This window comes from Muscardinus avellanarius (assembly GCF_963383645.1).
Source record: "Muscardinus avellanarius genome assembly, chromosome: 10".
In the NCBI taxonomy this organism is placed as follows: Eukaryota; Metazoa; Chordata; class Mammalia; order Rodentia; family Gliridae; genus Muscardinus; species Muscardinus avellanarius.
Genome location: NC_137796.1, coordinates 7,069,868 through 7,141,956, shown reverse-complemented (window position 1 = coordinate 7,141,956; position 72,089 = coordinate 7,069,868). Strand labels below are relative to the sequence as shown.

Sequence of the window (72,089 nt, the reverse complement as noted above, 5' to 3'; positions counted from 1 at the left end):
AACACTTCATGTTCCCCTGGACTATGCATACCTGACTCCTCATCATCCTCCAGCCTCAGCTCTGAGGTCACAGCTCGCAGAAGACCACTCTATGTAAACATTCTCCTGTAGCTCTTTCCCATCATCCTGTTTATTTCCAGTAGGGCACCTACGTATGACCCAAAGCTACCCTTTTCACGTGTCTGCTTCCTCATTCAACATCTGTCTACCCACCAGGGTGTCAACCCCTGCAGGCTATGATCTTACCTGGCTCCCAGCTCTAAACAGATATCTGATGAGTGCTTAATGGGAAAATGAGCAAACATACCTAGTGGCATAGGTTTTGATCAGTTTTTATCTGATTGGCCAAAAAGGGAAAGCAAGATCAGGATTTGGATACAAGTGGTTTACTTGGGAAGTAAATTCAGGGAAAACCAGCACTTGTTGGGATTGGGGTGGGGGCAATAGGAGGAGAAAAGAAGAAACGTGTACATGTCCACACTTCCCATGCCAAGAGAACTGCCTGTATCTATCCACCACTCACTTAGTGGTTGGTTAAGGGCTGTGACTTCAAAACGCCTGGCTTGTTCCAAAACAGAGGCAGAGGGGACTCCAGTGACCAAAGTAAACACTCAGAAGAATTACAGGAGCTGGGCGTGGGCGATCGGGCACACGGTCTAGCATTGAAAATGCAGCCCATTCCTGCAAGCTCATGAACCATGCCACCAACACACATGTGACACACTAAGTCATGCAGATAGGGCACATACACACAACAGCTAATTTTTCAGCTCTTTTCTCAAACAGCCTCTTGAGCAAAACATGACCCAAGAAAATTATGTGGGTATCCTTAAAGAATGAGAGTCAGAGCAGCCTATGGTTAATACTACTCCCTCGGGTGAGACCTTTCAGCGGTGGCTCTTACTTGGGATTTGACATGATTTTGAAACCACCAATATCACATCAACAAGGTTTATGCCGCAAATCATTCTCTACAAAGAGCTATTGAAAGTCAGTGATGGGTGAAAATAGCCTTCAAAATTCCACATCAACATCCAAGCCCTAGATTTCACTTCTCCTCTCCAGTTTCAAATAATTATGTTCCCTGGATTTAAATGATTTTTTAATTCATTTGCATCCCATTGCCGTATGTTTATTTTATTTGGACAAGGGAGAAAGGTATCTTAATTTCTCATAATAAGAGCTTTCGTGATAGCTGGCACTTCAGTGGCATGGCAGTAATCAAAACTGAATTCTCTACAAGAGGAAAATTATATTGCCTTCCAATTTAATTTGCAAATGGTCACAATACTAATAAAATGCAGGCGAGGCTATGATTTCCCTCTTGCAAAAGTCCAGCTTCTCAATAACCAAGAGAAACAAAAGTACTGAGGAGCACAATGCAGATGCACATTACGTGCCAGAGAGCCTGAGCTCGGCTTGAGATGAGCAGATGAGGTTCCAGGGGTTGGAGCGAGACTCATTTGTAGGAGATTTGCCTTTTATTCTTGGTTTTCTTGTGATCTGTGTCTCTTTCTGGAAACTTTCAGCATCTAGACCCAAATGGGGATAAAGAAGGGACCTTATTCAGGACACAGCTTTACAGCTTTGCAATAGACTGCCCTCCCCTCCAGTCCTTTCTTTAGGAAAGGCTTTGGGGTTGATCCTGCATCTAAGATGTTGCCAACTTTATTTTTAACACCTACAGCATAGATGTTCCTTTCAAACCTACATCAGTTGAAAGGTGGGTCTCTTTTCAGATATGAGCTGCTTGAAGACAAGACTTGGTGATGTCTTAGTTTCTCTCTCTTGCTGATGTAACCAGTTGCCACAAACGTAGTGGCTCAAAGCAACATATACTTACTCTCCTCAAGTTCTGGGGGTTACAGGAGATTCCTTGTCTTTTATAGCATCTAAAGCCCATCTGTACTTATTATCTTGTGGCCCCACATTGCTCCAACTTCTGCTTCCAGTATCCCATCTCTTTCACTTCCTTTGACCTTCTTGCCTCCTCTTATAAGAACCCTTGTCTTTAGGCCCACATGGAAAATCCAAAATCATATTTCTGTTCCAGAACCCAAAATCATATCTAAAAAGTCTCTAGTGCCACACAAGGTAACATCTTCTTTCCTAGGTTCTGGAGACCAGGACATAGATATTCTGGAAGGTCATTTTCTGCTTACCACTGATAATCACTACTGTATCCCAGGAATTTAGTCTATAATAGCCACACCCAGGTAATATGAAATCAGAGCAAATTAACTTTGGAGCCTATACTTTGAGTCTAAAATCAGGCAGTTGTGGCTGTGAATCCTGGTTCTGCTATAAGCTGGACCATCTTCCTGAATCTCTCTGGACCTCAGTTTCTTCACCTGTATGGCAGAATAGTTAGTAGCACCCATCTTGGATAGCTATTAAGATGAGCTAGATAATGTCCATTGAGTCCTGCCGAGTGCCAAGACACTCAGAGAGCCTGTAAGCAGTACTGAGTGATGTGGAACTAAACCAAGAATCAGCAAATGTATTTGTAAGGAGCCATATATAAATATTTTCAGATCTGAGGAATGGAGAGTCTCCATCATCATCATTACATAACCCTACCACAGCAGCACAAAAACAACTGTATTCAAAATACGTAAGTGAATGATTAAAGCTGTGTTCCAATAACACCTGGTTGACAAACATTCAAATTTGAATTTCATGTTGTTTTCATATGTCATGACTTTTTTTCCCTTCTGATTATTTTTCCAACCATTTAAAACATAAAAAATTATTCTTAACTCATGGGTCCCTCTAACACAGGTAGGGTTGAATATAAGCTGGACACTAGGGTTGCTGAACCCTGAATTAGATGACCCCTAGATTCCCTTCTAGCTAAGAGTCCACGATCCTATTATCCAGAATATTAGTGCTGTGTACAAACATGAATTTCACCTCTTCAGCAGCTGGCTTACCTCCAGCAGTTGATCTACTCTCTGAGTAAATCAACTAACTGTATCTGCCTTCTCATTGTGAAACGAGAAAGACATAATTCATATGGAAATGGATATTAAAATGAGCCAACCACCGAATACCATGTCCAAGTTGGCCTATACCACATGGGAGCTTCTCAGAAAGTGTTGAATCTCACCCACCATCATCAACCCTGGAGGAAGCAAGTTTTCTCACTGGGAGAACTCAGCTCTTGATCAATCTGCTTTGAAGGGCAATTCCCCATAGATAGACATACCAAGGGAGACCTTTTGCTCTCTTAACAACATGTCAGGCCTGGTGCTTTACCCAAAGTCAATCAGGACCAGCAGCAACTCCAGGCGATTCTACACACTGCACTCGCCTTGCCCAAACTGGGACTGATGGAGGGAAAAGCATATCTGTGGCAAGGTCCCACAAATGCATCCTTTCTTCCTGGTGGCTGAGGCTAGTGGAGCAATCCTAGGGCTGAATCCAAGGTCAATCTCAGGTGAACTGAGGGTTCAGAAACTCTCAGCGCACTGAGAGCAAAAGGAGGGAGAAAAACAAAGTGTTGCACATGTATCTCCATCCCCCCATCCCCGCAGCCCCGCCCCATATAGCAAATCTCTTCTCCCTGCGACACGCACCGCAGCGGGCAGAAGAGCGCACTGATAAAAACTCCAGCTAAGCGCTGACATCATTTTACAATCAAGCATCTCCAAATCTGTTTATCTGATCAGCCCCAAATTCTGTCAGAGCGTTGACATGTGCATTTCTAAATAATTTCAGGATGTCAACCTGAATAGACCCGCAGAATCGGAAAGTTAATTATCTTTGACAACTTTGCCAGCTAATTTCCTATTTATATGTACCAAACTGGGGGCCTCTTTCATCCCCTCCTGTCACAAAGGATTTATCAATCAAATCCAGGCCGAAAATTGTCTGGCAAGGCATCCCGGCTTCCCAAAGGGGCGTTTATCTGTTTGAAATCTCTTCAACTATCCAATGACAGCATGGTTGATGGGAAGCAGAAGAGGGGCTGCTTGCTTTCTGCAGGAGGCTCCGCTGGACAGCTCCCCCAGCCCGGGACCTCACCACCTCTTCCTCCTCTTGTCTTGAATTGGCCCACTTGTCATGCTTTCATTTCCAAATGTCACCAACTTCACCACAAGATCTCAGTTGACAGAACCCCACTACGCACCAGAGCCCTGCCTGTCCTGGCCAATCCGCTGACCCACGCTCAGGACCGCTTGCCCTGGGAAACCCCACAGGCCGGCACTGATGGATGGCTTGAGGCTGCTGCTGGGGCACCTGTTGTCAGTAAGTCCCTCTGACAGTTGGTCATGTCCAACTTTAATGGCCATTTCCGCTGCCTGGTTCCCTGCAACTGTGCTTTACAAGACTGCAACAGGCTGCAGCTGAGCCAGCCAGGCATGGGTGGGCTTGGGGAACTGCCTGTAATTTCTGTTACTGGTTCTTCATGTGAAATTTCCAGCTACTGAAGAAGCAAGTCAAATTGCTCCAGGGGAGGGCTGACCTGGCCCTTCCCTGTTGCAGCCCACCTGCCAGAGGTACCAACCAAGAAGTTTCCCAACCAATCACTTATCTCTTCAACACTGACCACCTAATACATTTTCTGAACTGATGAGCATGTGCATTGGGCCCTGCCTTTCAAGATCTTCCAATTCAGAGAATACAATACATCCAATTCTTTTGCTTAACAAATCCATGTGCGAGGCATGTCCTAATTACTAGGATATAAGTAAAAATAAAAATTAAGAAAGCCCTGTTTTCATGAAGCTTATATTCTATTGCAAAGATTAGAAAAATGGGGCTGGTAGACAAAATCTGGCCCACCTCTTGTTTTAATAAATAATGTTTTATTGGAACACGCAGCCATTTGTTGGCATGTTGCCCAAGGCTGAATTTGTATTACAAGAGAAGAGCTTAGTAGGTAGGTCTAACAGAGACTAGATGGTCAGTAAGGTCTACAGCATTTACTCTCTAGCTCTTTCCAGAAAAAAAAAGTTTGCTGACAAATAGAGATAGTTTCAACAAAAGAAGATAAGTGGAAATAAAAATACACAGTTGTCTGGAAGAAGCCTCAATGTTGGCTCACTCTAAGAACTATTTTGTTCACTGTGGTTGCCACAATGCCTGGAAGAGTATTTGGTACAGAGTAGGTGCTCACTAAAGAGTTCTCATTGGCTAGAGAAGTGAAGGATGAATGCTCTAGGGGAAATTAGCAGATGGGAAGGTTCCAGAAGGTCTGATACATAGGCTCCATGTTGAAAAATAAAAACATATTCACCAAAAGAGAAAGAGAGCAGAAAGGTTTTGCTGGAGAAAAGATATTCACTTGTAATCTTGGCAGTGCAGAAATGAGATGGTGCATTGAGTGAACAGAGGTGGGGACTACAGGAGCCCAGGACAGTGTCGAGGGGAAGAGAATCATGAAGAAGAGGTTCGTCATATGTAGAATTGCATTTGTGATCCTGAAGAAGACAGGTAGTATGTCCCAGGCCCCTGCCTTAGGGCCCTGCCCTTTGGGGATGCCTTTCTCGACATAGTCCTGGATCCCTACCTCTTCCCTTGGAGTTCTCACATCCTAATTCTTCATCCACAGCAATGATCTCTAGAATTCATGCCTGTGGAGTCATCTGGCCCCAATTCCAGCAGCACAACCTAACAAGGAGTTGACTCCATTGGCTGGTAGAGCATCTATTTCATGGGAACACCTAAGACAGGAATGCAAGAATGGCACTAGACTGAGAGTTAAGACTTTTCCCTGAAGGAGAGAGAGGTGAAGCGAGAATCAAAATATCGACCATGGTGCTTGTGGTTTTCTAGTTAAAATGGAGATTTAAGAAGTTGCAAAAAAAAGTGATATAAGAGGCTATGTCAAGAGTCTTGGAATGATATAATAGGTTGAGTAAGGCATGGCAGAAATGACGACATAGGGATGGAGGTATTAATTATGTAACCTATTATCAATCCTTTGCTACCTGTTCTGCATTGGAAATTGGTCTTAGAGTTCATACAGATTAAAACCAGAATGACAAGAGACATCAAATGGCAGAAGACGGAAAACAAAGTTATTCTTCAGATCCTCTCTCCATCGTCAACATTACATAAATTCCTTAACTGTGTACATGTGTTCATATGATATCTAGAAATCAATCCTAGAAAGCAGGTACAACTCCTCAGCAAATAAGAATATGAGAGGTGTGTGTGTGTGTGTGTGTGTGTGTGTGTGTGTGTGTGTGTGTGTCTAGTTTTTCTAAATTAATAGATTTTAGATTTTTGGTAGAATTTTAGGTTTTCTGAACTGAGCAGAAAGTACATCTGTCCTCCCTTCTCTGCTCCAATCACCTGCTTTTAACACTTTGATGGTTGTGGTATATTTATGAGACCTGATAAACCAATATTAGCAACTCAACTCCTCATTAAAACCCACAGTTTACGGTCAGGTTTGATCTCTGAGTTGCATGTGTCTATGGAGTTCCAGGTGTTTTGTATTGGGATCAAATTTCTCTACACTTTTCAGCACCTAAGACCCCTTATATTTTTTATTTACTTAATGTAACAAAGCAAACACATTTATAAACAAAAGAAATGGACTCCTTTACCAATGACCTAAGGAGAGCATATCAACACTTCTGACCAATTTAGTCCAGTTACATATCTTCAATGGTGCATTTTGGGGGTTCTGGGTATGCCATGGTGAAAACTTAAGAGTTTCATGAATAGAATGAATATTCAGTAAGTCATCAAAGGAGCCCCCCTGTGAGAACCCTGCACACAATGAGCAGACGGATTACACTGATTTCCCAGCCTGTGTGCAGGCAGAGCGTTCAGCAGTTCTGGTTCACTTTGGGGCCACCTCTCGAGTCAGCTCACAATTTCCCCAGGGCTTCATCACAGCTAGAAGCTGGCTGCAGTCCCTGCTTTGGCATCCTGGGTCCCAGGCTTCCTAGATCCTGGGGGACCAGGAGGCCCCATATCCACCCTACAGGGTGTAAGCCACCACTCCCAGAGCCACCTCTCACCACATCCCTCTCCCTGTGGGAGTCAAGATTAGCTGCCTGACTGCACCGAGGCCCTTTGTCTAGCCCTGCTGAGCTGGCCAGTTCATGCCCGGATTTATTACAGTCATGAATTTCCTGAGTTGCAGGAGTTGCTGAAGGGTTGGGGACACTATGAGACAGTTTCCTTCAAATGAGTATCTTGCCACTGCCATACCAAAAACACCAAAGACTGGTGGCTAAAAATGACTGTGTATCTATTTACAGTTGAGGGGCCAGACATCAAAAATCCAGGTATTGTCTTCGTCAGAGACATCTCAAGAAGAATGTACTCCAGGGCTCAGATCTCTGCCATCGTCCAAATTTCCCTCTTCTTAGAAGGACATCAGTTATTGGACTGAGGTGTGACCTTGTTTTCACCCGATCACATGTGCAAAGATCCTATTTGCAAATAAAACCACAGCCACAGATCCTCGAGATTGGGACTTGGCCATAGCTTTTTTAGGGGGGAAGGATAGCACAATTCAACACACAAAACCCCACATTCCCTGATGCTGCTTCAAACTAGAGCTCCCAGCATGACATTGAACAGAAGCAAATCAGAAGCTAAGGAGAAAAGACAGACATCGTCTCCTGAGCCTTTGGCCATCTTGATACCTGGGATTGGCACTAGCTCTCAAAGCACAAGGTGCTACCAGGTACCACCATGTGGGTGGTTTAAAGGAGGGAGAGACAGGGAGCAGAGTTGTCCTGGGGAGTTGTCCTGAAGAAGATCATACCCCAGGGGAGCCCCAGATATCTGCTACCTCAGCAATGTAATTAAATATTATCCATCACCCATTCGCCTCAAACCTACTTAATAAATATCCGTACTGTCCCAGGCAAAGGAAATAGGACAATGGGGGGAAAAGACAGATGCTCCAAACAGAGAGATTGTGTTCTTGTAAAAGGAGACCAGCAATAATCAGTAAATAAGAAAGAAGAAGGAGGAGGAGGAGGGGAGAAGGAGGAGGAGGAGGAGGAGGAGATGAAGAGGAGGAGGAGGAGGAGAAGGGGGAGGAGGAGGAGGAAGAGGAAGAAGAGGAAGAAGGAGAAGGAGAAGGAGAAGAAGGAGAAGGAGAAGGAGAAGGAGAAGAAGAAGAAGAAGAAGAAGAAGAAGAAGAAGAAGAAGAGGAGGAGGATGAGGAGGAGGAGGAGGAAGAGGAAGAGGAAGAAGAAGCTGCCACCGCCACCTATGATGGGACATGAGTGCAGAACAAGACAGAAGGAAGTCAGCAGAGAGGGTGCTGCGGGCTGGGAGCACACCAAGTGCCATGCGCATGTGAGGGCATGTACATTCCTATCACTGAATTTCTTTATGATGTCAGGTCACAATGCACCAATGGAAATGAATTCTAAAAAAAAAAAAAGTGCTGGTAGCCCTTCCTTTGTAAGTTTGTCCCCGAGAGGGGACATAAGAGACAGTGAGAACAAGAAGGGGCTAGGGAGGGGCAGGAGAAGCAAGGTTAGGTTTGCATAAGGAATGGGGGTGACCTGTATGGGACCAGCAAGAGAACGATTTGGTGAGAGAGAGCTCATAAATGCAGGCAGAGGTGGCTTTACTGGTGGCCCCAAAGTAGACGGCTGGCCAGTATTGCCAGGGACAGAAGTGGAGAGGTGCCTGTGAGGTCAGCTGTGGAGCCAGGCATGAGGAGAAGAGGGCACACCCCTGCCTCCCCTGACCACTGCTATTGTCTCTATGCAGAAAGAACAAGTTCATGTCCCCAGCTGGGGATGGGTCAGAACACTGGGGAGTACAATTCTGAAGTTGTCATAGAAAGGAGATGAGCATGGGACTTTGAGGGAAGGAGAATGGGGTGGAACACAGCTGGTCAGGTGGCAGCTGGACACCAGGGCTTCCTGGGAGCTATGGAAATGTGGAGCCCTTCATGTCCCTGGATTTCATTCAAGAGAGCTGAGTTTCAGATCCTGGCTCCAACACCTCAGAGCTCCAGCACCGTGGGCAGGTGCCCACACCTCTTTGGGCTTCTATAACAGTGTCCTCACCTCCCCTACGCTGCTCTGAGGACTGAAGGACTCTGTCCAGGCTGCTCAGAACAATATCTGGTGCAGACAGTGACTTAAGGAGCGTCGGTTATAGCAGAGGCTCTCAGCCCCCTGAGACTTCTGTCATTCACTGTACACGTGTTGGGTGTTTAGTCTATACCAGGCATGGTTTCAGCTGCTGATCAACTCAAGAGAAATAGTCCCTGGCTTTGATAATCCAGTCGGAGACACAGAGGCCCACTCAGAATTGCTGGACAAATCAGGCTAAAAAAAAATGAAGAACTCGCTTTAGAAATAACAAAGAGGCCCCACTCCCTTTGTGAAAGGCTCTCTGCCCCGTTTTCAGCAGGACCATCTGGAATGCAAGAACTCATTTCCAGGAAGCAAAAGGGGTGCGGACCAGCTCCTGTCTTCCTACATCCCGATTCCCAGCAAGGGCAGGCTGACTTCCTTTGCACGCTGTCTCACTCTTCATCCTGCTTGTCAGAGCCCGCTGCTGCCGCCTCCGTCACTGTCTCCGCTCATCCCTGCATCCCATCTGAAGGGCCGCAGGCAGCTATCAAGAGCTCCCTGGGACCAACACTTGGATAACAGGCCATTGGGACATCCTGATAACCATTCCCTCTGACAGCGTCCGCTACGAGCAGCCTGCCAACAAGGCTCTCATGCACGCCGATTTGTGTCAGAGGTCAACACTGTGTGCACAGGACATGGATGGCATTACCCAACTCTCCAGCTTTGGAGGATTCGCCCCTGGGAACACCATTCCTTTGGGTGAATATGTTTAGCATGGTCTGAGCTTCATAGCAGTTACCAAATGCAGGTGGGACAACACGTGCTTATCTGACATGGATCCCACCCGGGAAGCTTCGTGAGGATGGGCCAGTGCATCCGGCTGGGAATCACCCCTCTGTGCAAGGCATTCAACCACTCGGAGTTCTGGAACCCAGCTCAGGTTTGTGGTTTGCTCCACCTGTAAGATGAGGCTGACCCTACTCCCTCTCCCAGAGTGGCTAAAAGGAGATGAGGAGAAAATATCTCCGAGACAGTTTGTTAGACTCGATTGGGAAACTATTAGTTTCCAGGCCACTCTGAAGGGGAAGATATGCAGACCATGTCAGGGCGAGGATCAGCTATGTAAAGTCCTCTTCATACAAACAGAAAATCAGGCATGCTCCTTGAGAGCCTTAGAAGTCACAGAGGGGAAGAATCTTAGAGATTTAGGGATAGTGCAAAGAAATGCTCTGAGTTCAGTCTACAAAACTGACTCTCAGAGGTTAAGTGGCAGGCCCAAGGTCACACTGCAAAACAAGGGCTCTAACCTGGCTTCAATCTCTTAAGTATCAGTCCTTCTCCACTGTAGGGCCCAGCTATGCCCCTGTTTATCTTTGGACACCCTCAGGGTAGCCACATGTCTTGCAAAAAAACTCCAGGGTTCACCCAGTGTAAGCCACACACAAGAGATGTAAGTGTGGCCCCCCCAGTCACCTTCTCTTGTTTATAGGCCTGAGCTCTAGCCTTGGTGTGGCTGGCTTTCTTTTTGATTCAGGTTCTTCACTGATAAAACGCTCTGAGGGTGTACCAATGTACCCCCACTACCCTTCACAGACACCCCCATATGTCCAAGAACTCCCCAAAGTGAGAGCTTTTATAGCAGCCCCAAATGCAGTCTCTCTAGACTAGGGTTTCACAATCCAGATCTAAGTGACATTTAGGACAGATGATTTTTGGGCGTCCATCATATATGTTCTGAGGATGTTTAGCAGCATTCCTGGGCTCTACCCACTGCCCTCCAGGACCCCTCCCCTTATCCCTTACTCCAGCTGTGGCAATCCAAATGTCTCCAGGGCACTGTCACCCCAGGTTAAGATCTACATAGGACTAGAGCTCAGAGCATGAGATGACAGCTTTTCCTGATAACATTTTGTGTCTGCTCTGCCCAGGATGCCCCAGGTTCAGAGCAGCATACCAACTTGGTCCCATGCTGCTTTATGGTCTTTAATCCAGAAGGATTCCATAATTGCTTCTAGACTTGACCTTACTGGTTCCAAACAAATAAATAAACAGTATGGATGAGGCTCTGAAAAATAAGTGATTACTCTCTGTCTTTATAAAAGCATCTTTCTGGGCTGCGGTCTACACAATGGAGTCCTTTTCTTGGCTTCCCAAGTCACCCAAAACAAGTTAATTGAAGTATGAAATATCTTCCAGTATCTCCTCTGAACAATTTTCAAGTCATCTTCCTATTTTCAAACATCATTTTTTTTTTTTTACAAAAAATGATTATTTTAAAAATGGAGTTCTGGGGGATGGGGAAAGTAGACCATATAATACTAAACAATGACTTACTAGAAATATTACTAATTATTGTCATTATCATCATCATTTCTATTTTCTGACTTCATCAAGAGACAATTCCCCAAAGCACAAGAACTGACTGTATCTAATGAGATGCAACCAACATACGGGCATCTTCTTGGGATTTCATTTTTTTGCCGTCAATCCAGTCAAACTCCAAGATAGCACTGAATAAAAGATTTTGAACTCAACACTGAAGGGAAAATCAAGATTTCCATTAAAAGAAAAAATCCAGCATGTTTTCAGGCTTTTATTCATTTGTATACCTATAAGAAGCAGCTGCAACTTTGCATACAAGTGATTTCTTTTTACATAAATAAAATGTTTTGCCATTTTTAGTCACTGAAGCATTAAAAAAAATAATAAATAAAACGGGAGCCATTGAAAAGGCCTGCTTAAAGAAAAAATAACTTTGTTGGCTTCCTGAATGACTTGCTCTGGGTTTGTTTTGTGCAAAGTTTATCGTGCATCCTGTTTCCGATTCAATTTACTTTTACCCCTATAGACCTCGCCACTTTAAATTGCCCCTCTGGTTTTCGACGCAAACACTTCTTTCTCCTAAAGATGTACTGCTGCCTGAGATAAATGATATTTGGGGGTTTTGAAGGTACGTTTAAGTGGGGCCTTAAGAAATCTAAACATGAAAGCTGAACATTAGAGGAAAGTGTGTTAGCAAGCACCTGCTTCTGAGAATGGATCCATCCATAGAAAAGCCACAAGCTACAAGAATGTTGGAAGACACATGGATCTATGATGTGCTCTCTGCAGGACTCAGGACTCTGCAGGGACTGTGGGGTTGGCTTAAGAATGTCTACCAAAAATTGATTAGGAACCCATAATATTTCTCCTCAGCTGGCTAGAATAATCTCCTCCCCAACACACGGTGTCTCAACTCTCTCCTCTTTACTCAGAAGTAGAAAAGGTGCAAGACCTTACTAAGTTAAAAAGCCCTTGTTGAGTAAACTTAGGACCTTTGAACTACTCTGACAGCCCAACTTGTATACTTGTATCAACCGCTGTTCTTCCTATTTCGCCCAGGTATTTATTTCGGTAATTGGACATGATAAGTGATCTATTGATAACTAATAGTCATTGCAGACTTATATCAGAGTGATTTATCCTCCACACTGTTCATGCTTTTCCTTCTCATGGTCCTTGGGTCGACAGTGGGTCTTTACATCTAGGATGGGTGACCTAGGATAGGCGATGGACTCATTCAGGGGGCTAAGGATTTATTAGAAATATTACCAATCATTGTCATTACCATCACCGTCATTCCTGGGTTAAGAAAGAGATAGAGCTCACTGCTTCTAATGAGATCTAGCCAGGATATGAACATCTTAGGATTTCATTGTTTGCTATAGATCTAACTGAAACTCCAATGAAATACCACTGAATAAAAGATTCTTGCCACACATGGTGATGCACTGCGTGTTTGAAATCTCAGTACTTGGGAGGCTGGGACAGAAAGATCACAGGTTCAAGGCCAGCCTCATCAACTTATCAAAGCCTTCTGCAACTTAGTGAGGCAATGTTTCAAAATAATAAAAAAAAAAAATAGGGCAGGAACTGCAGTTTAGAGGTAGAATGCCTCTGGTTTTCATCCCCTGAACCCCAAAAAGGAAAAAGGATTCATGACTCCATAATAAAGAGCAAGTCAAGATTCCCATTGAAAGAAAGAAGGAAAGAGAGAGAGAAAGAAAGAGAAAGAAACAAAGAAACAAAAGAAAGAAAGAAAGAAAGAAAGAAAGAAAGAAAGAAAGAAAGAAAGAAAGAAAGCTATTTTGAGAAGGATTAGGATAGGTATGACTTGGCCACATGGCTCGTTATCCATTAGGCTAACTTGAGTCCACTCATGTTCAGGAAAATACCAAGAGAACAAGCCTCAGTACATAAGCACTTTGCAAGCCAATAATTACTGTATATTTGCTGTTGCCTGAGGGTCCACTAGGATAAATACTGAACAGACAACAGAGCTGAGGTCCAAACTACGAGATAAGAAATAGCAAAGCAGACTTGATTTTCTGATTGAGGAAAGATAGCTTCAAGTCATATAGAGATGAACTATATCATGCTGATAGATAATTCACTCTTTCTCTCAATCTATCTATCTGTTGTGCTTGGCTCATGGAAGAAAAAGCTATAAGAATTCTTAGCACTTAGAGAAATTATTGTGTATGTTTTCAAGCCAAGGAAACACTTTGCCTTTGATTATCTTGGGAACAGCCAGGTCTCTGTTGCTAGAAAGAGCAAAAGCTTGGAGAGAAAACAAATATACAGAAATTAAAGAAGAGTGATATACTCTCCGAAACCTGAATTTCACCAAGCTTAACACCAGATTTTGATGAGTTTCCAGTGGGCCTTTGTTATGTTTACTTATAGAATGTCCCCGGAAGACCTCATGTTCAGAGTTGATGCAATTAAGGCTTGTGGCTATAGTCTCATTAGTAGATAAACCCATTTTAAGGGACCTACTGGGTTGTAACTTAGGCAAATGGAAGGTGGATGGAGAAGGTAGGTTCCAGCGGGTGTGGACTGAGGGAGTTGGCATTTGACTTTGAATCCCCTTGCTTGCTACTGCTATTGCTTCTGGCCTCTATGATGTGAGAGCAGAGCCTTTGCTCGCTCCCTCTTCCTATTTCCCACCACCATGCCCTGAAATCTTGGCCTCATAAGGATTGGAGCTGAAATCTCAAAAAAAAAAAAAAACCTGTGATGAAATAAATCTTTCTTCCTCTATGATGTTTGGTCAGTTGTTTTGGATTTTATCAGTGATAATGTTGACCCAGAAAATGCTGATTTATTCAACCATTCCTTGTAAATTGACAAAACTATATTGAAAACAATGATTTTACACACACACACACACACACACACACACACACACACACACGCATGCACGCACACATCTTCATGAAAACAGTCCTGTTCCTTAAGGTAATCATTTTGCCCACAATTTTATCCAAGGATGTAATTCAGCAGAAGCAAAAGAAAATAAAATTATATGCATGCACTTATTAATGCAGATTTTTCTCTACCAGCTAATCTCTGGAACCAACATAAATGTTCAGTAGTTGGAGATGATTTCAATAAATATTTGTAAGGCAACAGGATGCAATACTAAAGAATCATTCGAGTAACTTTATAGCACAATGGGGAGAAAGTTAAAATGTGAATATAACACAAAAAAGTGGGTTTGGTATTATTTTATCTGTGCAAATTACTCATGAATATGGAGATAAAAATGAAATCCTCATGTTACATGGTAGTATCACAGATCTTCAATTTTTCAAGGCATTAATAATTTGGTTCTAAAATATGCAGGAGTGATACCTGGTGGAGAAAAAGAACAAAAAAAAAGAAAAAAGAAAAATGCCTGCTGAAAGGTGCTTTGAAGTAAAACTGAACAGAAATGTATGACTGGGCTCAGAATGGGATTATGTCTTGACTCCTCATTGAAGTTTTTCTGGTGAATTAAATGGAGACATCTTTCTCCTTTGTTCACTTTAGCGCTGACTGATAGAAGGTAAAATGAAGTCTTCCACTTGACTAAGTGTTTAGAGTCTTTGAAACTTTGTCCCATCTTTCACATCACCTCTGTAGAAGAAATTGTGTTTTTTTTTTTTTTTTTTTTTTTGCATTAGCAGAGAATCCTACATAATTAAGCAAACAGTGCCTACTTTTCATGTAATTAGACCTGGAGAGATTTGAAAGTCAAGCTCTGGAGACCAATAAGGAAGGCTACAATTGTGCATTGGCTGGTGAGCCACATACTAGATCTGGAAGCATTTAACAACCCCCTGAGTGCCATACTGCTATGTTGGTAAGAGGAATGTGGGCCCAGATTGGTACCCAAGGGAGCTTCTCTCGCCTCTGCTGTTCCCCGGGCCCTCCTGAAGAAGCAGGATCTGGTTTGCAGAAGCATCCTTGGAAGGAGAGTCCCACACTCCTAACCCTGAGAAACAGTGATAAGTACCAGCAATGGATGGAATGAGGATAAAGCACCAGGATTCCCAGCAGCCACACAGCACTCGGCCACCAAAATGTAAAGTCTTATCTTATTCTTCTCTGAATCCACAGGTCCTTCTAAGCTACTGTAGCTCTATTATCCTGAGAAATCAGGGCCATTAAGGACCAACCAGAATGCTCATGTCACCTGGGTTTCTGAAGAAGGAAAACACCATTTCTGTGCAGGGCAGGATGTGTTTTGCTGCTAGTCAGTGAACAGGAAGAGGAAGGGCTCACTGCAAAGGCAGGCCCATAGAGCAGCTGCTTCTGATGACTAAGTGTTGGTCTCAGGCACCTTGTGTCTCATACAATGACATGTTAGCCTGACAGTGATGCTTGCAGCTAACAACATCCAGAAAAACAAAAGAAAGCTGGTACTGGCCACCTCTAGTAACCCATGTCTCCTACAGACAGATGATGTGGAGTTGGTGATGATTGTGTTGATGCAAAAGACACTAAATTTGCAACCAAAAGACCCTCAGGGAATCGTGACTTGCAAGGATCAAGCGTACTTCAAGAATCCAGAGACACTGAGGAATACTGAAGAGTAACCAGTTATTTACAGAGCTCCTTTAGCTTATCTTCTTCCTTACCCTTGAAGCCACAACCCTCCCCCAACCAAGAGCCCATTTCCCAACATTTGGTCTGCAAAGATCCGTATCTTCAAACATGGCCACAGACCAGCCAAGAGAAGTAAAATCATGTTTGCCAAAGTCTATGTCTTATTAAATAAATTCTTCTTTGACAGCAGAGAAAGGGCTGGCTGAGTAACTGATTCCTTAAACATTTTAATTTAATTCAACAAGGATTTATTATGCACCTGCTACCAGGGGCCAGACCCCAGGAGCTAAAACTTGGAGAGGGATTTTGCATTTTTGTGCTTTTGGCTGGGGAAGGGGTAGCTTGGAAGCTTTCAATGTTACAAAAGCACATTCCCCTCATGCAGGCTTTTACTTATTTATTTCATTGTCAGTGTCTCCTCCATGCTCCGAGAACTTGTCTCATTGGTCCTACTGGGCACAGATTTTTGTCTCCCAGCAGTCCAGCCTCTTGCAGAGGACACTGTTCTCTCTCATTTAAGTCTCCAATATTTGACATTCACAGAGCCATTCCACTCTTCCTGGCCCCTGCTTTGCTCATCCTAAGATCAGTAACCATCTCCCCATGATCATCTACCCCTCCAGCTTCCCACTCTTTCCTCTCTGAATATCTTTCTCTACCCCAGGAGGTCTGTATTATCTCTGTCTCCGAATACCTCAAAGATCATGCTACTGGAATAGCAGGGCTCTGGGTTGTTGGAGGTTGCCCCAGGCAGGACAGACCTAAGTCATATGCCCTTTTACCCAGAAAGACACAGCACAAATGATGTGGCAGAAAAATTCAAGGGAAGGAAGGAAGGAAGGAAGGAAGGAAGGAAGGAAGGAGCAAGGTGATGGTAAAAGATGTGAGTTTTACTCATACACTAATTCAGTCAACTACCAGCTCTGTCCTTGGGAGTATGACCCTGGGTGCCCACTCAACTCATCCCTCTGACCTTCATGTGTCTCTTCTATGAAATGAAATGGGGCATCATATCCACGTACTAGGGTTTTCATGAAGACATGAGATATTCTACCTAAGTGTTTAGTACGGTGCCTGGTATATGTCTGCTCCACAAAAAAGTGTCAGTTAGCTATTAGTGTGAGGCTCATAATAATAAGTCCCCTGCCAAAGCCACCTTCAAATATCTATACAGAGCACCCCTGGTATTTACTGTTCCTTCTGCAACCCCTCTGTGACCTTATACATGAGCTCCTTTTTATCACTTCCTTCTAGAGCCCATTAGTCTCTGATTGAGGATATTTAGCAACACAGTATTCACTATACCCAAGGCTCTGAGAAGCCCCATCCTAGTTTACCCTGGTAGTTCCTATCAACAAGGTTGTTCTCCCAGATAGCAAGCAGAAGTACTGAACAAAATATAAAACAACTACTATAGGCATGTCCTCATACATATGGATTCTGGAGGGACATGGATACTCGGAACTCAGGATTCCATAGGACCCAAGATATCCTAAAAGAATTCTTCAGGCTGAAGAGAAAACCACATGTATATTTGGGTCTTCATGAAGAAATAAAGAGCTGCATATAGGAGCAGTATCTGGGAACCTAAATAAAGCATTTTCCTCCCTCTCAGTGTCTTTAAAATGTATGTGACGATGCATGCCTGTAACCCTAGTACTTGGGAGTCAAGACAGGAGGATTTCAGATTTGAGGCCAGCTTCAGGAACTTAGCAAGACCCTGTTTAAAATAAAATAAAAAGTGGGCTGGGCATGGTGGCGCACGCTTATAATCCCCGTGCTTGGGAGGTGGAGACAGGAGGATCCCGCAAGTTCTACCAACCGTGCTGGCTTAAGAGACCCTGTATCCAAATTAAAAAATACAAAATAGGTCTGGGAGTGTAGCCCAGAGATAGAAGGGTTTCCAGGAACCCCAGTGCCACCAAAAAAATAAAAATAATAAAAATAAAAATAAAATAAAAAGTGCTGAAGATGTAGCTGCTAATAGCAGAGCTCCCCTGGGTTCAATCCTCAGTAACACACACACACACACACACACACATGATTAGTTAAGGAAGGGCACAGCAAACTATCTGTAAAGATCCACATAGTAAATGTTTTAAACTTTATGAGTCACTTGGTTTCTTTTGAAAGCACTCAACCCTGCTGCTATCACATGAAAGCCATAGCCAATATGTAAACAGTTGGACATGGTTATGTTCCGATGAAAGTGTATTTACCAAAATAGTGATAGGTCAGACCTGGCCTGCAAGTCACAATTTGCCAACACCTGGTTAAAGACAAATATTTAAAACTTTTATTGTGAACCTGAAAAACATATATATGCATATATGTACAGACATATATGTATATATACCAACTATAACATAAAAGAGAGAATGAGAGTAAACAGATCTAAATGAAGTATTGTACGTTCTATCTGAAATGGTAAGATAATGACTCTCAGTAGACTGCACATAGATAGGAATTCAAGTACCTAAAGAAACTCCTAAAAATTAATTTAGCAAAAAGTCAATGGATAAATTAATATGGAATGCCCATAGATTCTAATCTACTACATATTTGAATATTTCAGCTAAGATAGAAAAGGGAAAAAACAGAGAAGCAAAAATACACAAGAAATAAACATTTAAAAAGAGTAAACTGGCTGGGCATGGTGGTACACGCTTGTAACCCCCGCGCTTGGGAGATGGAGACAGGAGGATCATGCAGGTTCGAAGCCAGCCACGCTGGCTTCAGAGACCCTGTTTCCAAATTAAAAAAAAAAAAAAAAAAGTATAAAATAGGTCTGGGAATGTAGCCCAGAGTAGAAGTGTTTCCAGGAACCCCAGTGCCACCAAAAAATAAGAGTAAACTGTAAGCCCTAAATCTACTCATATCGATAGTTACATTAAATATAAGTGGAATAAAGACACTAATTCAAAAGGCAGAGATTGTCAGAATGGAGTTTGAAAATCGAGGACCAAAATATATACTGTCTATGAGAGTTATGCCTTAAATATAAAGCTGCTAACAGGTGAAAATTAAATAAAAAAGCCAAAAGCCAGGCATGGTGGTACACATCTGTAATCCCAAAACTTGGGGGGGGGGGTGGCTGAGTCAGGAGGATCACAAGTTTTCAGCCAGCTTCAGCAACTTAGTGAGGCCCTGTTTCAGAATATAAAATAAAATGGAGCTTGGAGTACAGAATGCCCTTGGGTTCATCCCCAGTACCATGACAGGTAGATAGATAGATGCTAGATAAATAGATAGATAGTAGACAGACAGATGGATAAATGCAAAAATGTACACCAGGCGATCAGTAAACATACAAAGTTATTGCAAATAAAGTGATATCACATAGAATAAAGAACATCTGTAGAGACAGAAAAATACACTTCTTAATCAAATAAAAAGCAATTTCCCAAGGAGACATTTCAATTATAAATATATATGTGTCTAATAACATCACAAAAGTACTTGTACTGAGAAGTTACTAGGAAGTCCTTGCTTCCAAAAAATGTCAGCAACTTTCACCCAGGTGGCCTATCTCTTCCCTTCACTGAGGTGGTTCTGACCAAGTAGGCTTCACATCTGGCCTCTAGGTAATCTTGTGACCCAGGCCTGGCCAAGCAGCATGTGACCAGTGCTGAGTCAGGGAAATTCAACCCGGAACTTTAAACATTTTTTTTTGAATCCTACAGTATTCTTCAGAAATAACTGAGAAACTGGGATGCTGCCCTGGCTTCATGAGGAAAGAGACAACATAATGAAAATCAGAACCAAGGTTTTTATCCCACTGAGTTTCTAGACCCAACCATGCCAGCAGTCATAATCCCTGGACTTTTCCCATTAGCAAATAAACTTCCTTTATTGTTTAACCTGATTTACGTTGAAAACTGTATATTTGCATCGAATCAGTTTTTATCATTATAACCCACTCACTACCCTACAGACAAGTATAGGCCAATATTCTGTATACTTTGTGTCCAGGATTGGTTCCTCAGTTGAAAAGTAAAGTGAATCTTTTTGATGGCTGGGAAGTCAAGCGTTCCATCTAGGTGGGGTGAGGAATGGTACTGAAGATCACTGGCCCAGTGGAAAGCCAGGATTGCATCTGTCTTAAGAATCACCCTGTGCCTCCCAGTTTCATCTTCTTCTGGTAGGAAAAGAATGAAATAAATAAGGGTGAGGTGAAGGCAGTAGGGTCCTACAAGTCTTCCCCTGGGAAGCCTGGGGTCAGGTCAGTGGGGAGGTAGGGTACAAGGAGATGCTAAGGTGTGTGTGTAGCACTCTTCTTGCTACAGGATGGATCAAGGCAGATGACTTATACCCTAAACAAAGCTCCAAGCCTACAGCTGTCAGCAAATCAACCTGGATAGTGTTTTCAGAAAGGTAATTATACATTTGGCCCCCTTGGTGCAGCCTGGCAGCATCAGAGCTGACAAAGGGCATGCGATTTTAGAGCTGCCAGAAAAACAAAAAGCTCAGGATCTGAGGCTTCTTGTTTGAGGATTTGCTGGTTTCCTGGAACGTGGAAGTGTCTGGGAGAAGAATCGGATGATGGAGAAAGTTGGGGGAATGGACAGAAGCAAGGGAGTAAGGACACTGGGGAGAAACAAGGGCCGCACAGGACAATGCTGCTTCCCCTCTGCCTCTGGATGGGGGAAAAAATCCTTTATCTGATGAAGAGATGGATGGAAAAAGAGAAATTAGAAACTATTGCATACCCCTGAATAAGCACTGGACTGCGCCTTGGACTTAGAGTCTTCCATTTCACTCAATCCAGTCTCAGAAAGCTGCCCCAGAAAGAGAAAGAGCTATACATGCGGACACCTGGTCTCCCAGATGCCTACAGAGATAGACGCAAAGGGAGAAGAGGGGAAAGAAGAGGTGAAGGGAAGGAGGAGGAGGAGGAGGAGGAGGAGGAGGAGGAGGAGGAGGAGGAGGAGGAGGAGATGATGATAAGGGAAAGAGGAGAGGGAACCTGCACCTTGGATAACTCGGTATTTTAGCTTACAGCTGCTTCCTATAATACATCAAGGGATCAAATTTGAAAGCTTGCCAGGGGTTCCTGCAACACAATGGTTGTCACCTTTCTTCTTTGGTGCCTGGTGCAGAGAAAATACTCCATGCAGCCAGGTGTGGTGGTAATCTCAGTACTCAGGAGTCTATAACAGGAGGCTGGTATCAAACCTCAGCTGCTCCTGTCTCCACCTCCCAAATACTAGGGCTACAGGTGTGTATCACCAGGCCTGGCTAAAATTATTATTTCTAAAACCTTCCATGGAGCTTTGCTAGTGACAAATCTGATCTGCAATGAGTAGGCTGTAGAATATGTCAGGAAAAGGGACCCTCTGAGGTACAAATGACACTTTGCCTCTCCCTGCCTCGGCCCACTACCTGTAAGATGAGGAAATTCAAGATGACCCTGAGAAGGTCCATCCTTTTCCCAGGATACCCTGGGCACTTGTGTTCATTGAAGCCCATACCAAGAGGGGCGAGAGGACACCTCTTTATTATGTGAACTTCACTGTCTACTGGTTTCTCCCCTCATTTGACTGGGGTCCCCTTTGCTTCCTATTTTTATTCTAGTTTCCACATATGAAAGAAAACATATGATTCTTGACTTTGAGACTGGCTGATGTAAGTTAGCATAGTATTTTCTACCTCCATCTATTTTTCTGAAAATGACATAATTTTGTTCTTTAGGGCCGAGGAAAATTCCATAACATGTAAATACCACATTTTCGTTATCTGTTGATTGACGCCTAGGCTGGTTCTATAATTTGGCCATTGTGAATTGTGTTGCTCTGAGCTCGAGTATGTATGTATCGCTATAGCCTGTTAGCTTTAATTCTTTTGGAAAGACACCAAGGAATAGTTAAACTGGGTCATACAATGGTTCCATTCCTATAGTCTTTTGAGGGACCCTTCATACTGATCTCTAGAGTGACTGCACTAACTTGCAATTCTCCCAGCAGCATCTAAGAGTTTCTACGTGTCCACATCCTCACCGGCAGTTATTTGTTTGTGTTCTTGATGGTCGCCATTCTAACTGGAGTGAGATGGAATCTCAGTGTAGTTCTGATTTGCAGCTCCCTGCTAATGAACTCTCCAAGTCAGGTCTCTCCCACCCTTCCTCCATCACACTCTCCCTGTTTCAAGGACACTGGTACTTTACAGCCATGGGCCCATCGTCACCTGTCTTGCCCCTGCCAGGCAGGCATGGGGAGTGTCATTGCTCCAGTTCCCATCAGGCCTGTGTCTCACATACCTTATGCCACGCTAAGGACTTCACACGGGCCTCGTTTACATTTCCCACCCCCATGCAAGGTAAGTGTTATTCTTCTCATTTCACAGACTTGAAGAGGCTCACTAACTTGCCCAAAACCCTTACTATTGAAGGGGCCGGGTTATCTGTTTCTTATCTGTCAAAATTCTAAGCTCGTATTCCTGACCCTTGGAAAATGCATAAAGAACTGAGAATATACGGGGCGTGGTGGCACACCCTCGTAATCCCAGCATTCTGGAGGCGGAGGCCAGAGGATCGCTGTTCCTGGACAGCCTCAGCTACTTAGCCAGGCCCTTCGCAACTCAGTGAGACCCTGTTTCTGAAACTAAAAAGACTGAAAAATAGGGCTGGGGGTGTAGCTCAGAGGTACAGTGCCCTTGAGTTTCATCCTTAATACAGAAAAAAAAAAAAGAAGAAGAAGAACTGAGAATATGCAGCAACACTGTCTCACAGAGAACCTCAGAGAACTGGGCTACACCAGCCCCTTTTTAGCACAGGGATCCAAGTGGTTAAATAACTCTGATTTTTCTCTGGAAAGAAATAATCCTAATACTGAGGCTCTTCAATTACTCTCTGCAATTAAGTCCTGAGTGCTTGTTTGAACAATTAACCGAAATAATTATAAATGTATCTCTGTTACTACAATTGCATATTAACAAAGGCTCCGGGCCAATTAATCATTACTCCATCGATATCTAATTTGCATAAACCTATTCTCTTTAAAGACTCCATGTTTGGGGTGACAGGGCTCCCTCATCGATTATGGAAATCTCCCCATCAAACTTCCCTGAGGCCGTCAAAAGGAATAAAAGGGGTTGTCTTTTGTGGGCTGCTTAGCACCCCTGTCCGCCCTCCCAGGGACATCGCAGGGAGGCATAAAGAACAAAGAGGAAGAGATACAATTAACATGCAGGTCTCCGCAGGGAAGGGAGACTGACTGGCCTCTGGTTATAGGGCTGATGGGCAGAGAGGGGGTATCTGGCCTGGGCTCAGGGGAACCTAGCATTTGAGCATCCTTTGGGACGGTCCAAATTCATCCATTCGTTGAAGAGCTCCACGGACAAACATTTGCTCTCTGGCCTGAAACAGGTGCAGGGAGACGATGGTGAATGAGATGCCCGGGTCTTTGCTGAGCAAGTAGACAGTTATCCAGGTGGGATAAGGTGGGTTTTCCAGAAACGGGTATTGGATTAGAGTTCAATGCCCAGGGTGTTGATTTGGGCTCATTTGATGTAACAGGAAGAAAGGGAGCTGGATTTGGCAGAGGAGGAAGTACAGCTGTCCTGCCTGGTGAAACGGCATGGAACCAAACTGAAATGGCTGCATCCGCTTTGCTCTGCCCCTGGACATGGACACTGTGCGGATGGCTGAGAGAACACTGTGCCTCGACAGGATCAGGAGCAAGTTGCCCATCCTGACGCATCATGCAACCCGACAGCCAGGCTCTTCATGAAGGGGGATTTGGGCAGCGGATCTCCGGGTCCACCACACCGGACCATGGCTATTGGGGTAAAAAGGAGGGGGGTGATGAGGCCGGGTTAACATGGAGAAGGGGTCCCTGGAGCTTGCCCAAAAGAAAGGGAATCAGGATAGGCTTATTGAAGGAGGTGATAGTGAAACAACATCTAAAATCATCCCAACTTTATCTGGTTGAGAGGACGGGGACAGGGTTATGCAGAGGAAGTGCTGGGGCTTAGTGAACCAAAGGGCTGTTAAGAAAAGAAAGGTCCATGGAGCCACAGATGCAGAGCAGGGGATGGTTCTGTGCACACAGACATAGCGTGGCCAGCAAGAGGGCAAGTCTATGGCCAGATGTCTTTTTCTCCTCTGTGATGAGGCTTCTGTCCCAATGGGCTCCTCCGTCTCTCAGGAGGAAGGCAAGGTAAGGCACCACCGCCATAGAAACAGGCAGGTGAGTGGTACCTGGTAGAGTCTTGACTCCTTCAAACTCTCTCCTGGATGCGAGGCCAGGCCAGCCTGGGTGGTGATTTTATTTCTAAGTGTAGTTAGGCAATCTAAATGAAATGTTTTGGGAAACAAACCACTGTGGCTCTGTCTTTTTCTTCTTTTTCTTTCCTCTGCATCGACCACTGAGCCTTTAGAGATGGGGGCGGGGAGAGTAACTTTTCATTCAACAGGCATCATCCTCCCGGGTGCCGGGTGTTCTGTGCATTGCAAACACCTACATGACTCACACTCCTGATCCCAAGCAGCTTAAAAAGATCTTTCTGCAGGGACAGAATATTATGGGAATAAAAATGAAATACGAGGCACAAAATGATCACTTAAAATGAGCCATAGATACGAGAAAGTGGCCAGTGCAGGAAAAGCCGTTGACATCAGAAAAACACAAATCAACTTCTTCCCCTGTCAGCTGCTTGACAGAGGTTTTGCCCACGCAGTATGTGTGACAGGAAGAGGAAGAGAAGAGGAATCCGCCTGATGTTTCCAGGTAAATGCTTCAAGGGAGCCGTACAGAAACAGCAGCTTCTGCCCCTGCAAGGAAGGCTACGACCACGGCAAAGGTCTCATCTTAAACAGCCTCGACACCTCAAACACCAGGATAAAAATAGAAGCCCCACCAGGATTTAGTGAAAAGAAAATGAAAGGCGAGAGCCCCAGAGGCAACTGTGACTTTGCTAGAGAGGCAGAGTGCAGTAGGATTGGACAGACCCCGAGGTCAAGGCTCGCAAGCTGATTGGAGGTGAGAGCTTGGGAAAGGGCAGCTTGACCTGGCCCCAGGGTGGAGAGGAGGATCCGAGGCCCAGGTGACAAGAATGATTACAGGAATCGGGCTTTGCTCGGTGCTTCTGGAAATTCTAAGTCTTACAAAATCACCAAATCTGCCTGACTCAGGAGAGAGAACAGGAAAGAAACCAGGTGGTATGAAAGACTATCCAGTTTGCTGGCCAAGAAGGACCTGGAATGGTTTCTTGGATGCACAGTCCTGCAGCGGGCATGGCAAAGCTGGTCTTCAGCTCTGGACCACTCTGAAGCTCACTGTGATGTGTAATTACAATATACCAATAAAACTGTAAAAGCCCCTAGATGGCAGGCCTGATGGGCATGCCAGTGCTCTTCACCCCACTCAGACCTCTTCTCCATACCAGGCACATGGCATAAAGAAACCAACCAGAAATGACTGGGCACGGTGGGGCACGCCTGTGATCCCGGTACTTGGGAGGCTGAGAGAGGAGGATTGCAGGTCTAAGGCCAGCCTCAGCAATGTAGTAGGACCCTGTTTTTAAATTAAGGAAATAATAAAATGAGTCTGGTGGTATATCTCAGAGGTAAAACACCCTGGATTCAATCCCCAGTGAGGAAGGAAGGAAGGGAGGGAGGGAGGGAGGGAGGGAGGGAGGGAGGGAAAGATAGTTGTCACTGAAAATTATGCACTTGTTGGCAGAAATCTCTACCTAAATCAGTGATTCTAGAATCGGTTGTTCATCTGCAACAGCTGGGGATTAATTTCAGGGATCCATCCCCAGGCCCCCAGACCTATTGAATCCAAATCTCTGGGAAAAAGCTATGAATTTAAAAGAGAAGGTTTTCCAGGTGGTGTTATTGATCATCCAGGCTTAGAAGGGAAAAAATGTTGTATTTTTTTTTTCAGAGAGAACACCTCCCCAGTTAACATTTTTATAGGAGAATACCTTTGATATTTAATACACACACTTCATGAGTGCAAAGGCTCCCCGTTATAACACCATCCCACCAATGTTCAGAAAGGAAAACAGATGTACATCCCCAATGCTTAGGACATTGTATTTTTAAGTCAATGTGCAAATAAAGAATTGAATGACCTTCCAAATGAAATCAGTAACACATCAGAGTGACATGTAAATTAAAGCTGAGGGTCAGCATAAAGACTCGAGTCTCAGTCGTAGCTGGTGCTGAGAAACGTTTTACCAGATCACTGCAGAAAGAAGGCAGCTAATCAACAAGATCTGCGTCAACCACCTTGCGCTTCGCAGGCCCAATCGTCAACATTTCACATTCTCACCGGATAGCTTTGTACATACATAGGTGTTTACCTTGTCTTAATTATGACTAAAGAAATGGGCTAAAGATTCTAGGCTAATGGATAATGCAACTTAATTTTTGTTTGTGTGTGTGTGGTGGTGGTGGTGTGGGATGGAACCCAGGGGCATTCTACCTCCAACCTACACCCCCAGCCCTATTTTTTATTCTTTATTTTGAAACAGGGCCCCACTCAGTTGCAGAGAGCCTCACTAAGTAGCTGAGGCTGTCCACGAACCTGCAATCCTCCTGTCTCAGCCTCCCGAATGCTGGGATTACAGGTATGCACCACCATGCCTGGCTTTTTGTTTTCTATATAAAATAACAGAATCTGGGCCCCTGGTTAATATGTATGAACAGAATGCCTGATGGATTATTGATGTTAACGGGAGAGAGCATAATGCAAGTCCACCATGGGTCTGCAGCTTGAAGGGGGTGATAAACTCTACCTGCAGGCACCTGGGGAAACATCTCATGGGCCCAGAAAATGGTCCTGGGCTTTAGGGATAGTGTTTTCTAAAGCTGATGCAATTGCGAGAGGGGCAAGCCAGTAAAGGTAGAGACTTTTGAAGGAGCTCGGTCCTATCGAGGGGACCATGCCCTTGTAATTCCAGAGCTAAGTGTGTATTGACTGGCTGGCGAGACAGGAGACTAAAAGGGAGGTAGCCATTCACTCAGGCATCCAGCACATGTTTAATGAGCATCTCTTCTGAGCGAGGACACTGTGCAAGGCACCAACGACACAGAAGGAAAAAGACAGGCTCCCAAATAATAGTCACGATTTCTTTCCTAAAAAAATAATTTAGTCCAGTGGAGTAGAAAGACATTCAACGAACACATAAGCACTTTAAGGGCATATAATGAAGGAGAGGGGACAAAAATGGTTTCTAGAGTCATAAATTATTTATTTCCCTGAGTATCTATTTTTTGTGGTAGATGGGATTAAACCCAGAGTTGTTCTACCTCTGAGCTATGCTCCCAGCTCTATTTTTTATTTTTAAACAGGGTACAGCTACGTTGCTGAAAGTCTTGCTAAGTTGCTGAGACTGACCTTGAACCTTCGATCCTTCTGTTTCAGCCTAACAAGTACTGAGGCTATAGGTACATGCCACCATGCCCAGTGAAGATTTGATTTTTAAGCTATCATCTGAAGGGTGGGCCCAGATTATTCTTCAATAGGATACTGAATTACCTGATTATGTTAAATGACTTATGACTTAATTTTGCACAGATAATATCGACTATGTGTGTATATTTCTCTTCGGTTTTAATATCCACAAGGCAGAAAAGGATTGCTGAGGAGCCCCAAGGGGTGGGCTGAAGACCAGCAGTAGAGCAGGAAGGGGGAGGCCCAAACACTGGTGCTGTTGATGCACAGCCAGAGACGAGCCATTTCTACACTGCTGTGGCTCAGTTGCCTTGAACCCGTGTTCTCTGACCGTGGCCAGCAACACATGGTCTAGAGTTAGGGATAAGCAATGTGAACACTGTTGTATGATGATGATCCTGTCCCTAGAAACCGTCAGTAGTACACCTTGCCGGTAGAGAGGGATGCTCAGAGCCAGGTGTTCCACCCACTTCTCAGAAAGCTCAGGAGGTTTCCATTTGACCTCGAAGGACATGAGCAAACCAAGCAGGGAGTGTCCGTGCATGCTGCCTTCCCAGAAAGCCCAGCGAGGCATCTCAGAGTCTGAAAAGTCCATACAGTGCTTAGGTCTGCCGAGCTCATTCAATCAGGGTTCCAGTTATTTTCTGAGTGTCTGCTATATGCAAGATGCTGCAGTCAGAGAGGACAGAAGGGAAGACCCTAGAAGACTATCCCAATCAACAATGGAATTGCTAGAAACCAAAATGACTGGTCACGCAACTTAGAGGAAGAAAAATTTATTTGCTCACAGTTTGGCGAGATTTCGGGCTCAGTTCATGTATGGCCGGGGTCTGCGGATCTCAGAGCATGGTAACAGGAAGCAGAGGGAGGGAGAGAGAAAGGGATCTGTTCTCTTATCATGGAGGCTGCAAGCTGAGAGAGCAAACAAACAAGGGACGCGAAGCCAAACGCAGTCTCTAAGGCCCCACCCTCAGGGACCCATCTTCTCCGGCCACAGCCCATCTGCCTAGGTGACCACCCAGTGAATCCATTACAATGGACTTATCTACTGGTGAGATTACAACCCTGTCGACTTAAAAGTATCAATCCTGCACATGAACATTGATAAGAGGACATTTTATATCAACTATAACAAGGATGCAGGCACTGCACGTGCCAAGGCTCTGGGGCTGCATGGCAAGCAAGAGAGACTAAAGTGGCCCTGTGGTCCAAGGGGAGAGAGCCGAGGAGAGGAGCTCTGGGAGGGAGGAGCAAAGGGCAGAGCCCGTGGCTGTCCATGAGCACTGAGAGGATGCTAAGGGTTCTTGGTGGCCACAGCAATGTCAATAAGCTTTGTTCCTAAAAGTGTTCAAGTTATACCATGAACAGGTCAGAGAGTGGGCTGTGTGCTGGTAGTAAAGGCTGAAAGTTAGGAGAGAAACCAGGTGTGGAGTGAGCCTTGGGGCAGGGAGAGCTACTCAGAGCCTGGTTTCAGCCCAGTGACATCTACACTCAGGAGCTACAGAATGCCAATTCCCGGGACCTGACACATCAGAATTGTGGGAAGCAGGGCCCGGGAATCCGTGTTTTCATCAGAACCCCAGGTGATTCTTCTACTTCTCAAGTTTGAGAATTGCAGGACGAGCGTAGCAGTGATAGGGGAGAAAAGAGCTCATGTGAAGACCCATGTTGAAAAGGTAGAAAAGTGGATGGACAGAGAACACTCAATGAATTTTGATTAATCTTTTATAGGCTGTTTAGGAGCTATTAAAAATCATAAAATACAAGGAAATATACTTTTAATGAACTTTTAAATAAAATGGCAAAATGCTGGGTAGGACATATTGCATTCAAAATATGTAGCTGTATATGTCTATATGTGTGTATTTGCATGTTTCAGAATAGAAAAATCTATAGAATAACATAGGCCAAAATGTTAATACCCATCTCTCCATAGGTAGAAGGGTTGTGAGTGATTATTTGTTTTTGAGTTTGTATTTTTTGTGTGTTGGGTACTGAATATTAAGCCAAAGGGCACTCTCCTCTAGCTATACTGCAGCTCTATTTTATTATATTACTATTACTATTATTATTTTATTTTGAAACAGGGTTTCACTAAATTGCTGAGGGTCTAAGTTGCCGAGGCTGGCCTCAAACCTGAGACCCTCCTCTCTCAACCTCACAAGTACTCCAGGATTACAGACCTGCTCCAGCACACCTAGGTGGTTATTTATGTCTTAATACATATTTTTAAATTGTTTTAACGATTTTTTTGCAATTGCCTTTATAACTCATAACTAAAACAAGGTTTTCCAATTACACAAGGCTGGGTAATTATGCTCCCTGGGCTGGGTGCGGTAGCCTACTCTTATAATTTCAGGACTTGGGAAGCCGAGGCAGAAGAACTGGAAGTTCACAGCCAACCTCAGCTACTTTGTGAGGCTCTCTGCAACATAGTGAGAACCCGGTCCAAAATAAGAAATAAAAAGTAGGGCTGGGGGTGTAGCTCAGAGGTAGAAAGCCCCTGGGTTCCATCCAGAACACACACACACACACACACACACACACACACACACACACACACACACAGGTTCCCTGATCATTCCAGTATAGCCAAGAGAGCAGGAGGGCACAGAGAGGGGCCAGAGAACCCAACATCACCCTAGCCTTGAGGTCGAGGGACTGACATTCCAAATCTGGCCCCATCCTTGGCTGCTGGCTGAACCAAAAACTACCTCCCCTCCTAAATGTCCTTATCACCACGTCTCAAGTTGCTCTTTGTCTTTATGGGTCCCATGTTTGTACAGACAGTCATCAAACCACGTCATATATACACTCTGGCCTCTACATCACAAAAGGCTGAATTTCTAGTAGACCTTCTGGGTTATCAAAATTCACCCCAAGACCTCCTGTCTGGGGATCGCTCCACAAGAGATGACCTAGAGTCCTTTTCGGCGTGCCACACCACCATTCCTGAGTGCGCAATCTTTCTTGGAACGTTCCATTAGGAGTAGGACCGCTGACAGTGGGGAGGTGGGCCACTGCCTGGCTTCTCTCTGTGTGCCCATCCAGGCATGGCCACGGTGACAAGGGATGCTCGGCCATCCCCGGGGCACCGGTATCGGGCCTGGGGGGGGGGGGCAGGGAGAGAGGCCTTTGACTGGAAGCGGCATTCACGGCTCCAAAGAGCCGACTGTGCTGATTCAAAAAAAAAAAAAAAAAAAAAAAAAAACATTTTCAAAAACGCCTGTGGGTAAATTTGAGCTGCCCACAGCTCCCCAGGGGCATCTCGAACTTGCTGTCGAGCCATTTCTGTGGATTTCAGTCAAATTCTAATTTTAGTGTTCATTAAACACGGGTAATTCCCCAGCCGGTCCCTGCCTCACCTCGTACACAGCATGCGTTTACAATATAGGTCACTGAGGCTCCGAGAACACTCCCACATCAAAGGGAAACCTTTGCATTATAAGTATTAACTTTATAAATAATGGTGAACTTTAAAAAGTTGTCCAGAGCCGCGGGGTGCGTGCAAGGGGAGCTGGGGTGCCCCCTGGGTGAGCACTGTGTGAGTGAGCCTGGCTTGGTACAGAGAAGGCTGATCAAACCCGGGAGCTCAGGGAGGAGCATGGGGCCCAGAGCCATCTGCACCCATCCCTCCACCTCGATGGACAGCTGCTCACACGGATAACACAGGGACACAACTGGTGTGCGCAATGGTGGAAACACACACCCTTGTGCATGTGTGCATACACACATGGATGCATTCATCATGGCTGAGACCATGCTTCAAGATAACAGAATGCTCAAAACATCTTAACTCTTGATCTTGCTTATAAAGACCAAATTCTCTATCACAGCTACATCAGTTGATCTTTCATCTGTAAGAACCCTAAACAGGAAGTTCGATTTTAAGACTATTTAGGACTTTACCAAGCATCCCAAAAGTGTGGAATAGACTCCTCAGCGCCACAGCCTCCTGATCACAAGCTGGCTGCTGCAGCTCCAAACATCCTTTCTTCACAGCCATGCATCCCTTTGATTTGGTGTCGAATGCGACACAAGCCATGTCACAGGCGGCCACCTTTCTCCCTTGCTCCTACCTTCACGCATATTACCAGTATATTGCCAGGACTTAAACAATCTCTTCCTTTCCCCTGCACAGGGGGCTCCTATGCATCCCTGCGGATCCGGCACAGAGTCAACTCCTGAAAGCCCCTCTCGGACGGCCCTGTACACCCTGGAGCTGACTACCCTGTCTCTACTATGGAAGAATTTCTGTCTATTCCAAGTAATTGTCCCTGTGTCTAAAGACTCGGAAGGGGCTGCTAGGAGAACGCGGGCCTGTTTGCCCTGAACTCTATTATCGAGGGGGGACAGGTGGGCACAGGGTGCAGAGTACAAGAGATTGAATCTATTTCCAAGAAAGGGCCGGCTCTGCCACTGAGGGAGGGCGTGCCTGTGGGTGGTGGCAGGCCCAGGCTATTGGAGAGTTTCCCACCCTGTGGGCTGGCACAAGGCCTGTAGGCTCTTGGCAGGAAAGGAGAAACAGGGGAGACTCCCTCTGTTCCCCTCCCTGGTCCCACAAGGCTGCAGAAGCCATGGCCAGGGAGACAGAGAGGGGGCCAGGCTGGCTGGAGTCGGGGATGGCTTTAAAGCAGCCAGGAGACCCTGAGGGACAAAAGTTGGAGTTTCCAAACCGGGCAGAGGTGAGCAGGCTGGGCCACCCGGAGTGACCATGGCCACCCAGGCCCGAGGCAGCGGCTTGGGACAAAACCAGGAAGTCCCCAATCGAATCCCAGCTGCTCCGCTTAGTAGGTATGACACCTTGGGAAATTTATTAATCTCTCTGTGCCTAGGTTTTCTGTAATAACAGTATCTGCCACGTTGGATTGTTATAAAGATTAAATGAGTTAATATCTTAAGTGCTTAAAAGAATGCCTGGCACATCGGATGTGCTATATAAATAAGGTATAAATCATGAAGTGAGATAATTCACCAAGATGCCAGGGAACCGTGCCCAGCTTTGGACTGTCAAGGTCCTGTCTACACTGTACAAGAGTCAGAGAAAGATCTGGAAGCCACCACTAACTAGTTCATTTGGCTAATTAAACTAGTGAGCATGGCTACAAGAAACATTAAACGCACTCAGTGTCTGTCTTTTTTTTTTTTTTTTTTTTTTTTTTTTTTTTGGTACTGGGCATTGAACCCAGTAGCATTTTACCTGAGCTACACCCCCAGGCATTTTTAAATTTTGAAACAGTGTCTCACTAGGTTTCTGAGCATCTCACTAAGTTTCTGAGGCTGGCCTCAAACCTGTGATCCTCTGGTTTCAGCCTCCCAAGTACTGGGATTACAGGTGTGAGTCACCACACCCAATTCAGTGTCTAAATCTTGGATACTTTTCCACAATATTGAAAGGAGCCTGTTCTACGGTATAGCTCGTACTGAACAAGATCATCAAATTTTAGACATGAGCTGGACAAAGTGTTTGCCGGGAGAATTTTTTTTTGCCATGGGCAGAGTAGTGGGGGAAAAAAAAAGGTGAACTCTGTGGTCAAAGAGCCACAGCACAGAGGGTAGGCACAAAAAACCAAAGGTCCAAAATGCACTTGGAAACCAAAACACGCCTGGGGCTGAGCTCTAGACAGAGGGCACCAAGAGACACACAGGAGGGGAAAGAACATGGTCTTCCCCGCAAAATGTCAAATTAAACCGTGGCAGTCAACCTTTTAATCAGCATCTGTTACTAATCCAGAAAACGCATTTCACATTGGGGCCAAGTCCAAGCGTTCAAGCGTGCGTCGCTCCAATGCCCTCAGCCCCTCGTACCCCTGCGATCCTGGAGCTCATATTATTTATGGACTGCTGGTTTCCTTTGATTATTTTTATTGACATCTGGTGCTTATGAATCAGCAAATTGACAGCACCTTCGGGGGCAGGTGAACAGGGGCAGATCTGACCCTTTTGCCTGTCTTTAGAGGGGACCCAGTACCAAGCACCCAGCACCCAGGACGTGGTGGCTGGACGTATCACCAAGGAAAGCATGTGTTGGAAGAGCTACTGGAGTCGGGGAAGGAGCGCCCCAGCTGACACTGGCCCCCACACCTCCACTGACCCAACATTCATCCCCCTCCGCCTGCTCCCAGGACTCTTCAAGCTCAGCTTTCAAGAGAAGAGGGAGATAGGGATGAGAGATGAGAGAGATGAGAAAGAGAGAGAGAGAGAGAGAGAGAGAGAGAGAGAGAGAGAGAGAGTGTGTGTGTGTGTGTGTGTGTGTGTGTGTGTGTGTGTGTGTGTTGTGTTGTGTGGTATGTGCATGTGGCACTAGGAATTCAGCCCAGGGATGTTCTACCTCTGAGCTACACCCCTAGCTCAGTTTCATTTTTTTTTTTTAATTTTGAAACAGGGTCTCACTAAGTTGCCGAGGCTGACCATGAACCTGCAATCCTCCCATCTCAGCCTCCCAATTACTCAACGAGAATAGTCACTCTTAAACACTCGACTCCACTGGGCATGGTGGCACGTGCCTGTAATTCCAGCACTCAGGAGGCTAAGACAGGAGGATCACAATCTCGAGACCAGCCTCAGGAACTTAGTGAGACCCTGTTTCAAAATTTAAAAGGGCTGGGGGTATAGCTCACAGGTAGAATACCCCTAGGTTCAATCCACAGTACCAAAAATAACAACAACAAAACCCCACTGTGGTCCAGCTGCACTGGGTCAGGCACCTCTCTGTGCCTCAGTTGCACAGAAGAGCTTGCCACCACTTTACTCACAGGCAAAGGCTGCTCACAGCCAGCAATTCTGCACCCAGCTCCTGAGAGCTTTGGAGCAGAAGTCAGCCTTCAGCCCTGCGAGTCCATCCCACCTCTGTCCCACACATTAAAAAAAAATGATTTTAAACACCTAAAGCACACATAGGAGTCTGTAAATCCATTAACCATCACAAAGTATATCAGTTCACTATGGCCACACCAACAAGAAAATGTAAACCAGCGACTTAACATAAACAGCGTAGCACCTTACAGTTCAGAAGAGCAAATGTCCAAAGCAGGTCTGATGGAGCTAAACACTAGGTGTGGGCAGAGCTGAGATCTCCAGAAGCTCCGGAGAGAATCTGATTCCGGGTGTTCTGGCTCCCAGAGACCATGTGCCTGGACCCTCTTCCTCCAAACGAAAGCAATGAAGCAGGGCATCTTTAAGCATTACGCCTCTGGCTCTCACTCCAAAAACCACCTCCTTCCCATCAGCATCTGTGATCCCACTAGGCACTCCTGGAGAGCCCATCTAGGGATGCTTAAGCACATCCTCAGATCCTTTGCTTGCCCCATCAAGCTATCATCTTCACAGGCACAGGGGATTGAGGTGTGGGTCTCGTTGGGGGCCAGCTCTCTGTCTTTCACACAAAGGGAGCATGATGCTGTGGCCAGAGGAACCTGGGCTCTAGTTCTAACTCTGTTATTTCTTCCCAAGTGATTCTAGATAAGTCACTTAAACTCTCCCTGCAGAATTTTCTTCCTCCATGGCATGGCATAGAGTTACTCTGGAACACAAAAGAATTGACATCTAAGAGGGAAGCACTTTGAGATACTAAGACACAGAAAAGGTGCCAGGTCCTGTTTCAGTTTTGTCTTTTAGGTATCTGAGATCTGGGTGGCCATTTTAAAATGGCTCAAAGTCACACACACACACACACACACACACACACACACACATACATGCTACAGGCCACATACTATTTAGAATATTACACAGAAAACACACTACATCATAACATGAAGAGATATAGCCAAAGCAACATTCAATGGTAAATTCATAGCTGACCTCTTTTTTAAAAACCTGTATATGTGAGCACTTATTAGATTCTTGGTATCATCACATTTGTATCATATCAGATCTGTAACATAAAATGTTCTCAAAATCACCCTACTAGCATATCTAATTAGTACTTGAGGGAATAAAGTTCTTTGAGATATTAAACAAATACAGATAAGTAACCAAAGCAAATGGAGTTAACTGCAGGGCAGAGGGCAAGCACTCCTACTCTCCATCACTACCCACTCCAGCCGGCATAGCTTTCTTGGGACAGTGTCTGGATTTGTTGATTTTCTTTTTGTCTAATGTAGCCCATTAAAATACTCTTCTTTGGGTTCCCCAAGGCTTCTTAAATTTCTGAGCTTTCCAAAGTGATCTACAAAGGCCAACACCTGTGTCTCTTCCGATGCCTAACCTCGGGCTGCCTCAACACTGTCTAAGATGTCAGTGAGCTGCAGGTGCCTGGGAAATTGACTCTCCCTGCAGACAGTGCCTTAAGCAGTTATTGACGTGTGTGGGTCAGAAACACCTCCAGATTCCTCACACCTTAGAATCTTCCTTCATTTGCTTATCGTGGAAGTGGCATAAGCTCTGGCCTCTGATGGACTGTGCTGGGAACCTGAATGAGCTCTGCTTCCAGGATGGGGGAACTCACAGACGGCATGCCCATAAGATTGCCTGGAGAGTTATAATGGCTCCTAACATGGGTAAGGAAAAATAAATCAACCCATAACTAAACTAAAAACCAAATAGCATTAAAATGCCCATATATGAAGGTATCACTACCAGTCGCACTGACAGGTACGAGGGAGGGAAGGAATCATGCCAAGTGCGCTGAGCTATACGTTTCCATCACACTAAACTTCACTACGATGTATGATTGCAATGTGCCAATAAAAGGATATTTATTTATTTATTTTTATTTATTTATATATTTTTTTTGGTGGTACTGGGGTTTCTGGAAGCCCTTCTACCTCCGGGCTACACTCCCAGACCTATTTTATATTTTTTTTGAAACAGGGTCTCTTACGCCAGCGCGGCTAGCTTCGAACCTGCGCGATCCTCCTGTCTCCGCCTCCCAAGCGCGGGGATTACAAGCGTGCGCCACCACGCCCGGCTAATAAAAGGATATTTAAAAAACAGCGAAGACTAAAATAAACACCAAACAACATCAAAAGCAAAGTGAAGACCTTTTCCCAGAACACCAAGTAAAAGAGCAAAGAGAGGCGGAGAGCTAAGCTGATGGGCAAGAAAGACACATGGCAAAGACCAAGCTTCAACATGCGGATAATCACTGTTTCAGTAAACCCCGACAAATAAAACAAAAGTAACATACAGAGCTGCAAGGAGGCTGCAAAACTTATGCTGTGAGTGAGGAGACAGGAAGTTAACTCACAGGAAGAAACACGGAGGCATTGCATGTTTTATTGTTGTTTGCTTTTTTTTTAATTCAAGAATAGAAGACTATTAAGAGTATCTAAGGCAGAAAATACTACCTAACCACAAAGGAATTAGAAATCATGCTGGCTTTCTAAAAGTGCATGCCACAAGAAAACTAACTAATCCCCATATTAATGGTGATTTGAAGGATAAAGTAATGTGTATACGGAGAATATTATACCCAGCAAAATAGACAAGGGCTTCAGAAAATGATTATCGATAAGTAGCGACAAATTTTTAACACGCATTTATGATTTTAGGGGAGAAAGTCACTAAAATGTTAGGGAAATGTAAAACTATAAATCCCATAGTTTAAATAACTAAAATAAAATTTAAAACAATTTCACAGAGAACCTTGAAAGATTATAAAGTTTTGATTAATTGGCACAAAGCTGTGAGTATCTGATACACCAAGTAAAACATTATATTCCACAACATAATAGTATAAGCTAGAGAACATAAATATTAAATGGAAGAACATAAATATTAGCCGATACGTTTGAGTGAAAGTCTTTGCCTGTCATAAGTATTTCTCATAAAGAAAAAATGGAATTCTGGCTAGTTTGTCTATTTCAAGCTCAGATGTAACTTTAGTTGTTATATAATTTAATCTTGAGACAATAACAACTTTTTGAAACGAGAAATTTTTATTCACTCATGTTTTTGTTTTAGGGAGTCGAATTTTAGTTACTCAACGAACACATAACCACCACGAATGTGCTAAAGTTGTCACAATTATCTCAACCAATGTGAACACAGCCCATATTCTCATGAGGTTGTGAAATAAATGAAACAAGCCAACAGAAAACTGCTGCTTTCCCATCTTGTACAAATTATGGTAAGAATAAAAATAAATGTGACTATAGTTTTTTTTTTCCAAAATAACATGGCAGCATGACTTTTCCTCATCATGTGCACAGTAACAGAACAAGGGGTGAATTAAAATAAGCTTGAACATTAGCTCATTGTCAAAAAGAATGGGCAGTGAATACTGAAAACTTCCGTATGGTTACAAAAAGCAATAATATAAAATACAATAATATAAAATATTGAGTGCATAAAATCACAATCATAGGCAGAGCAAAAAATAGAGAAAGGGATAGATATATAGATATAGATATATCAGATCTGCACCACCTCGTTTTCTTAGAGAATATGTATCTGTGATTAATGACTAATCCCAGTGCTCTGGAGGCTGAAAGAGGAGGATCAAATCCCAGGTTCAAGGCCAGCCTTAACAACTTAGCAAGACACTCATCAATTTATTTATTTATTTTTTGTTGTTAACCAATACAAAGATTTATTTTTAATATTTTGAGAAGTTTATAAATAGTATACAGTGTACATCCTTCTTTCAGTGGTATGTTTTATTCAATAAAATGTGGTGTATTGATTAGTCAATATTGACATTATTTTGTTTATTCATTTGAACTGTTCTAGAGTATTCCATTGTATTAAGATGCCAACATTTATTTAAAAAGTAAAAGAAAAGCTGGGTGTGGTAGATAGTTCATGCCTGTAATCCCAGTACTTGGGAAGCTGAGACAGATCATAGCTTCAAGGACAACTTCAGCAAATAGTAAAATCATCCCAGTGAGATCCTGTTTCAAAATAAAAATAAAATGGGGCTGGGGGTTGTAGCTTGTAGTAAGGGCTTGATCCCTGGCACTCATCAATTTAACAAGATTCTGTTTCAAATTTTTTTAAAAATTAAAAGGGCTGGGAGTGTAAACATGGAGGTACAATGCCCCTGGGTTCAACCCCAGTACAAAAAATTATGTATCTGTTGCTATATGAAAAACAACAAAGCTTTAGTGGTTTAAGTCCGCCAGCCTGAGTTCCTTCTGACCACTTCCTGGGACAGAGGACTGGCTCTGTTGCAGTGGGTCGTCTGGATGATTTTGGTCCAGCCTGCTCCTGCAGCGGTAGCCAGCGGACAGGTCATCAAGTTTTGTCATCAAGCCTGGTCATCAAGCATCCTCACTTCCCAGTGCAGAGACCGGCTTGTCATCTGCTACGGTAATCAGGTGATGAGGCCAGCAGGCTAGCCTGGATTTGCTCATGGGACAGCGACCAATTTCCAGGAGAGAGAACAGAGTGTGCAGAACTCATGTGCACACCCTCCTGTCACCCTGTCCTGCGGGCAAAGCAAGTTTAGGAGCCGGCAGAGACTTGGCTCTCTGTTACCTGGAGGAAACGGCAAAGGCACATTACAAGGGGCACAGGTGAGGAGAACAGGGAAGAAGCAGGGGCTTTTGATGGCTTTCTGCAACCAGCCCACCATAGTTAGGGAAAGAATAATGAGAGGAAGTAAAATGGGGCTACCTTCTAAATACTACTATAAAAATTATATTGTTGGAATAAAATTTGTATTGCAACATGGTCTCGTGTTCATAAAGTAAAAATAAGAAACTCAAGTAAAGAATAAAAGGATCAATACTGCAATTTAAAAATGGCAAGGTGACATGATTAGGCAATTCATAAAAGAAGAAATGTAATTGCTTAAGCTGAAAAATGTCCAACCTCATTAGTGACCAAATAGCATTTTAAAATATGTGCATATATATACATACATAAACATAGATATAATATTTTCTCTCTGTGTGTATATATAAACATAATTATATATTATATATACACTCTTGCACATTCATGCATCAATATATTCACATATTTTGGTTTTTCATAAAAATATATAAATTTAAAAATGTCTTCGAAACACACTGAAGGAATAGTTTTACCTTTCAAATCTGCAGAGAGATTCTCTTAAAACAATACCTCCTATTCTAGGGGTAAAGTGACTCTTACAAGCCAACAGGGAGAATGTAAATTAGAATGTTTACTGGAGGCCAGTTCTTCAGCTTGTGTCAAAAGCCTCAGAAATAGGTCTGCTCTCTGGCAAAGCATACTCGAAAATAAATAAATAAGAAATCCATAATGATTTAGCTACAGGTTTGCTCTTCAGAGCATTATATTTAAGAGTAAAATATTGTGAAGGACCTAGTGACAACAGGAAGTGAATTAAATAAATTACAGTCCATCCATGTAATAGAATAATTTTGCTAATTAAAATTATCTTGGGTATGAAGTGACTGAGAGAGAAACATGACATAATGATAGAAAGATGTCAGGTATTCACGTGTACATGTATGTTGTATGTTCAACCCTATACCAGTGTCTGTGTGTACATGTATGCTCATCCCTATGCTAACTGGGAAAAGTACAAGTACTAAGATGTAAATGAAGTTGTACTTTTGAATTTTTCTTTTACTTTTATTTTCCTGTTTTCCTAACATGGCTTCACATTGCTGTTTTAAGAACATAATTAATAGTCAAATGGCTCAGGAGGGAAATTCGCCAATGTGTGTATGCCTCTTAGTATCACTCTGAATCTCACTATGATGTTTAATGACAATTCAACAATAAAGTACAAAAACAGTCAGAATGGCTAATTGCTGAAATACTTGTAGCAAATATGATAAATGAGGGCTCAGTATCTTCCATGTGTAAAAATTTCCTAAGAAATATTTGGCAAGTAACATGCATACATAAAGTAAGATACATTTTAATTATGAGAAAATATATGCAAAATTTAAGACTAGCTAAGGTATTGTTAGAACAATCCCAATAATTTTCTTGTGGAATTATAAATGTGTACAGTCTGCCCAGAAAGCAATTTCGCATGAGTCAGGAGCCCCTGAGTATAAGCCAGAAAGTTGTAAAATATTAAAGGAAAGTATAAAAGGCTATGTTAATGATCTCGGGGTGGAAAGAGTCTCCTTGAACAAGACAAAATCATACATGTCAAGACAGAAATATTGACACACATGTCTACATGAAAATTAAATTCATGATATGACAATAGGGCCCATAGCTATGTTAAAAGTCAGTCAAGAAATTGGAAGGCAGAATGAGCCTTCCAGCTATAACGGAATGAGATCAGCAAATCCCTTCCCCAAAAGCAACTCTAAAGCCAGACACAATTGACAAAGACAACCATTTCAGTGCTCTCAAAATTCCTGAAGGCATACAACAAGCTGAGAAGGGTTTATGCTTTTAAAACTGTTGGACATTACATAAGAAAGAGCAGTGGGGCTGCAGAATTCTAGCATGTGATTACAACCATCATTTACCATCATCACTACCACCACCACACCACTCTCACCATCACATTACCATCACCACCATCAATACCACAACTACCAGCACTACCAATATCACCACCATCGATACCACCAATACCACTACCACTGCCATTGCCAATAGCACCACCATTAATGCCACCACCACCATCACTACCACCAATACCAGCACATCCATCAACACCACCATCACCAATACCACCACCATCACTCTCATAGCAATCACCACCACCATTACCATCACCACCATCACTGCAATCAAGACTGCACCACAACTAGCCACAGCATCATACCACTGTCATCATCACTACCACCATCATGGTCACCGCCATAATTGCCAGGTTACTGCACCTCTGCCAGTTAAGTTGGCAGAAACGCTGTCCAGATTGGAGATAGGTCGCTGTGAGAACTGGAAGCTTTTCTGCTATAGTCAGAGGCAAAACTCACCTTAGTGCTATTATCCCTGAAGGCGAAAGTCTTAAAGGAGGGGAAGCTAATGGTTCTACCTCTCTGAGGTGTGGTCAGGTCTGAGGGCAGTGAGTTTCCTGGCCGAGTCTGTGTGCATACACAGTGTTTTGTTGTTGTCGTTGTTTTTTGCCCTGGGGTTGAAACCCAGGGCCATTCTACCTCCAAGCTACAGCACCAGCCCTTTTTTTATTATTATTTATTTTGAAACAGAGTTGCAAAGGGCCTCACCAAGTAGCTGAGGCTGTCCGTGAACCATGATCCTCCTGTCTCAGCCTCCCAAATGCTGGGATTACAAGAGTGCGTCACCACACCCAGCTTGCACAGTGGGGATGAAGAAGAACACACCTGTGGTATATCTCTATAAATATGAATACTATTCTACAGCAAAAAAATAAATAAAAACAATGACATCCTGATGTATACTCCAATACGGACGAACCGGAGGACTATTGGATAAAAGAAGAACGCTCATGGAAAGCCACACGGGGAAGACTACATGCTGTAGGAGCCCATTTTCTATGAAATATCCAAAAAGGGAAAACCTATGTAGACAGAAAGCAGATCAGTGGTTGCCTGTGGCAGAGGTGGGAGAATGACTAAACTGGAAGTATGACTAAATAGGAAGAAATCTTTAGGGGTTGGTGGTGAAAGTCTAAAACTGGATTATAGTGATAGTTATGCAACTCTATACGTTTACCAAGAAAAAAAAATTCTTGAATTGTGTATTTACAGTGGTTGCATTTTATGCTTTGTAAACTGTATGCCAATACCACTGAGGGGAGAGGGGGGGAGGGGCAGGCAGGCAATGTGTACACTTGTTTGATAAAGTAAGATTCATATGCAGATGCATGGATCAATAACTCAGCAGGAGGTGAAATTAAGCAGATGAAAAGTCAGTTCACCAAAGAAGTGCAGATAGCAGCTTCCTTGCAGGGAAAGGAATCCACTCCACCTAGAATCCAGGGAAATGAAAATCCAAAGGATAAAAATCCATGACCTCCCTTAGCCTTACAGCATCCCTAAAAGGGAGCATGGTTGTTCTCACTTCATGGGTTACAAAGGCCCAGCAACCCACCCAAGTCTACGCCTCTGGTTTCTGAGTGAAGGTCTCCTTCATTGGCTTAACAGTCCTGCCTCCTCGATCTTCTCTGATGTTATTCTTAATCCAACATACCCATGTATGGACGGCATATAATTAAGATGTTACAGGTTGTGAAGAGCTGGGCCAGACTTGCTTAGTTCTGAAATGTACTCTTTGGGGCATTTGTGTTATTCCTATTATCACCTAATGACCCATCAGGGCCTGTTATGGATTTTTTGTTTTTCTCTTCATGGGTAGATATTGAAATTTCATTACTGCCAATTTATCACCAGAATCCTAAGTCTAGCTAGTGTTGCCATGGTTTGCTGTAGAAACTGAAGTCTGTGTCTTGTTAGTTGTCGTCCTTGAAGTTTCTAACCTTCTAGGGAAGATGCCCCTCAGGCTAAGTAGCAGCAGGTAGTCCACCTTTGTGGTGCCAGGCACGCCTCAGGTACTGTGTAAGTGCAAACTGCATCTCATTTATATGGCACAAAGGGCAAGAGAAGAGATTCTAGACCCTTTCCCGAGAAGGCCTGTAGAGAGGTCCGACATGGATCAGGTTTGGTAAACTATAAGTGGTTTACTTATCTTGTCCTAGCCCCATGCAAGAACCAACTGTGGGCATCAGGAGTTCAATGCCTCATGAGAATACTTGCATTACAGTTGAGGGAAGAACAAAGAGAAGGGATATTTACTATGAATATAATACTGCAAAAAAAATTCTGCCCTATGACCATCTCAATGAACTAGCAATTAAATCTCCACAGCCAAGGATGAGCAAAGCAGGATCCAGGTGAGCAGAAAGCAAAGCCTCCCCATGGCCCCACAGGACTGCTCAACACAATACTCTAATTATCCAAGGATACAACACAATGAGGTAACTCAAAGACCATTCATGTGCTCATTCATTTACTCATGGAGGGTGTGGTGGTCGAGGGTCTGGATCCGAGGTTGGGCTTCCTGGTCCTACCACGTGTGTGTGTGTGTGTGTGATGTTTGATCTCTTTGTGTTCTATTCCATAAGATAAAATCAATAGTTCCTCCCACAGAGTAGGGAAGGGTTTAATGAGTTATTATAAGTATCAAAATTCTGTTGGGCACATGGAGAGTGTCATCGGAGTGCTAGCTTCTGCCATCACTCATTTAGTTTTCCATGAGAAATAGCTGTGCTATGTGCTGGGAATATAGAAGAGTCTAGCCCTGCTCTCAAGGGAATTCCAGACAGGAAAAAGAGATGGACAGGTGACCCGATGACTATACCCATGTGGTAGGGCTGCAGACAGAGACACCATAGTGATGGAGGGGTGCAGAAGTTGGAATTGGAGCCATATGGCTCTAGAGAGTTCTCTGGTATAGAAGACAGGGAATCCCAGAAGTTCTTCTGATAGAGTGCTGGAAACTGGCCTAGGAGAAGAAACTGAATAAGAGAAGATCAGAAGGGAATGCTTGGGAGAAGGAAGCAGCAGCAGGTATGGGGAGGGACACTGCATGGTGTGGTCAGATCTCCAGTTTGCATCCTAGGGGTCCTTCACCTCCAAACTCAGCGGCTGATCTCACCCTGGTTTTAGTTTCTGCAGCTTCTGTGTGTTTTCTTTGAAGATGCTACCCAGCTTAAAACGTGATTATATTCGTGGATGACGTCCTATAGCTGTCATCTTACTCACTGAAAGTTAAACTCCATGGAGGTAGGGATTTTGTTTCCTCATCACTGGATGGTTACACTTAGTAGAGTGCTGGGCATCTGGCAGAAGCTCAATACATTTGTTGAGTAATGAATGAATTGGGTCACTGCATGTTATGATTTGAATGGGTCCTCCAAAATTTCATGTGTTGAAAGCTTAATCCTCAAATGCATATGTTAAGGATATTTGGGGGTGAGGCCTTTGGGAGTTAATTAGCAAGAGATGAAGTCATGAGCATTAATAGCTTTTTTAAGAAGAAGAGGAGAGACATGAGCTAGCATCCTTGTTCTGTCTCACCAGGAGATATCCTCCACTCATTATGACAGGCAAGAAGGCCCTCCCCAGATCTCAAGCAGGCATAGCACCATGTTCTTGGTCTTATCAGCTTCTAGACCCATGAACCAAGTTTATTTCTATTATGAATGATCTGATCTCAGATACTTTATTATAACAACAGAAAATGAACTAAGCTACCCACACATTTGAGTGTAGATAATTCATACATCTGAACTTGTTTAAGTAGAATCATAGATCTCTGCCTCCAAGTTCTTCGTAACTCAGCCCCCAGATTGTTTACCTTCCTAGGCATTTTCCCACCAGACTTCATTTCCTGACACTGTTGCTTTTTCAAAATAAAGCCTCTGTGTGTCTGTACACACCTTACATACGTGATCATAATAAGCAAGCCTACAGATGAAGTCCAACTTCCAAGATGGAGCTCAGGGTCCGGTTTAAATCTAACTTTGAGCGGTGACACCATCAGTTATATTTGAGACAAGCTAGAAGAAAAGAACGCACAGCCCTCTTGTCAATGAATTTCACCACCTAGATTATAAAAAATGTAAATTCATAAAGAATATTGATATTGGACCTAAAATATGCTTTTACAATACAGTGAGATTCATGTATCATCTCTGTGTTAATCCCAAGAGTGTGTTAAACAGTATTGTGAACTTCATAGATTAGATAGAGAATTGGGGAATCAACACGGTATTTTACAGGAATTTGAGATGAGACGCTGTACACCCAAGTGTGACTGTCACTTGCTGTACACAGAAGGTACAAATAAAAATACCACAGAGGCTGGGCATGGTGGCGCACGCTTATAATCCCCGCACTTGGGAGGTGGAGACAGGAGGATCGCACTGGTTCGAAGCCAGCCCTGCTGGCTAAAGAGACCCTGTTTCCAAATAAAAAATAAATATAAAATAGGTCTGGGAGTGTAGCCCGGAGGTAGAAGGGCTTCCAGGAACCCCAGTACCACAAAAAAAAAAGAAAAAGAAAAATAAAAAAAATCACAGAAACAAATCTACGTTAATAATCCCAACAAAACGCTCACATTTGCAACAGAGTCAACAAACAGCTCACTCATTCAGTCAACAAAAATTCCCATGAGCATCTTCTACTCTCAAGGGAATGTTCTAAATCCAAATTCACAAAAAGCCCTGCATGGTGAAGCTTGTCTTTTTGTGGCAGAGATGTCCAATGAGGCTGTAACTATAGAATATGCCGGTGTTTAAAAGTGCTATGAAAACAAAACAAAGCATAACAGGAAGACAAAGGATGTCAGAGGTGGGGCGGTGGTGGTAGGGCCATTGGAAACAGGGTATATTAGATGGGTCACTCTCACAGGAAAGGAAGCATTTGATTAGAGATCAGAAAGAAGTGATGGGTGAAGACCCCTGGATTTCTGGGTGAAGAGCACCCAGGACCAAAGGGATGAAGTGTTCCAGGTGGGAACGAGCTTGGTAGGCTGACAAACAGCAAACCCTAACAAGAAGCAAAAAAGGAAGGGGTGCCTAGGGAATGGTGGAGGTACCAGCCGGAAGAGTACGGAGAATACTTTAGCCATAGATAAAGACTGGATAACTCTCTGTTTAACATAAAAGTTGACAAGAACTCAAGACACAATAAAGACCAAAATGAACTTTCATCTCATGTAAGTGGAAAGATGGTTCTAAGATATTTAAAGAACAATCAAGGTACCAATTTATACCCTGCCACCTCTGATACCCATATACATCTGCATATATATGAAATATATATATAGCTCATAATTATATAATAAGATTATAAAATACTAGATAATTTTAATTACATTAACAATTTTATTATTAATTTAATTATAAATTATATCTAATATATATGATTTTATGTCACCTAAAGTTATTTGACATACCAGCAAGGGTTAGACACTTTGGAAATACATTCAAATATTATCACTGCTTCACACTTTTTCCCCCAAACTAAAAAACCAGGACTGATTTCCCTTCAGAATACACTCCTCTTGCCAGAAATGAGAGAAACTGACATTTCCAGACAGTAAATGGGTCTCCTGGTATTTTTAGGGCTGGGACAGCTGAAGCCACTGAACTCAAAAGTGTTCCCTTGATCAAAGGGTCCTAAAAGGATTCCCTGGCCCCCATGAGAGAGCTGTGTCCCTAATAGGATTAGGCCTGAATTAAAAGACAGAACCATTTCTCACTTAGGGCGCTCCCTGGCTTTGAAGTTCGCCTCCACAAACGACCCATTTATTTATAAACCAGAGCTGGCGTATGGCAAGGGGGCCTTGCGACTATTCCCAAATGGAAAGCTTTGTACAAGCAAATTGGGGGAGAAGAAATGTGAGAATGAACGTCGTGTGTCTGCCTTTGAACAAATGGCGACATAAAAGAGACATGTTTTTCTCTTCTGAGGTATCTGACAAGACAGAGGGCATTTCTTTCCTGTGCAGAGTGCCCAGCACCCTCAAACCACGTGTGTGTGTGTGTGTGTGTGTGTGTGTGTGTGTGTGTACACATGCATACAGGTGTGCGAAGGAGTGCACATTTACATTTACACAGGCTCCATACAAACTCCCAAGGGGTGTTTAAGTCAACGTGTGTCAGGAACCTGCACAGTATCAGCTGGACAGAGGTTAATAAGACACGGCTTTTAAAATTTTAGTAGCAATGGAAGCCAAAGAGAAAGGGAGAAGAGGAGAGAAAGGAAATGCCTCATTTTCTTCCTCAGCCCGATGAAAATAACAAGGACCTCTCCCTCAATGGTGAACGGCACACAGGCAGCATCAAATACATGGCTCTTGTATTTCTCTCCTTGCTCTTTGCCGGCGATGGCGGCTCATCTCCTTCCATTTGCTCAAGGATCACTTTCTCGGGTATGCCTTCCCCGACCTCCCCAGGCTGCATGAGCGTTCTCCATTCCACTCAGCAAAGCACCTGGAATTCTCTGCCCCCCTCAGTCACCCACGGTGAGGTTCCTTCTCTGCAGTTCTGACTGCCGTAGGCTCTGTGGCTGAAAACAACACTAATGTGATCTCTCACAGATCGGAAGGCGGATGTCTCAACTGAGTCTCACAGGGCTAAACTGAGGTGTGGGAAAGGCTGGGTCCAGGGAAGAATCCTGCCCTTCACTCTTTCACTCTGTGGTGGCTGCCTGCACGCCTCGGCTCATAGCTGCAGTCTCTGCCTCCATCTCTAAGGCATTTGGAACTGTTTCCAGTGCACACCCACACAGTCCAGGATATTCCCACCATATTAAGATCCTAAATCACAACAGCAAAGTCCCTTTGGCCATGCCTGGTCATGTTCACAGGTTCTGAATGTGAGCACATAGCTATCTTTGGGTCTGTTGTGTAGCCTACTACATGCATGCTCTGTATGTGTTAGGAATGCTTTTATATGAAATTGAGAGGAAACTGGGCCGCCAGCCCTGCTTAATTTTCCCACATAAAAACAGATCTGGAGGCAGATAACACTGGTTTTGAACAATAATATTGATGACACAAGAAGCTATAATTTTCTTGACCTTTCACTTCAAAGTCATAAGATGGCACCATAGCTGTCCACAGCATGTCTGTCTGCAAGACAGGAAAGGTGACGTAGCAGTGACATTACCCACATATTTTATGTGTATACTGGGAAAGTCAGAGCTTTCCAGAAACCCTCCCATGGTATATGCTATATGCCTTCCTGACTATAACTGAGTCTTAGATACATGCCTTATTCTCTGACGTTGCATATAATCACTTCCATTTTCTATCCCTATTGTCTTCTTTAATGAGCCACTAAGTCCAACAATCAGTTAAGAGGGGGAAATTAGACTCGACCCCCTACATGAAGAAGTACTAAAAACAATCTGTGCATAAATCAAAGCCGCTGCATTCCCAGATTATTTTCTTGCTTTGGTAACTGGCTTCTCATCCAATGTCACTAGCTATATGTGAGTCATATTTTCATGACTGTAACCAAAATGCACGACAGGAAGAACTTTAACAAGGAAAGATTTACTTCACTCATGGTTTCTGAGGTGTTTGGGGTTGGCCGGCTCCATTGCTCTGGGCCTAAGATGAGAGAGACCATCCTGGCAGAAGAGCGTGGTAGGGAAAAACTGCTCAGCTGGTAGCTAGAAAGTAGAGAGAAGGAAAGGGGCTAGGGAGAAGATAAACTCTTCTGGGCACACCACCAGCGACCTGCTTCCTCCAACTAGGCCCCCTTCCTGTAATCCATTCAGCCATCAGTGGATTATTCCACTGAAGAGGTCAGAGCCCTAAAGATCTGATCACTCCCCCAAAGACCCACCACTGGATTTTGTTATACTGGGGACCTTGCTTTCCACAAGAGACCTCGAGAAATATTTCAGATCTAAATTGTACCACTATATTAATTAGGAGTAGTTCTATACCTAGCTGTGGTAGCACTGGAAGGTCGGATTAATAGCTGAAGCTCTGTTTTATTGCCCAGAAGTTTCTATAAGTGTGAGAAAAAGAGTACATCTAATATTTCCTTTAATCCTAACAAACACCTGTGAACCTGGCATTTACATTTTAACACTGATTATCATTCAAAAATACTCCTAGACTTTGTGCTTGGCCATGTGACTTGGTTTGGCCAGTGAAATGCTGGCAGGAGTGAGCAAAGGCTGGGCAAGTGCTTGAATGACTGGGCACCTCTGCCATCACCAGGAGGAGAGCGTGCGTTGGCTAGACTGTCTCTGCAAGGAAGACCGAGGGTGTGCATAACAGTGGCCCCAGGTAATGCCCAGCCAATCCACAGTCCTGTCAGTGAGTCCAGCCCAGACCTGGACGGAGGACCCATCCGACATGCTTGAAAAATGAAAAAAACAAGCTTGGGATACCAGCAACGCAAATACTTGGGATGCTAAGACGGGCGGATCACAGGTTGGAACCTAGACTTAGCAACTTAGTGAGGCTCTCAGCAACCCAGCAAGACCTGTTTCCAAGTAAAAAAATAAAAAAAGGGCTGGGGGTATAGCTCAGAGGTAGAATGCCCTTGATTTCAATCCCTAGCATAACACACACACACACACACACACACACACACACACACACACACCAAAGAAGCCAGCGTGGTGGCACAACACACACCAAAGAAGCCAGCGTGGTGGCACACACTTGTAATCCAAACATTTGAGAGGCTGAGACAAGAGGTTCGTGGTTCCCAGATAGCCTCAGATACTTAGTGAGGCTCTTTGCAACTCAGTGAGAACCTATTCCAAAGTAAAGAATAAAAAATAGGGTTGGTGGTGTAGCTCAGAGGCAGAATGCCCCTGGGTTCCATCCCAAGTACCACACACACACAAAAAAAAAAAAAAAAAAAAAAAGAATAAAGAAATAAAAAGTCAAAAGCTGCTTAAGGTCACACAGCTATTCAGTGGTAGAGACACAATGAACAAACCCAAACCCGTCTGCACTTCCTACCTGCTCTCCTAGTTATACGAAATTCCACTAGTTGTTGAATCAATTCTTAAATGTTAAATCATTCTCCCTACAGCTTTGGCTTTTTCCTTTATATTTGGGAACAACTGCCTAGTGACAGAGAACCACAAATCACAGAAAAAAGTCGATAAGGGTCGTTTTGACCAAGAAAATAAAAATATAAAACAGAATCACTCAGTCTTGACCCTTCTGATGGAGCCCCATTGGTCTGAGAGAGCAAACACAGAAAGGATTTAAATTGTAATTTAATCATAATGATTTCTTTGGGCTGGGAACAACTCATCTCCCTTTAATTCATCAGATGATTCAGTAATAAAATAAGACAAAAAAAAAACACCCTTCCCAAGTGTAAAATGTATTCACTATCAGAAGGTTTCCAAACTGCATATGAGTTTGCACTGGGTGGATTTTCCTGATAAGATGGTCTTTTTACTCCCTCCCTCTGAGCTAAAGGGATCCTACGCCAGAATCGCCAGGCAATTTGGAGAAACAATCCTTTGGTGCAAAAATAAAGCCTGTCCACCCTCTCAGCTCCCTAGGACTTGATGCTGAGTCCAAGCTCCCCGTAGCACAGCACAGGGATGTGTACCTGACGGTGCCATGCCCGCTCAGCATCACTCCTGGGTGATCCATGTTCAGTACTCTGGGTGTGCGAGTTTTTTGATAATTCTCACACTGAGATAATTTTTTTATTTTTACAGTTGGAAAATAAAGGTTTGGAAAGTTTTAAGAAAAAATATGCAGCAGCTACATGACTAGGAAGGAGAAGAATTCATTGTTGGTAAATTTTCTAACTTACGTGGCTTTTCATTAAAACACGCAATTAATTCATAGGGGGTAGGATTCCTAATCTCTGAGTCCAGAAAATAATGTTGAGGGTTTGGGAATGGTGAATAGAAAATTATACAAAAGCTTTTAGTTGCAAGTAAGAAAAATATACTAAAAGAGGCTTAAATAAGCTGGGTTACAGTGGCTCGTGCTTTTAACTCTAATACTTGGGAGGCTGAAACAGGAGGATCACAGGTTCAAGGTCAGCTTCAACAAGGAGAGAGACACTCAGAAACCTAGTAAGACCCTGTTTCAAAACAACAACATAAAATTAAACAGAGCTGGGGGTATAACTCAGAGGTAGAATGCCCCTGGGTTGAATACCAAGTACCACAAATATATTTTTAATTTAAAAAAGTTTAAAAAGTGTTTTAAATAAGGGAAGGGAGGGTGGTGTGTTCTTGAGGGAAACTCACTGGGTGAGGTATATATATGTAATTTTCTATCACACTAAACCTCAATATGATAGATGATTACAATGTGCCAGTAAAAGTAGGGTTTTTTTTTTTAAGTGGCTTAATTAATGAGATGTGTTACTCTCATATAACAGAATGCAATCATGGTGGTTCTGGGATTCATTTATACATACACTAAAAATGACATAGATATACAGGAACTAAAAATAACATAGATACTGTTTCTGTTGAGCCCTTGGCAAATATTATCCGCCAGCTGTAATATTTTTTTCTGATGAACCCAAAGGCATCCTCAGAATCTTTCTTAACCAAAAACATCAAGAAGCTATTATCAACGCGTGAGAGTCAGAAAGTCATAAGAAGCTATTTTTCTTTTCTGATTCAGACTCTTTCTTTCCCAGTCAATAAATAATGCTGACACATCCTCCCCGTCCTCCTGACAAGCAAACTGGTGGGAAAAAAAATATATAAGAAAAAGAAAGCAAATGGTCCTTGCCCTCAGCTGGAAATCTTGCTAGAGAGAGAAACCAGATACATGAAATGATGAGGGTAACTATTTACAAACTGCAATAGTTGCGATAATTAAAAAAAAAAAAGCAGGCTATTGCTGTCCTTGGTAAAGGAGATACACTGTAAACAGATCACTCAGAGGATAACCTAGTTTAGCTTGGTTTGGTGTAGCGCATCTTCGACCTGCAACATTCTTACTAGCAGGTTCTCCCCTCTAATCACGGTATATTTTGCACTGCATGCACATCTTTTTTTTAATTTATAAAATAATATTCTTAAACCAGGCGTGGTGGCGCACGCTTGTAATCCCCGCGCTTGGGAGGCGGAGACAGGAGGATCGCGCAGGTTCGAAGCCAGCCTCGCTGGCTTAAGAGACCCTGTTTCCAAATAAAAATATAAAAAATAGGTCTGGGAGTGTAGCCTGGAGGTAGAAGGGGTCCCAGGAACCCCAGTACCACCAAATAAATAAATAAATAAATAAATAAATAAATAAATATTCTTAAACTGAGGGAACTCCTGAATAAAATACAGGCCCTTTTAGTAGAAAAAAAAAAGTGATCTGTAAAAGGCATTTAGTTTTCGTTCAACCCCTAATAGAGCGATAAAGATGATCACTGGGCGGTAGCAGTTTTTCCAGACTTATATCTGACCATGATTACAAAGATAATTTTACTTGTCTTGTATATGTGTCATTGTTGCTTGTATTCAGGCCTCAAAGGAAGTTTTTAAAGACATTTGATCTTGTTCAAACAGTTTTTAAAGCTACCATCCCCCCCCAGCCCCCCCAAACCCCTAACCCCAAGCTGTTTCCTTCCTTCGTGAGGTTGGATCCTGATACGGGATCTTGATTTCAGACTTCAAGTTAGGCACTCCTGCATCAAATTTCTTTTAAGCAATAACTCCTTGCATTGAAATTTAAAAACATCACTAGCTGAAATTCTGACTGGGCTGGAGCATTTTCAAATGAGGTTCGCATACAGTGCTGTTTCACGAGAAAAGGGCTTCAAGAGTCTTGGCAATGACCATCATTTCCATAGGCGTCGGTGACAGCCAATTCTCAGCCAAGGGGCTAAAAGCAGGAGTCCCCCAATATTTAGAGGTTGGGAAAAGAAAGATGACCAGGAAGAGACATGGTTGAATCTAGAATTAGGTGCAAGTCCAAGAAAAATCAAAATTAAAGGGAGAGTAAAATTGTCTGTCATATCATGAAGACTCAAACCTATTTGGCCCAAATCTCTCCTCTGGCCATGACCAAGCCAATGTCTTTCATCTTCACCCACCATCATCGCAAAAACCTTATTTTCACTTGACTGTTGATCCACATACGCACAATTTCTTCCTCTGGTGCTCTCCAAATGATACTTACCTTTGATTTATAATAAAATCCATACAAATATTACTAACCATTTAATTTGCAGTGTTTACAACATAATCTTTAAATTCTTGGTAGATTTAATTATCTTCTAAATTTAACATTTTATTTCTCTAGTAGTATTCTCTCTCAATTTGGCCAGTAAAGACTTTTTTTTAAAAAAAAATCCTAGTAAGATAGCATTTTATTACAATGAACAAAACCGAACAGGTTTCACTTATAGTAAAACAGTTTGTGCTTCTTTGTTTGGTATTGGAGATTAGACCCAGGGGCATTCTATCACCGAAATCTACAATGAATTCTACATTCTCGGCCCTTTTTATTTTTTATTTTTAAACAAGGTCTCACCATGTTGCTGAGAACCTTGCTAAGCTGCTGAAGCTGACCTCACACCTGCAATCCTCCCGTCTGTCTCCCAAGTTCTAGAATTACAGGCATGTGGCCTGACTGTAACATATTTTTTAAGTTTTTTTTATTATTCTAAAAATCAAAAGAAAAAATCAAGACATGCCCAGGAAATAAATTTGGACTTTTTGAAAGTAGAAGACATTTCAAAATCATCTTTGACCTCTCAGAATAACCACTGTTAAGATGTTAGGGTGCATCTGTAAATATCTGCCCGCCTTAACATGCATAGATCCGCCTATGTCCACACTTCCACCAACGGGATCCTGCGTAGTATTTAGTTGCCTGCTTTTTCCCACTCAGCAATACACCATGGCATTTTTTTCTATGTTAAGAAGTGCAGATTTTAATAATCATATTAAATGCTGCATAGGAGTCCACCTTATTGACCAAAAGGTATCTTGCTAATCCCACCTTGCTGATCAGCTGGGGCAATTCTGATATTTCAGGATTATCAACCAGCCTGCTATGAGCCTAGCCTGAGCTTTCCCTCGACTAATTCTGACCTAGTTCACCTTTGCAAAAGAGAATAATGATCTTATAGTCTGCTGCTTTAGACACCTCTGGTAGTCTCCAGTCCCTCTGGATGTAACAATCGTCCTGGGGTCAGACCCAGAGCCTGTGAATATAGCTGAGGGGCCTTCCTGTGCTCCTGCAAGAGGGCAGGGGACTTGGAGGACTTCAAGTGTTTGCACAAGACACTCTCAAGAGTTCCCAAAAGGTCTGGGAAACCCCATGGGGTAGAGCTAGAGAGTTGTCCAGCTGGAGCATCCCAGGGAAAGACCCTAATTCCTGTGGATATAGCTTCCTGCTCACCTGCCAGAAGAGAATCCTGCATCTCAAAAGGACCAGAGAAAAGAAAGTGCTTGGGATGCATTATTAACCAAGGGGCCATTTATTTTAAAAAATCTTCCCAGAAACAAAAGAGGAAGAAGTCTCAGTAACCATACTGTCAGATCTGGCCCAAGGTCCACCCAGAGAAACTTCACTGAGTCTCAAAGATTCCCAGAGTGCAGTTCAAAAGCCAGCAGAGCCCGGAGCAGCCACCACCCAGAGAGCAGCTTCATCCCTGATCCAATGCTGCCTCCTTCTGCCTGCTGCTGGCAGGTGAACCTCTCCTCCCTTCCTGAGCCTGGGCTGCCTTGCTGGGGTGTGTAGCCAGGGTTGTGAGCGTTGGCTCAGGGGCTGGCGGAGCCCAGCAGTTGTACCTACCTCTGCTGGGGGGAGATTGCCCAGCCACCTTTCTGACTTTGCCCCTCATGACCAACAGCCTCGGTGGCAGTGCGTTTGTTATGCCAACATCATCGCAATTACCAAAATCTCTATGAAATCAGTCATTTCTCCAATTAATGACTGATTTCACAGAGCATTAACCAGCCCTGGCCACAGTTCATTAGCTGCTGGGAAGTGGGAATCAGCTGTGGTTCCAACGCCCCCCTATGCTGCCTTCCAAGACATGCTGATGGCGAGTAGGGATGCATACCCAGGGGGATATTGGGGTGACAGCCACCCACATCTGGTGTGATAACGCAGAGCAGTGGATCTCAGCAAGATGCTTTGAGAATCTCAGCTCCAGCCCAAAGCTCGGGACCAGGCAGCTGAGGAGCAAGAGGATGGAGCGGGGATGAGCTGGAAACCCATCTTGCACCATGATTGGAAGTGCCAGGGCTTCCCATTGCCAAATGGTGACTCTGCCCCTGAGAGGGCAAGAGGCAGGTGGACAATCCATGGCAGACCATGGCAGGGTTGGGACAACGGCTTCAAGAGAAAGTAGTATTAGATCACGGAAGATCCAAGCCGTTGCTTCTCCCCCACACTGGGTTTGACAATTCACTAGACCCAGGGGCAGCCACCTTCTGTTCAGCAAAGCATCTCTGGGCCCCGCCCAGGCTGGCCATGTGACCACTACTCCATATATATTTGTGGAATTAATTAAATGCACTAGACATGGAGTAGGGTTCAAGGCAAGAGTAAGGTATGCTGGTTCAGAATAGATACCTGGATGTGCAGGAAAATAAAGGTCAAATCCTATGTGTAAAAGAGACTGAGCCAGGCATGGTGGCACATGTTTGGAATCCCAGTACTTGAGAGGCTGAGACCAGGAGGATCACGGGTTGCTGACAACCTCAGCTATTTAATGAGGCTTTCTGCAACTTAGTGAGACTCTGTTTCAAAATAAAGAATAAAATATATGGCTGGAGGTATAGCTCAGAGGTAGAATGACCCTGGGTTCCATTCCCAGTACCACAAATTTTTTTTTAAAAAGAAGCTAGAAGAAGGCCCCAAATAGGAACTGGTCTTCCAGTGCCTGCCTTCAAGGTCAACACTTCACTAGTTCCTATCTTGGTTGAGATCAGTTCAGAAACTGGACAATCCCAGAGAGGCCACGCTGCCGATGCATCTTGAGAGCAACACGCCGGGGGTGATAAATCTTCCCCCAGAAGTATTTAACTTGCAATGGCCAATGAGGCTGCCAATTTGGCCTCAACTTCTCCTCTAGCTCCACTTTGAACTCTTCTCTTTCCTCTGCCTTCTAACTCTCTTCCTCTGTCTCTCCCTACACACCACGATCGTCCTCACTTTGAGAACAGTGCTCTCTCTACATCTAATGTGCCCTACTCATCTTTTGATTCAACTGAGTCTTACTCAGCTCACAGATGCAGCTCGGTGCCTCAGAGAAGCCTCCTTCCCACTGGGGATGCTCCGGGCCCGAGGCGTGCCTCCGTGCCGGGGCTAGGATCTGTCAGTGTCCTGTTGCTGTTTGGTTCACACTATCCTCCCCGCTGGATGGAAACTCTGACGCCCAGGAATGCTGCATCCAACATTGCTTCCTCCGCACCCAACACGGGGCCTGGAATGTAGTGGGATTTCCACACATATTTTTTAAATGAATGGATGTAGATGAAGAAGGTCCTTTATTGTGCAGTGGGCAGGCAGAATAACTGGATGAACTGGGGGAATCTACCAAGTCCTCCTGTAACGGGCTGTGCTCAGGATACACGCCTTTGTCCACCTTAGGGAGAGCCATGCAGAGGGGACTCCAGGCAAGGATAATACATGGGGCAGATAGGGCTTGTCTCCTTTCTGGGCACCTCCCTTTGCCTTTTCTTTAGCTGAAACTAAAACAGCACATTTCTTGGAAGGCTGGAGATCTATGCAGATGAATTTACCATTTCCAAGCATTTGACCAGGGTTGATTTGTACCCACTTAAGTTGACACCCCAGTGCTAGGTCTCTGGCCCCCCAAACAAAATTATATCTGAAACATCTCAAACCCTTAGTAAAAGCTAACTTGGAATCCACTGGCCTAATCTCTAGGATTGGCATTATAAATCATTTCTAAGATTAGTATATTTTGGTGGTTGTTTTTATTTTTGTTCATGTCTATTAAAAAATAGAAACAAGCAGAAATGTGCCCTGGGGGAGGCTCGGGGCTGTCTGGGACTACTGAAGCTTTGTCATCCGGGGCTCCACTGGGAGCTAAAGGGGCCGGGATTAGGGGAAAACCAACAAATGAACTCAGAAAGGCAGGAACAAAGACTGGCAGAATGATCTCACCTCACAGCGCCAGAGAGACAAAGCCACGCCAAGCCCCTCTGAGCTGCTCCAGTTCCGTCTCTGCCTTTGTGACCACAGCTTAGCAGCTATGCAGGTGACGTGCAAAGCACTTTCAAGTTCATTAACTTATTTGATCCTCTCAACTCTGGGCAGGATGTAGTCAACCCTTTTCACCAAAACAGAAAGCAGAAGGTCAGCTTGCAAGCCACAGTGACCCAGCCAGGACCCCCACTGGAGCCTCCCAGAGGTTTCTATAAAACTCCTGCCCCCAGATTCTAATTAAAATAATTATAATACTTATTAATACTTACTGAGGGCTCTGCAAAATGTTTTAGATGCATTATTAAATTCACTTCCCCACCATGAGCCATGAAAGAAGGTATCAGTATTATGTGGCTGCTGTAACGAGTTACCACACAGTAGATAGCCTCAAAAACAGGAAGCTGTGACAGCCCTGGAGGCCAGAGGTCCAATGTCAGTCTCACTGGGATGAAATGAAGGTGTCGGCCTGGCTGATTATTTAAGGAGGCTCCTTGGCGTTTTCTTTCCTTACCTCTTTCTAGTAGTAGCCGCTCTCATTCCTTGGTTTGTGGCAGCATCACTCCAATCTCCAACACAAGTGCCTTCTCTGTGTGTCTATGTAATCTCCCTTTGGCACTCTTTATAAGGAGTCTCATGGTGGTATTCACAACCCACCTGGATAACCCCAGTAATTCCGTTATCTCCAGAGCATTGAACTAATCGTGTCTGCAAAGTCTTTTTTTCCAAATAAGCCAAAATTTGCAGGTTCTAGGGAATTAGGATATAAATTTCTTTGTGGAGGCCATTTCAGCCTACTACAACTAGGAGATGTTATTATCCCCTCTTTTCAGAAAGAGAAAAGAGAAGCATGAAATCTTTCACCCAAGATCATGCAGCCAGGACAGAAAAAACCTGGATTTAAACCCAGTCATTCTGACCCGAGAGCCTGCCAAACCATACTATCTTCCTACTTGCCCATACGTTGGGCAATCTTTTTAAGAGAAAGAAAATGAAAGATAGTGCCAGAGACAGTCTGATCAAACCGGGCGGGGTGGTACACGCTTGTAATCCCAGCATTTGGGAGGCTGAGACAGGAGGATCATGGTTTGTGGACAGCCTCAGCTATTTAGTGAGGCCCTTTGCAATTCAGTAAAATCCTGTTTCAAAATCAAGAATTTAAAAAAATAAGAATTTAAAAAAATAGAGCTGGGCTTGGAGGTAAAATGCCCTTGGGTTTCATCCTCAGTACCACACCACACACACACACACACACACACACACACACACACACAAAGACAGTCTGACCACTCATCAGATATCCTGACCACTATCTACGAAGGCCAAATTTTCACTCAGTGAAGCCTGTTATCCAGGGAGCTGGGCTGCTTCGGTAGTATTCTTCCATCACCTGTTCTTATGCAAAATGGCTCACCATATTCTCTGAATTTGTTAATATTGTCTGAAGGGCTTTCCTCTTGGGAACCATATCTTGTTTTCCAGAGACCCATTCTGCAGGCTTGGACGCTCACCCTCACCTCGGCCTAACGCAGCCAGGCACTTCGCCCAGCAGAGGATCAGGGAATGATCTGGATTCTGGTAGAACGAGCCCACCATCACCATTTTAGCTCCAAGCACATTGTAGCAGGAATCCCAGAAGAGTCCAACTTTGCAACAGCTTCCAGATGTTCATTCCCAACTAAGAAGTCTACATTGGTGGACAGAGCTAAAAGGAATCAGAAAGAGAGAGAGAGAGAATGGCTTCCTCGCGGTGGGCTGGAACCTCATAGACTGTGCCCTTCTGCACTGTCTTGGAAAAGAGGTCATTTCAGGCCCCTCTTCCTTGTCTCCATTGTAGACTCGGGGACAACAGGCCCCAGAGCCATTGGCCTTGTGAAAAATAAAATGAACCTGTGCTGCCTGAACCTCGAGTCTCAGATCTGGTAGGAACTGACTCCAACTGGAGATCACTCATCTCCCAGAGCTGCAAAATAAAGCCAAGGCCATGTGTGGTGGTCCATCCCTGTAACCCCAGTTACTTGAGAGGCTGAGACAGGAGAGTCATAGGTTCGAGGCTGGCCTCAGCAATTTTTAGCAAGACCTTCAGCAACCTAGGAAGACCCTGTTTCAAAATAAAGACAGGCTCAGGGGGAGGGTGGTAGCTCAAAGGTAGACTGTCCCTGGATTCAACTCCTAGTACCACAAAAATTAATTGGCTAATTAATTAAACTTGAGCCATCACCAGCTGGATTCAAACATAGTCGTTGATAGCTCCAGGGTTTCAGAAAGTAGATGGTAAAAGAAATGTTGGATGAAGGGGAAAAAAACAGAACAACAGATAGGGAAGGACCCCAAAACAAATCAAGCAGAACTGTGTTTAAGAATCATAATTATTTCAGGCCGGGCGTGGTGGCACACGCTTGTAATCCCCGCGCTTGGGAGGCGGAGACAGGAGGATCGCGCAGGTTCGAAGCCAGCCACGCGTGCTGGCTTAGGAGACCCTGTTTCCAAATAAAAATGTAAAAATAGGTCTGGGAGTGTAGCCCGGAGGTAGAAGGGCTTCCAGGAACCCCAGTACCACACACACACACACACACACACACACACACACACACACACACACACACACAAAGAATCATAATTATTTCAGAGTGCCTCCTGCTGAGGCAGAGGACAAGGTTTCCAAGACTGGGATGAAAGTTACACAGAAAAAAAGAAGAAAAAAAAACTTCCAAAGCCTTGAGGTGCCCCCTTCAGGCAGTACTCAGAAACTTCAGACAACTTCAAAGGATGAGATCATTTCCCATAGAAAATTCGCCCCATCCTACCCATTGGTCTTTGGGGGGCAGGACCCCCACTGGATTGCTCTACAGGATCTGAGCACATACGTGTTCTTGCTGGCCACAGAGGTCCACTGCTGAGCCAGAGCACTGACCCTCCAGCCACACTGCTTCTGACCATGTAGGGCGGAAGGCAGCACAATCACAGAATCATCCCAGGGCTTATGGAACCCAAGTCGCACATTTCCCCTGCTATGAATGTATCCCTTGGTCCCTAGCATCCCAGCAGCAGAACAGAAGTCCTTTAGCCCCAGACCTTTGGGCAAGGAACCCACTTGTATCCTGGATTCGGATTCACAATCTAGATAAAACTCCTTTGTGGATTTGAATCCTGAATCTCACACCTTTGGAGAAGTAGGAGGGCTAAAACAGAAACAAAACCAGCCACAGGCTATGCCACATCACAGCACTTTCTGACCTCACACTCTTTCCCCCTGTGTTACGGGTTTAAGAATCTCTGTTCCAGCCAGACATGGTTGCTCAGGCCTGTAAGCTCAGCACTTGGGAGGCTAAGACAAGAGGATAGTGGATTCAAGGACAGTCTCAGAAAACTAGCAAGGTCCTTTGCAACTTACGAGGAACTTGCAACTTAAGAGGAACTTGCTTAAAAAAAAAATAGGGCTAGGGGTATAGCTTGAAGGTAGAATGACCCTGGGTTCAATTTCCAGTGCCAAATAAAAATGACTCTCTGCCCCTGGTCTTTAATAAATTCTTATAAAAACACATATATGAGAACACTTTGTAAACTACAATGTGCTTGGACTATGAACTTTTCATCAAGGGAAGAAAAAGTAAAGGACAGCAAATTTAAAAAGAGAGAGATTACTCTCAAAACCAATTTCATATGTCATGAAAACATTTTTATATTAAAGTTTCATTGGAGTTGAATAAGTAGTTTTTTTTTAAATTAAGTCTTCAGGTCATCCCTGTGCTAGGGGACAGTTCTGCTTATGAAAGTGATTCGCTCATTTCTACCAGAAACTGACCCCGGTCAGGCTTACACTCTGGCTTTAAAGTTTGCCCCTCAACCATTTAATTCAACAAGAAAATACCATTTTTGTTACCACAGAAGCAAGACCCGTGCCTTGTTCTTGCAGGATTCGGATACCATCATCCTTTCAGCCAGAACCCAGACCACTGCTGTCTAGAAAGTGGAGGAAGACCCAGGTGGGACAGAGAACAATGGCTTCTTCCACCCCAATAGGACTCCTGTCCTCCATACTCAGGATACAGCACTGAGAGAGACACTTTACGAGAATCTGTGAATAGAAAGAAAGGCTCCCTCTGGGTGGAACAATTAGAAAAAGATGCTGCATTCTCTAAATGAACACAGCCCTGAGCCAGCCCCCAAATGTTGGCTTTGATCTACAAGGTTCTCGCCCATTGGCTAACTACAAGTCTACAAGGTTCTCGCCCATTGGCTAACTACAAGTCTACAAGGTTCTCGCTCATTGGCTAACTACAAGTCTACAAGGCTCTTGCCCATTGGCTAACTACAAGTCTACAAGGCTCTTGCCCATTGGCTAACTAATATTTGGCTAGTGAAAGTTCTTGACAGACGTCAAGGACTTCTGTCTACCAAGAATGTACTTTCCTCAATCTTTACCCATGTTTTACATGGAAAACTTGAATAGATACTTCAAGAAAATCCTTCTGAAATCCTTCAAGATCCAACAATGGTAACTTAGCTTCTTGGGCTAAGGCTTATTTCCTCTACCCAATACCCCCACTCTATTGTAAGCTCTATTTTTTCCAGGAATCTCTCTCCTTGCCCCTGACCCCTCCCCCAAGGATAGACCGATAACACATAGTAGGTGCTTTAATCCATTCGTTGACTAGATGAATGAATTTATCTTTTGAGACCCCATAGTATTTTATATACATCTTGGTCAGCCTCCAGTGCCCCTTCCTGGAGCACAAATCACCTTGTTCTATAAAAGGGAGCTCTTAGAGGGGAAGAGATTGTCCCTTTTAAGTTCTCCATCCCGCAAGTTCAGCACAGAGCTTGGCAGAGCCAAAGTGCTCAGGAAGCGCTTGTTGACCCAAATATTTCCAAAGCACTGATGTAAAATCACAAGCTACCGTAAACTCTTTGCTTCCAGAGATCCATTCCAAACCCTTTACTTGGTTATGGAAATCAAGAGTCACGGCTCATGGCTTTCCTTGGGCTTTGAGTGGCTCATGGCTTTCCTTGGGCTCTGATTGGCCCATGGCTTGCTTTCCTTGAGCTCTGATTGGCTCATGGCTTTCCTTGGACTCTGATTGGCTCCTGCTTTCCTTGAGCTCTGATTGGTCCGTGGCTTGCTTTCCTTGAGCTCTGATTGGCTCATGGTTCATGGCTTTCTTTGGGCATGAGGACCTGTTCAGAAGGTTTGCATCCCTTTCTTCTGAGCCTTGTACTGTGAATCTTATTCTGAAGGGCAGACCAGGTAGACGCTGGGACACAGAAAACATGGCAGACAGGACGAGGTTCTACAACTTCCTCATCTGCAAGCTTGATCGGCTGTAACTTTAAGTATTTATGACCAATGTAGGACATTTCGCTGGAACAGAAAAGGGTGGTTAGGGGAGAGCCTGGCTTCTCTGGGGGATGTAGCCCTGGACCCTTTCCCCAGATTTCAGCCCCATTCACAGTGGGCAGAGTGACCACATCGGGATTTTAAATGATGGCTTTGTTCTCTTCCATAAGCCTTTTTTTTTTTTTCTTATTCCATGGGATGTACTATTGACCCAACCACGGAAAACAGACACAATGCATAAAATTGTCTCCTGACCCATCCCTCCTCAGCCATTATGTAAACAGACACAAAAGGTTTAATTGGGGCCAAAAATTCCGAGTCCAGGCTGAGTGGGCTGGGGAAGTTAGAAGTAGGATGGTGGTTTTTCTGTCTTTTTTCATTTTAATTTTTGGGGGATGTGGTGAAGGAGAGAGAAGGAATCCTCCAGATATGGCCTGCCCTATATCTCCCAGCAGAAGACACTGCAGGAAAGACAGGTCCTGACCATTCCCAGTGGTTATGCAGGATAAAGACAGGTCCTGACCATCCCCAGTGGTTATGCAGGATAAAGACAGGTCCTCACCATCTCCACTGTTTATGCAGAATCTCTAGCCAATGGCGAGTTTTCAAATATGCATCACTCCACCGCAATGCTGCCTCCCCTGCACCATTTCCCGCTAGCGGGTTTTATTTAGGATCATTTTCGTGATTTTCACTCATTTGTGTAAGCAACGTGAGGATTGACTCCAAAGAGTAAAGATCATCAGGGCTCTACCCAGAGGCCCTGCAATCGAAATCAGATGTGCTGAAGCAAGAACTGATGGAAACACAGACAGGGAAGGGCCGGATGCTGGGTGCGGAGTGGAGAGGGGGGCTGACAGAGGGGCATCATTGCCCCAGCAGAGGGTCTGCGAATTCCAGCTGCGGGCTCCCCCTTTGTACTTATCATGCAGGAGGCAACATCTGCATAAACCGTGGAATGCTGCCAGCCCCAAACATCGGGGTAAAGAGAGGGTGCTTGGGGACAGAATAGGAATGAGAAAAGAATAAAATAGTTTGTGCTGTGAATGACTACTCCGAGGGTGAGAGGAGATGTTTTGTGGGTTTAAAGAGTTACTTGCAGCAGAGCAGGATCAGTGAGAACTAGCTACACCAAAAAGTGCTAAAACAAAACCACTATCCCCACCCCATTCCCAGGTCACCTGTGCCCTGGGATCCCTGAGGGACCCTCAAGGAAGAGGGTGATTTGAGATGTACATGAAATGGAGTCTCAGGAGATATCAAGTCTTGGAGGAATCAAAGGTGATCTGTAAAAATGGTTTACTGCTCTCCTAACCCCAGAACCCCCCCCCCAAAATCAGGCAAATGGGGAGGTTCAAATCTAGATGTTCATTTTAAGAACACCCGTGAAACTGCCCAGGTCGCCAAGGGTATGCATATCTGAAAAACCACCAAGTATCTGAAAGATGCCATTCTAAAGAAACAGTGTGTACAATTCCGGCATCGCAACAGTGGAGTGGTTAGGTGTACCCAGGCCAACCCATGGGGCTGGACACAAGGTCGGTGGCCCAAAATGAGTGCTGAATCTCTGCTGCACATGCTTAAAAATGCAGAAAGCGATGCCGGACGTAAGGGTTTAGATGATGATTCTCTGGTCATCAAACACATCGGGGCGAACAAAGTCCCTAAGGTGGGCCACCGTAAGGCAAGGTACGTACAGAGCTCATGGTGGGATTAACCCACACAGGAGCTCCTCCTGCCACACTGAGATGATCCTCACCGAAAAGGAGCAAACTTCCTAAACCAGAAGAGGAGGTTGCACAGAAGAAAAAGTTATCTCAGAAGAAACTGAAGAAACGAAAACTTATGGCACTGGAATAAAAATCAGCAGGAAATAAATGCAAAGAAAAGTAAAAGAAAAAGAATTCTCCATCCCAAGGGCATGGTGGGGCATGCCACCCGCCTGTAGTTCATGTGGATGGGAGGCTGAGACAAGATTGCAGAGTGGAGGCCAGCCTCAGCAACGTAGACCTTCGGCAATTTAGTAAGAACTTGTTTCAAAATAAAATAAAATAAAAAGGGCTAGGGGTATAGCTCAGAGGTAGAATGTCCCTGGGTTAAATCCCCAGTACACCCCTATCAAAAAAAAATCTCATCACAATGGCCAGGGTATATGTGGAGACCACACGAGTTGCCGAGCAGGAAAAAGGAAAGAGTCTAGATATTTTTGACCTCGCCAAATGGTACCCTCTTCATCCATTTGGTCATTTTAAGTGTTAGAAAAAGGGCTTTCTAATCTCAGAACAAAACTTTAAGAAAATTATGGGGCCTGCCATGAATTCTAGGATTGTAGCCAATCCTGACAGCAGGTGAGACCTCTGACTCCATTAACGACACATTCAGAAATCAGCAGCTCCCAAAACATCCTCCGCTAAAATAGAATTCCGATATTAGTGACCTTTCTCCTTATTTTTCGGTAATCTCTCTCCATTTTTGGACCAGTTAAAATGGCCCACATAGTGAGGAGAAGGTCTAAAGATCTGAGCACCCGCTCTGTCCACCCCCCACTATTTTATCTGTCCCTTTCCTGTCTTTCTACACATAATAGACGTATGGATAAAATGCACAATAATGCAACATGTAGACACTCACCGTGGCTGTATCCCGACACTCAAATCAGATTGGAGATAATTAGCACAGTTAGCAGGTTCACTCGGATCAACAGAGCGCACTCCTAAGGTGCATTAGAAAGGGGGTCTAATTAAAAATTCATTTCAAAAAGAATCTCAAAGGCATGTGTGCCCTGTCACCAGGTAAATGTCACATGGTTTATTCCATATAGCTTGTCTCCTGCCTTTAAAAGTATAGAGGGAAAGCAGTTCGATTTAAAAATTCATTTTATAAATTACTCTGCTATGCTCTGCAGCCACCATTAATAACTGATAATTGGCTTTACTATTCTGTAACCACCTTTGTTTCACGCAGGATCTAAAGTCAATTATCTAGCAATGATGACAGCCAGTTGCTTTGTTGCTGCTGGATTCCACAGGTCTGGGTGCGTTTACAAATAAACAGAGGATGTATACCAAAAACTTTAAGGTTCCCGCCATTTATTCCCAGCTCCAAATCATCACCAGAAATGATGAGGGGTGCTGGAAAAAGGAGTAGCTGGGTGAGTTTTCTGCAAAAAGTGGCATGTGTACACAGGTGGGTGCAATCTGCCTGAACCATATTCAAACAAACCGAAAAGAACATCTTTACTGGCCACCGCCACAGCATCCCATAGCGACCATGCAGCATCCCACATCCAGCATCCCCATCCTGCATCCCATACTGGTACCCAGGTCTTGGCAAACTCTTGTTGATGAGGGAACTCAGATGCTTGCCTTGCAGAGGGAGAACTTAGGCGATGCTTCTGCACACAGAATGTCAATCCCACCCTAGGAAGCTGCTTTTTCATTTCATGGGTGCTTTTTGCCCTGGACATTCTCCTGCCTCTGTGGTCTCCAGCTTTCCGGATTTTACCCATCTGCACACACACAGCACAAAGCTGACCCTTCCAGCCACCTATGCCCTACCATCCCCCCCAAAGGCCTCAGAGAGGCCCACGGTGCCAACGGGATGCCTGCCAATGATAATGATGCTGACCAAACCATCAGCCACAGGTCCCCAGCCGAACTCTGTCCAACTGTCTGTACCTGCCACCAAATTCATAAGTGGAAGCCTGCCCTTCAGTGGGATGGCATTTGAAGATGGGACTTTGGTTTAGATGGCGAGGGTGGAGATGGCGCCCTGGTGGGGTTAGCGCCCCCTGCTGGCTTTCTCTCTACCAGTGGGGACTACAAGAAGGTGGTAACAGTCTGCAGGTGACCCAGGCAGGCACCCCGATCCTGGACTTTCGGTCTCCCTGACTGTAGGAAATAAACACCGTGTAGCCAGTAGAAATCTGCAATGACAGCCTGAGTGGACTATGTTGGGAGGTTAAACAACAACAGAAAACTCGACAGAAAAACTTAGTTAAGAAGGACAAACATCTGGGACAGGAGGCCCTGCTCATCTTCAGAAGATCCATGCCAAGATTCCCAGTGGAATCCTATCATCTCAGATGGTACTTTATCATATATATAAATAATATATTTAGTCACAGACACACATACATACACAAGCTATGTTTTCCCTCTAAATACATGTCTATGGTAAAATTTACTGGCCCACGAACCAGTGCGATCCTCCTGTCTCCACCTCCCAAGCGTGGGGATTACAAGCGTGTGCCACCACGCCCAGCGTAAAATTTATATATTTAAGTTTAATAATATATTTTGTCATATATATAAAGAATACAGTCACACACACACATACTTACACATGCTATGGTTTCCTTCTAAATACATGTCTGTGGCAAAGTTTAACTTATATATTAAACAGAAAGATATTAACAATAATAATAAGATGATGAGCAACATACTATAACAAAATTATGTGACTAGGGGCTGGGCATTCTGGCGCACACCTATAATTCCAGTACTTGGGAGGCGGAGACAGGAGGATTATAGGTTTAAGGCCAACCTCAGCAACTTAGCAAGAGCCTGTTACAAAATTAAAAATGGCTGGGAAGTAGAATGCCCTTGGGTTAAATCCACAGTACAAAAAACAATTAAATTATGTGGCTAGGGACTCTATATGGGGTGTGTGTGTGTGTGTGTGTGTGTGTGTGTGTGTGTGTGTATGTGTCGGACAAAGCAGTGATTCACACCCTCCTGGGATGGAGTGGGATGGGATGAGAGTTCATCATGCTGCTCCAAAGAGCTAACAATTTAAAATATATGAATCATTTATTTCTAGAACTTTCCTTGTGATATGTTTGGGCTGCAGTTGACTGTAACAGGAGCCATGGAAAGCAGAACCCCAGACAGGGGGGAAACACCTCAGGTGAGTACGTGAACCCGTCCGGCCAAGGCCGATCACACCCCACCCCTGCAGGTCCCCACGGCAGGTGACCTGGCTCCCCCAGGTGTGTCTCCTCACCTGTGAAACACAAACGGCCCACCCAGCCACGCCCCCAACCCAGAGGGTTGTCACAGAGACTCACAAACACTTAGCGCAGTGCTGGACACGGAGTAAATTCTCAATAAATATAATCAAGATTTCCAGTGCAACCTGGCATGGCCGTGCAAACCTGTCATCCCCGTGCTTGGAGGCTGAGACAGGAAGATCGCAGGTTCGACACCAGCCTCGGTAACTCAGTAAGATTCTCTTTCAAAATTAAAAAATAAGCCAGGCGTGGCGGGGCACACTTGTAATCCAAGTATCTGGGAGGCTGAGATGAGAGGATTGCAGTTCTCAGACAGCCTTGGCTACTTAGTGAGGCCCTTTGCAACTCATTGAGACCCTGTTTCAAAGTAAAGAATAAAAAAATAGGGCTGGGTGTGTAGCTCAGGGGTAGAACACCCCTGGGTTCAATCCTTAGTACCAAAAGAAAAAAAAATTTTAAAGATATTCTAGTGAGTTTGGAAGAAAGATTGCCCCTGAAAAAGATTTCAAAATAAATAAATAAATAAATAAATCCTTCTTGACGAGCAGGCTACCAACCAGCTAGAAATAATAAGGATATAACTCCCCTGAGGTTGATTCCCTACTGCAGAGGGGCAGCATTTGCTCTGACCACCCCATGACCCCAGACGAGTAAAGTACCCAAACCCCAAGCCACTAGCAAAACACATGATTCAGCTCTCAGAACTCCAAATATGAGCTCATCCCCCTTCGCCGCCCCACGCCCGAAGCCCGCTAGCCACCAGCGTCTCTGCGTGCGTCTCAGTATCAACATCTGGTGCGTCTGATTCTACCAACACCCAACATATGGAGGCGGCAGCCAGACCCCGCAACGCAAACCATTATTTTTTAAAAAACAAACCGGGTCCTAAATACCAATTGATTGCTAAAAAGGGCACTTACCGAGGTTTATTAAGTACATAGAACATAAATCTGTTTGGCATGTAATTAATTCAAAATTACAGGAACACTAAATGTGTAATTAAATCTACACGGAACGTCGAGGCCCTTCGCCGACATTTACGAAAGGAAGCGACGGGAAATTTATTAACTCGCAATTTATTGCTCAAAATACTGGCAAACCTGGAGTGTGTTGACTGAAATCTATCTTGCTGTCTATCTGCCATCCTAGGCCAATTACAGGTTGGTTCAAAACCTTCTAAGCCAGCGGCTTCAGGAGAGCACACAGCTAGGAACAGAGTTTGGCAGCCACTGCGAAGTGCTTCCTTCCCTCCGTCCTACCTCAACAAGCGTCTATATTCCCTGGCTGCTACGCTCGCCACCAACGTCCTTTCGATGTACTTAAATACTTGCTTGACACGTTAAAATGTGATTCACAAAAAATCCAATTGAATTAAAACGGTGTTATATTTGGAATCCTCACCCACTGACAAACTTGTCCGAGCTTCCCCCGGGATAGAGAGCTGTCTGGGGCCCGCTTTAAGTCAAAAGCATCAGGTGAAAGGTCAAGCAAAATCAAGGGCTCCAAGGTCATTCCAAAAACCTTTCTACTCATTTCAAGAAAGGTGGGGACCTGGAGGCCTACACAGTGTCCCTCCCTCGGCTGGCAGCTGGCTACGCTATCCCCAGGAGAGCTTGGGACCGGTGATCTGGGAAAGCCTTCAGGAAAAAGCCTGAAGACGCCGGCACTGGAGATGGGGCAAATCGGTGGAATGCCGTCCTGGCTAAGCCGAGAGAGGGCTGTGTTCCACTACCGTCTGAGCCCAGTTTGACAATTTGTTCAGGAATGTCACTGCCTTCAGTCGCTGGATTACCAGCAACTCGGAGGGTCCGAGAACTCTGCTGTTGAGAAGAATTCTCCTTCCCTTTAGATGAGGAAGGACTGTGGTTGCTACTCCTCTTTCTGTGTGTGTTAGAACTGCATTTGACTGCAAGTAAAATAAAATCCACCTACTGATATTTTTAAATACAGGTATTTCCCTTTTCTTTCATAGACAAGAAATCTGGGACTGTGATCCAGGTCTGATACACAGAATCCATGATACTATGCCTCACCCATTTTAATTAGTTTCTCTGTCATTTAGTATATTTTACATGTCACCTCATGCCACAAAATAGTTGCTGAGTTCCAGCAATCAAGCTTATACTGTTAGAAGATGGGGAAGAAGGGTAATACCTTATCGTCTGGCAAAATTTTTTTAAAGAAGAGGTCATTGTGACAAATTAGGAGAGGAGAAATCCCAAGAGCTTCCTAGCAGACTTGCGCCTATATCTCCTGTGGCTACTCCGTTATATTGTCTTTCTGCCTCTAGCTCAGTAAGGGTGCTATCCATGGAAGTTAAGTCCACCCATGAATACTATCTGACATACATCACTTTCTCACTCAGTCCCAAAGACCAGACATTTGGTGTTTGGTATAGAGTGGGAATTCAGTATTTGTCAAATCAAAGAATAACCTAATAGAAGCTGCAGGACCTCCCAGAAGCTACTTTCTTGGTCTATTTATTAGCCTGATACTGTGCTAGACCCAGGCAATGCAGAGATGAGGTCAGATATATGCTGAAAATCAAATTTCTTCTGTATAGCAAGTCTTTCTTTGGACTAAGAAAGCAGACCCCCACTCCTAACTTTAAGAGCTCACACTGCAGGCCTGAGCAGCCCCACAGAATCTTCTACGCTTGGGAAAAGGGCCTCACTTGCTCTAGCCAATAAGCAGGCACCAGCCAGGTGCGTGGCTAGTGTGCACTTGAATGGGGCTGGCATGAATTTATGAACATATATTGTACTAAATTTTAATCAGTTTAAATGTATAAATAATCGCACGCATGGCTACTCACTTAGACACCACAGGTCTGGATATCGTGAAAAAACATTCAAAAGATCCTAAGAAGCCAGGCAGGATGGCGCACGTTTGTAATCCCAGTACTTGGGAGGCTGAGACAGGAGGACCACAGGTTTGCAGCCAGGCTTTGGTGAGGCCCAGAGAGACCCTGTTTCAAAAATAAACAAAACAAGTAACTAATTAATTAATTAATTAAAATTAAAAAAAGAAAATAGGGCTGGGGGTGTAGCTCCGAGGTAGAATGCCCCTGGGTTCAATCACACAACACACACACACACACACACACACACACACACACACACACACATGCACTTTTAGTAGAGTTTAGATAACAATAAGAAAGGCCTCTGGAAAAAGTCATGTGCCGAGACAACCAGTTTAGCACACCCAGTGCCTGGGGCCCAGGATGACCCCAAGGTCCAGGCAGCCAGCACCTTGAATCCTCCCATCGCCAGCTCATCCCAGGCCCTCTGAAAAATCCACATTCATGTAATCTTGCTGTGGTCCTGGGGATTGAATCCAATGGCATTCTATCTCCAAGCTGCACCTCAGCTTTTTTATTTTATAAAAATAATATTTTTATTTTTTTATTTGGAAACAAGATCTCACTAAGTTGTAGAGAGCCTCACTAAGTTTCTGAGGCCAGCCTCCAACCTATCATCTTCCTGTCCCAGCCTCCAAAGTCCTAGGATTGCAGGTTTGAGCCACCATGCCCAGCTTATATTCACTTAATTTCAAAGCAACGCTTCTGGCAACTTGAGGTTGGCCCCTCTGCCTGTGATCCTTGGGGACAGTCACCTACCTTCCTGCTAGATTGGAATTTAATAGCAACTTCAAGAGTAGAAACCATATTTTTAACTTGCATATATCAACCCCAGTAAAGGGCTTTATGTCAATGTAGCAAAAACCATAGATCCCCCCAAGGCAGCAGCATCATTACACTTATTTCAAAATTGGATCTAATATTAATTTTCCAGAAATATCACTCTTGGGAATGAAAAGGCTTGATTGCTCCCTAGGAATTCCAGAGACTGGCACCAGCCTCCTACCCAGCCCCGCTTCCACATAACACTCTAAAGCTTTTCCTTTTTTATCTTTCTTTAAAAAAAAGTCATATTATATATGGCAGAAAAAAATGGCTAGGAGACTTTTGGGCTCTGGAGTTAAAAGATGCTGGTTCATTATCAGAAGCCCTTGACAATGGGGTTCAGAGAGCTTTGGGAGAGGAAGCAGGCGCCCCAGAGGAAGCCAAGGACTAGCTTCAGGATTTACCACTAGATTAGACCCTACAAGGTCAGGGGGACTCAGGACCAAATGTATCCTCAAGAGTCCCAAACCCCTGTGGGTAAAGAAGGAATAAAAACAAGCCTGGAGACTGAGGTGGAGGACGGGAGGCGTGGTTCAGTATGCACAAGGTCCTATGTCCCATCCCCAGCGCTCTAGAAAAATCAAAACAAAAGCAAGCCTGGGGAAGGTAAAAACCCTAAAAGAGTCATTCAGACTCATTATTGTTGGCTGTCGTGTAAATCTAAATTATCCTAAAGGTTAAGCCAAAAACTGGTCTCGAGCATCCTACAGCAGCCCTGACAGCCTGTGTCAGTAGAAACATCGTGATACCTGTGGGCTGGGAGGATGCTCCCAGTGCTTTGCTGACTCATCCCTGAGCTTTGCTGGTTGCACAAAACCATCCATGCTGAAGGGTCCTGGAATGGGGATTGTGGAGCCCCCTTCTGTGTTGAGGGCCCTGAGGCTCTAGTTGAACGCATGTTGGTGGAGCTGAGACAGGAGCCCAAGGCTCCTGGGTCTAGCTTAGTTTCCCTGCAACAATTCAGAAGAGGGATCTAGTCCCAGAGGGGCTGCAGTATCAGGCATGAAAGCTAAGTGTGACTTGCTCATCCCTTCTGACCGGGGAATCTTAAGAAGAGATGTGTCTAGGTTGTGACTGTCACGGCCCTGCTAATCCAGCTGGTGGTCATCTACCCTAAGCCATTTCCATTCCAGAAATGAGAGAGACAAGTCCCAATTCCTTCCCATGAAGCTCAGTCAATGGCCCCAGAAGATGGAGAGATAAAGAGAAACTGGGAGTAAGGTGGACCTACATAAGATCTGATAAGTTC

At 44.2% G+C, this 72,089-nt stretch overlaps 1 pseudogene across 1 annotated transcript; it reads left to right on the top strand.

The window, feature by feature from the left end:
• The first annotated feature begins 46,929 nt into the window (after positions 1-46,929).
• On the top strand, positions 46,930-64,001 carry LOC308268320 (large ribosomal subunit protein uL22-like; annotated as a pseudogene). The gene is made up of 3 exons: positions 46,930-47,188; positions 60,075-60,110; positions 63,482-64,001. The product of its transcript is annotated as a large ribosomal subunit protein uL22-like (transcript).
• Positions 64,002-72,089: the final 8,088 nt, after the last annotated feature.